At 36.7% G+C, this 71,127-nt stretch overlaps 2 protein-coding genes across 6 annotated transcripts; both read right to left on the minus strand.

The window, feature by feature from the left end:
- Positions 1–20,756: 20,756 nt before the first annotated feature.
- LOC107811409 (transcription factor MYBS3) lies at positions 20,757–22,973 on the minus strand. Its single transcript, XM_016636329.2, has 3 exons — positions 22,544–22,973; positions 21,700–21,896; positions 20,757–21,146 (listed from the first exon to the last, which is right to left on the minus strand). Exons 1-3 carry the CDS (start codon positions 22,836–22,838, stop codon positions 20,820–20,822), a joined length of 819 nt encoding a protein of 272 aa, XP_016491815.1. The 5' UTR covers positions 22,839–22,973; the 3' UTR covers positions 20,757–20,819.
- A 7,312-nt stretch (positions 22,974–30,285) lies between these two features.
- LOC107811411 (putative acyl-[acyl-carrier-protein]--UDP-N-acetylglucosamine O-acyltransferase, mitochondrial) lies at positions 30,286–39,104 on the minus strand. Of its 5 annotated transcripts, none has more exons than XM_016636333.2 (11): positions 38,959–39,104; positions 38,777–38,874; positions 35,662–35,786; positions 35,483–35,591; positions 35,112–35,204; positions 34,909–35,025; positions 34,728–34,811; positions 34,239–34,343; positions 32,736–32,822; positions 32,485–32,616; positions 30,286–30,533 (listed from the first exon to the last, which is right to left on the minus strand). In XM_016636333.2, the coding sequence occupies exons 1-10, from the start codon at positions 39,044–39,046 to the stop codon at positions 32,497–32,499; spliced, it is 1,026 nt and encodes a 341-aa protein (XP_016491819.1). In that variant the 5' UTR covers positions 39,047–39,104; the 3' UTR covers positions 30,286–30,533; positions 32,485–32,496. The 5 variants fall into 5 exon arrangements, with proteins under 5 accessions (XP_016491819.1, XP_016491820.1, XP_075098210.1 ...); XM_016636334.2 differs by lacking the exon at positions 30,286–30,533 and adding an exon at positions 31,008–31,682 and having other exon boundaries at positions 38,962–39,104; XM_075242109.1 differs by lacking the exon at positions 30,286–30,533 and adding an exon at positions 31,008–31,618.
- Between the last annotated feature and the right edge of the window lie 32,023 nt (positions 39,105–71,127).

The raw sequence follows: 71,127 nt of genomic DNA on the forward strand, positions 1-71,127 counted from the left end.
AACGCCAAAAAATGGGGAACAGTCATGGTGAGGCGGAGACTATTGTTCCTTAGGTCATTTTTGATGGGCTAAAAAGTTTTTAAGTAATCTGGATCCGGGCCCCCGGATACATGCGAATGAATTTTATTGTTCCTTATGTCATTTTTCATAGTTCGGCAAACATTTTAGGCAATCCGGTTCATGCAGAAGGCGTGGGCTAACACACGAAAGTTTGAAAATCGGGCGGAATTCTAGTTTTATGGCCCTTAAATGCTAAAACCTGAGGAACGGTCATGGTGAGGTGATGACTAATATGTCTTAGGCCATTTTTGATGGGCCGACAAATTTTTAGGCTATCCGGGTCCGGCCGTCCAGACCCTACGGATGGCGTGGGCTATAGCACAAGAAAATCTAGGAATCGGGCAGAATTATAATTTTATGGCCCAAAAGTGCCAAAGAAAAAAGGAACGGTCATGACGAGTTGATGACTAATATTCCTTAGGTCGTTTTTGATGGGCCGACAAAATTTTAAGCGATCCGGGTTCGGGCGCTCAGATACATGCTGATGGCGTGGGCGCATGCTAAAATTAGGGAATCGGGTTAAATTCTAGTTTTACGGCCCTAAAACGCCAAAAAATGAGTAACAACCATCTCGAGGTGATGGCTAATGTTCCTAAGGTCGTTCTTGATGGGCATACAAAATTTAGGCATTCCGATTCTGGGCACCCGGACCCATGCACATGGCGTGGGCGATAGCATATGAAAATCTGTGAATCGGATGGAATTCTATATTTATGGCCCTAAAATGCCAAAAATAATAAGGAACGGTCATGGCAAGGCGATCGCTACTGTTCCTAAGGTCATTTTTATGGGCCGACAAAATTTTAGGCGATTAGGGTCCGGGCGCTTGGACTCATACGGATGGCTTGGGCGATAACACACGAAAATATGGGAATAGATCGGAATTTTAGTTTTAATACCCTAAAATGCCAGAAAAATGAGGAACGATCATGGCGATGCGATGACTAATGTTCCTTAGGTCATTTTTTATGGGCCGGAAATTTTTAGGCGATCCGGGTCCGAGCGCCCAGACCCATGCGGATGGCATGGGCTATAGCACATGAAAATTTGGAAATCGGTCAAAATTCCAATTTAATGGTGCTGAAACTCTAAAAAAAGAGGAACGGTCATGGTGAGGCGATGATTAATATTCATTAGTTTGTTATTTTATAGGCCGACAAAATTTTAGGCGATCCGGGTTCGGCCGCCCGGGCCCATGCAGAAGGCATGGGCTATAACACATAAAAATCTTGGAAACAGGCGGAATTCTAGTTTTACGGCCCTAAAATGCCAAAAATGAGGAACGGTCATGGCAAGGCGGAGTCTATTGCTCCTTAAGTTATTTTTTATGGGCCGGCAAAATTTTAAGTGATTCGGGTCCTGGCGCCCGGATAAATGCGGATGGAGTGGATTATAGACACGAAAATTTAGGAATCGGGCGAAATTCTAGTTTTGTGGCCACAAAACGCCAAAAAATGAGGAACGGTCATGGCGAGGCGGTGACTATTGTTTCTTAGGTCATTTTTTATGGTCCAAAAAAATTCTAGGTGATCCGGGTCCGGTCGACCGGGCCCAAACAGAAGGCGTGGGCTATAGCACACAAAAATCTGAGAATCGGGCGGAATTTCAGTTTTATGGGCCTAAAATGCAAAAAATCGAGGAACGGTCATGGATAAATGGTGAATATTGTTCCTTACGTCACTTTTTATGTTTTGAAAAAATTTTAGGCGATCCGGGTCCGACCGTCCGGGTCCATGCATTAGGCGTGGGCTAACACACGAAAATCTCGAAATCGGGCGGAATTCAATTTTTATGGCCCTTAAATGCCAAAAATCGAGGAACGGTCATGGCGAGGTGATGGCAAATATTACTTAAGTCATTTTTTATGGGCTGGCAAAATTTTAGACTATCCGGGTCCGGGCGCCTAGACCCATACGGATGGCGTGAGCTATAGCACACGAAAATCTAGGAATCGGGTAGAATTCTAGTTTTACGACCCTAAAATGCCAAAAAGCGAGTAACGACCATCTTGAGGTGCTGACTAATGTTCCTAAGGTCGTTCCTAATGGGCAGCAAAATTTAGGCGATCCGGGTCTGGGCACCCGAACCCATGCAGATAGCGTGGACGATAGCACATGAAATAATATGGAAATCGGATGGAATTCCAAATTTATGGCCCTAAAATTCCAAAATATAAGAAAAGATCATGGAAAGGCGATCGCTAATGTTCCTTAGGTTATTTTTGATGGGCCGGCAAAATTTTAGGCGATTCGGATCCGGACGCTCGGACCCATACAGATGGAGCGGGCGATAACACACAAAATTATGGGAATAGGTTTAAATTTCAGTTTTATGACACTAAAATGCCAAAAAATGAGGAACGATCATGGCGATGTGCCGACAAATTTTAGGCGGTCTGTGTCCGGGCGCCCAGGTGATAATTAATGTTCCTTAGGTCATTTTTCATGGGCCCATAAGGATGGCATGGACGATAGCATACCAAAATCTAGGAATATTGCGAAATTTCAGTTTTATGGCCCTAAAACGCCGAAAAATGAGGAACGGTGATAGCGATGCGTTGACTAATGTTCCTTAGGTCGTATTTTATGGGTCGACAAATTTTAGGCAATCTGTGTCCGGGTGCCCAGACCCATACGGATGGCGTAGGCTATAGCGTATGATAATTTGGAAATCGGGCGAATTTCCAGTTTTATGTTCCTAAAATGCCAAAAAACGAAGAACGGTCACGGCAAGGCGGGATTCCAGTTTTATGGCACTAAAATGCCAAAAATGAGGAACAGTCATGGCGAGGCGATGACTAATGTTCTTTAGATCATTTTGATTGGCCGTCAAAATTTTAGGCGGTCCAGGTTATGGCGCCCGGACCCATGTGGATGGCGTGTGCTTACATACAAAAATATGAGAATCTGGCGGAATTCCAGTTTTATGACAAAAAAAGGCCAAAAATAAGGAAAACAAATAAGGAACGATCATGGCGAGATGATTACTAATATTGCTTAGGTTATTTTTGATAGGCCGGAAATATTTTAGGCAATCCAGGTCCGAGAGCCTGGACCCATGCAGATGGCGTGGGCAATAGCACACGAAAATTTGGGAATCGGGTAAAATTCTAGTTTTATGGCCCAAAATTCCAAATAATAAGAAATGGTTATGGCGAGGCGATGACTAATGTTCCTTAGGTTTTTGTTTATGGAATGGCAAAATTTTAGGTGATCCGCGATCCGGGTCCGGGTGACCGGACCCATCCGGATGGCGTGGGCAGAATCGGGCAGAATTCTAGTTTTATGGCCCTAAAATGCCAAAAAATGAGGAACGATCATGGCGTGACGATTACTAATGTTTCTCATGTCATTTTTGATGGGCCTAAAATTTTATAGGCGATTCGTATCCGGGCTCCCGGGCCCATACGGATGGTGTGGGCGATAGCACACGAAAATCTAGGAATAGGGGAGAATTTCAGTTTTATGGCCCTAAAATGCCGAAAAGCGAGGAACGACTATGGCTATGCGATGCCTAATATTACTTAGGCTATCTGGGTCCGTGCGCCCGGATCCATGCAGATGGCGTAGGCTATAGCACACAATAATTTGGGAATCAGGCGAAATTCTAGTTTTATGTTCCGAAAACGCCAAAAAATGAGGAACAGTCATGGCGAGGCGATGACTAATGTTCCTTAGGTCATTTTTCGTGGGCCGGCAAAATTTTAGGCGATTTGGGTCCTGCCGCCCGGACCCATACGGATGGCATGGGCTATAGCACATGAATATCTAGAAATCGGGCGGAATTCCAATATTTGGACCCTAAAACGCAAAAAAATGAAGAAAGGTCATGGCGAGGTGATGACTAATGTTCCTTATGTTATTTTTGATGGACCAGCAAAATTTTAGGCGATTCAGGTCCGGGCGCGGACCCATGTGGATGGCGTGGGCTATAGAATACGACAATCGGGGAATCACGTAGAATTCCAGTTTTATGACGCTAAAATACCAAAAATGAGGAACAATCATGGAGAGGCGATGACTAATGTTCCTTAGGTCGTTTTGATAGGCCGGCAAAATTTTAGGTGGTCCAGGTTCTGGCGCCCGGACCTATGCAGTTGGCGTGTGCTATAGCACACTAAAATCTGAGAATGTGGCGGAATTCCAGTTTTACGGTCCTAAAATGTCAAAAACAATGAGGAACGGTCATGGCGAGGCGATGACTAATATTGCTTAGGCCGTTTTTGATAGGCCGGAAAATTTTTAGGTAATCCAGATCCGGGCGCTCGGACCCATGCAGATGGCGTGGGCTATAGCACACGAAAATTTAGGAATCAGGCGGAATTCCACATTTATGGCCCTAAAACACCAAATAAAATGGAATGGTTATGGAGAGGCGATGACTAATGATCCTTAGGTCTTTTTTTATGGGCCGACAAAATTTAGGCGATCCTAGTCTAGGTGCCCGAATCCATCCGGATGGCTTGGGCTATAGCACATGAAAATATGAGAATCTGGTAGAATTCCACTTTTGTGGCCCTAAAACGCCAAAAAATGAGGAACGGTTATGGAGAGGAGATTACTAATGTTTCTTGGGTCATTTTTGATGGGTCAAAAGTTTTATAGGCGATCCGGGTTCGGGTGCCCGGACCTATACGGATCGCGTGGGCGATAACACACGAAAATCTAGAAATATGGCAGAATTTCAGTTTTATGACCCTAAAACGTCGAAAAACGATAAACGGTCATGGCTATGCAATGCCTATCGTTATGTAGATGGCGTAGGCTATAACACATGATAATTTGGGAATCATGTGAAATTCCAGTTTTATATTCCGAAAATGCCAAAAAATGAGTAACGGTTATGGCGAGACGATGACTAATGTTCCTTAGGTCATTTTTCATGGTCCAGTAAATTTTAGGAGATCCAGTTCCTGGCGCCCGGACATATGCGGATGGCGTGGGCTATAGATCACGAAAATATGAAAATCGGGCGAAATTCTAGTTTTAGGGCCCTAAAATGCACAAACCGAGAAATGTTCAGGGAGAGTCGGTGACTATTGTTCATTATGTAGTTTTTATGGTCTGGCCAAATTTTTGGCAATCCGGATCTGGGCGCCTTGGCCCATGCAAAAGGCATGGGCTATAGCATAAGAAAATCTGGAAAACATGCGAAATTCTAGTTTTATGGCCCTAAAACACCAAAAAACGAGGAACTGTCATGGAGAGGCGGTGACTATTGTTCCTTAGGTCATTTCTTATGGTCCGACAAAATTTTAGGTGATCCGGGTCTGGTCGCCCGGGCCCATACAGAAGGCGTGGGATAGCACACAAAAATATAGAAATCGGGCAAAATTCTAATTTTATGGCCCTAAAATGCCAAAAAGCGAGGGACGGTTATGGCGAAGTGGTAGTTGTTGTTCCTTATGTCGTTTTTGATGGTCCGACAAAATTTTAATCGATTCGGGTCTGGTCGCCCGGGTCCATGTAGAAGCCGTGGGCTATAACACACGAAAATCTGGAAATCGGGCAGAATTCTAGTTTTATGTCCCTGATATGCCAAAAAATGAGGAACGGTTGGGGCTAGGTGGTGACTAATATTCCTTAGTTTGTTTTTGATGGGCTGGCCAAATTTTATGCGATCCGGGTCCGGGCCACCATGTCACGACCCAAAACAACCGTCGTGATGACACCTATCGTGGAACTAGGCAGGCCAATTACTCAACTATTTCAACATAACAAAAAGCTTGAAAAAAATACGGAAGCAGTTAATATTTAAGGAAAACCTTTTTGATAACAGAAAATAGATACGCAACCCAATACAATTTCTCCCAAAAACTGGGGTGTCACCGAGTACATGAGCATCTATACCAGGATACAGCCTACTACAATGCCTGAGGAATAAGAACTGAAATACAAATAAAGATAATGAAGGAGAGTCAAGGCCTGCGAACGCCATGCAACTACCTCGATAGTCTCTGAGATCTCGACTCCTCACTCAGCAGCCGCCGTAACCGGAAGCACCTAAATCTGCACACGAGGTGCAGGGTGTAGCGTGAGTATAACCAACTCAATAAGTAACAAATCCAAACTTTGGACTGAAAGTAGTGACGAACTTAACCGGCACAGTTCAATATAGAAAATAACAATGCAGAAATGTAGACATACTTTCAAGTTCGATAGATATCTCAAAATAGTAAAATGGATCAACTCTGAATGGTATGAATAATATAACTCCTCTACTTCTACATGTCAATGCACATGTTGTATGTGACACACCATGCTGACAGTCGCATGTGCTCACACTCTCAAATGCTCAATCACTCAGTACTGTATATGGCCCATACGGCCCAGGAAAGATCCATCTCGGAATATATACATCACTGACCATCAGTCACCCAGTACTGAGTAGGGCCAATCCAGCCCGTGGAGAAGATCCATCTCCAGGTATATAATGCTTCGGACAAGATCCATATCCAGGGAAGATCCATCCCTCAATATAATCAACTGCGTTCACTGGGGGTGTGTGCAGACTCCAGAGGGGCTCCTTCAGCCCAAGCGCTATTATAAATCAGTACAATCGTTACGACGTGCTGCACGATCCCATAAATGTCACTTATAATCAGGCTCTCGGCCTCACTCAATCATCAATCTCTCCAGTCTCTCTCTCACGGGCTCACAGTGTCATGATACTAGCCCGAAAATCATGATATGATGTATCAATAAATAACAACAAAGACTGAGATATGATATGAAATGAATGAAAATGACTGAGTAGGAAATATCAATGAAATCATTAAGACAATAGCAAGAAACGACCACTATGGGCCCCAACAGTACTGGCATAAAGCCTAAACATGATATCTAGCATGGGTGACAACTCAATTACTTTATCACATGGTGAAGACACGGATGTCAACAAGATAGAACCACTATACAGTGCCATGGAATCGACCAGGTCACAATTCTCACGGTGCACGCCCGTCACTTGGCATCTGCGTCACCTCAATACCCATCACATAACACATACATTCAGGGTTTCGAACCCTCAGAACCAAGTTTAGAAGTGTTACTTACCTCAATCCGAGAAAATCCCTACTCCAATATGCCTTTGCCTAGCAAATCAGCCTCCAAATGACTCAAATCTAGCCACAAACAGTACAATACAATCAATACGGGCTAAAGGAATCAATTCTACAAGAAATTACTAAGTTATAACTCAAAATCCGAAATTGGTTCCAAACCGCCCCCCAGGCCCACATCTCGGAATCCAACAAAACTCACAAAATCCGAAAGCCCATCCACTCACGAGTCTAGTCATACCAAATTTATCAAAATCCGATACCAATTGATCATTCAAATTCCAAAAATTAACTTTCCAAATCCCTAGCCTCAAACCCCCAAATTACACCTTAAAAATACACTAACTAGGTGGAAAATCAGGGAGGAAACATAATTATTGAAGAAATATGAACACAAGGAACTTACCTCAAGAATCCCCTTCAAAAACCCTCTCAAAAACCTCTAAAGTCCGAGCTCAAAATGTTAGAAATGGTGAAAATCTCGGAACCCTCGCTTATATAGTTTCTGCCCAGGCTTTCCGTACATGCGGCAACTAAGCCGCTTCTGCGGCCTCGTAGGAGCGACAAAATACCCACTTCTGCGGTGACCTACGCATCTGCGGCTCCCACATCTGCTCCTGCATACACGCCCCTGCATGGTATCCTCCGCTTCTGTGGAACCCAGCTCCCCTTCCTTCCTTTGCTTTTGCGGCCTTCACCCCGCATCTGCGGTCTCGCTGGTGTGGGAAAACCTTCATGCCTGTGTCCCACTGACTTCTCTCCCCCATATCTGCATCTATGGACCTTCACCCGTAATTGCGGGCTCGCATCTGCGGTTCCCACTCCGCAGGTGCGATTACACCAGCAGCACACAGACTTCCAAAACTTCTCAAATCAAATTCCAAGTCCGTTAACCACCCGAAATCAACCCGAGGCCCCGGGACCTCAACCAAACATACCAACAAGTATTAAAACATCATACGAACTTAGTTGAACCCTCTAACCACCTCAAACAATATCAAAAAATCGAATCGCACCCCAACTCAGGCCTAATGAACTATGAAATTTTCAAATTCTACAAACAACGTCGAAACCTATCAAATCACGTCCGATTGTCCTCAAATTTTGCACACAAGTCAAAAATGACACCACGAACCTACTCCCACTTCCGAAAATCCAATCTGATCCCGATATCAAAAAGTCCACTTCCGGTCAAACGTTCCAAAATTCCAACTTTCACCATTTCAAACCTAATTCTACTACAGACCTTCAAATTACAATCCGGACACGCTCCTAAGTCCAAAATCACCTAACGGATCTAACGAAACCATCAAAATTCAAATCCGAGGTCGTTTACATATAAGCCAATATCCGGTCAACTTTTCCAACTTAAGCTTTCAATTATGAGACTAAGTGTCTCAATTCACTCTGAAATCACTTCGGGCCCAAACCAACTAACCTAGTAAGTCATATAACAGTTGTAGAGCACAAAAGGAGTAGAAAATAGGAGAACAGGACTACAACTATCGAAATGACCGGCCGGGTTGCTACACACCAGACCCATGCGGATGACATGGGCTATAACACATGACAAGCTAGGAATCGTGCGGATTTTAAGTTTTATGTCCCTAAAATGCCAAAAAAGAGGAACGTTCATGGCAAGGCAATGACTAATATTAGAGAGTTTTTTTTGGGCCGACAAAATTTTAGGCGATCTGGGTCTGGGTGCCCGGACTCATGCGGATGACGTGGGTTATAGCACACGAAAATCTGGGTAATCGGGAGAAATTCATATTTTATGGTCGTAAAATGCCAAAAAATAAGGAACGGCCATGGCAGGCGATCGCTAATGTTCCTTAGGTCGATTTTGATGGGCCGACAATTTTTGGCGATTCAGGTCAGGGCGCCCGGACCCATGTAGATGGCGTGGGCGATAGCATATGAAAATCTATGAATCTGGCAAAATTTCAGTTTTACGGCCCTAAAACAAAACAACGAGGAACGGCCATGGCGAAGCGATGACTAAGATTCCTTTGGTCTTTTTTGATGGGTTGGAAAAAATTTAGAGGATCCGGGTTCGTGCGCCTGGTCCCATGCGGTTGGCGTGGGTACACGAAAATTTGGAAATCGGACGAAATTATAATTTATGGCCCTAAAATTCCAAAAAATGAGGAACGGTCATGGCAAGGCGATAACTAATGTTCCTTATGTCGTTTTTTGACATTACCTTATTTTTTGGCATTTTAGGGCCATAAAATAAGAATTCGAGATGGTTTCTAATTTTTCATGTGTTAATATTCACGCCATCTTCGTGGCTTCAGGTGACGGGCTCCGCATCGCCTAAAATATTGTGAACCCATCAGAAATGACCAAATGAACAATTGGCATTACTTTGCCAAGTCTATTCCTCGTTTTTTGCCGTTTTAGGGCCATAAAAACGAATTCAGGATAATTTCTAATTTTTCGTATACTAATGTTCACATCTTCTTCATAAATTCGGGTGACGGGCTCCGAGTCGCTTAAAAATTTGCAATTCTATCAAAAATGACCTAATGAACAATAGTTATCGCTTTGCTGTAATTTTTCCTTATATTTTGGGTGTTTTAGGGCTATAAAATAGGAAATCATGATGATTTCCAATTTTTGTGTGCTAATGTCCACACCATCTTCTTGAAATTCGGTCGACGGGCTCCAGATCACCTAAAATTTTGTGGGCCCATCAAAAATGACTTAATGAATAATAGGCATTACTTTGCAATGACTATTTTTTATTTTTTGCGTTTTAGGGCTATAAAATAGGAATTGAGGACGATTTCTATTTTTTCGTGTGCTAATATCCGCGTCATCATCATGAATTCGGGCGATGGGCTCCGAATAGCCTAAAATTTGTGGGCCCATTAGAAATGACCTAATGAACTATAGTTATCGCTTTGCCATGATCGTTACTCATTGTTTTGTTGTTTAAGGGACATATAACCAGAATTCAAGACGATTCCAATTTTCAGGTGCTAATGTCCACACCATCTTCATAAATTCGGGCGGCGAGCTCCGAATCGCCTAAAATTTTATGGGCCCATAAGAAACGACCTAATGAAATATAGTCATTGCCGCCGTAAGAAATAAACTCAGGATGATTTTCAGTTTTTGTGTGCTAATTGCCACACCATCTTCATGAATTCGGGCGACGGGTTTTGAATCGCCTAAAATTTTGTGGGCTCATCAAAAATGACCTAATGAACAATATTCATCGTTACGCCATGATTGTTTCTCGTTTTTCGCATTTTAGGGTCATAAAATAAGAATTCAGAATGATTGTCAATTTTTGTATGCTAATGTCCACGCCATCTTCATGAATTCGGGCGACAGGCTTCGAATCACCTAAAATTTGATGGGCCCATCAGAAACGACCTAATGGATAATAGTTATCGTTTCGTTGTGACCGTTCCTCATTTTTTGATATTTTAGGGCCATAAAATAGGAATTAAGGACGATTTCTATTTTTTCGTGTGCTAATGTCCACGCCATCTTTATGAATTCAGGCGTCGGGCTCCAAATCGCTAAAAATTTTATGGGCCCATAAACGACATAATGAATAATAGTCATGGATTCGCCATGATTGTTTCTCTTTTTTGGCATTTCGAATCGCCTAAAATTTTGTGGGCCCATCAAAAACGACCTAAAGAACAATATTCATCATTTCGCCATGATTGTTTCTCGTTTTTCGTATTTTAGGGTCATAAAACAAGAATTCAGAATGATTGTCAATTTTTGTGTGCTAATGTCCACGCCATCTTCATGAATTCGGGCGACAGGCTTCGAATAACCTAAAATTTAATGGGCCCATCAGAAACGACCTAATAGATAATAGTTATTGTTTCGTTGTAACCGTTCCTCGTTTTTGGATATTTTATGGCCATAAAATAGGAATTAAGGATAATTTTTTTTTATGTGTGCTAATGTCCACGCCATCTTCATGAATTCGGGCGTCGAGCTCCAAATTTTTAAAAGTTTTATGGGCATATCAACGGCCTAATGAATAATAGTCATGGATTCGCCATGATTGTTTTTCATTTTTTGACATTTTATGGACCCATCATAAATGACCTAATGAACAATAGTCATTGCTTCTCTATATTGTTCCTCGTTTTTGGTATTTTAGGGGTAATAAAATAGGAATTATGAACGGTTTTCGATTTTCATGTGCTAATGTCTACACCATCTTCATGAATTTGAACGACGGATTCCGAATCGGCTCGGGCCCATCAGAAACAATCTAATGAATAATAGACATTGCTTCGCCGTGTCTATTCCTCAATTTTGGCATTTAGGGCCATAAAACAGGAATTTAGGATGATTTTCAATTTTTTTTTCCTATGTGATTGTCCATGTCATCTTCATGAATTCGGGCGATAGGCTTTGAATCGCTTAAATTTTTTTTGGGTCCATCAAAAATGGCCTAATGAACCAATAGTAATCGTTTCTCCATGACTGTTCCTCCTTTTTGGTATTTTACGGCCATAAAACAGGAAGTCACGATGATTTTTAATTTTTCGTATGCTAATGTCTATGCCATCTTCATGAATTCGGGCGACGGACTTCGAAACACTTAAAATTTTATGGGCCCATGAGAAACAACCTAATGAATAACAGTCATTGCTTCTCCATGATCATTTTTTTTTTTTGGCGTTTTAAGATCATAAAATAGGAATTCAAGATGATTTTTAATTTTTTGTGTGCTAATATCCACGCCATCTTCTTGAATTCGGGTGACGGGAAAACATATTGTTATTGGAAAAATATTCCTGGAGCAAAACCCTTAACACCTATGTCTCACAATTACTATTTCTACTCTCTTTCCCCATTTTATGTAACACTGTTTCTCCGAAAAAATGTCATGAAATGACACGATTTTATATTTGAAAAGTGTTGGTGTTTGTGTATTTAAATATTAAAATTATAATATTAAAGTGCATTATTTTTTGTGAGGTAGTGGTTATAATTTGGCAAAAAAATAGTCATTACTTTAGTGTAACTCGTGAAACTACTAATGTCATGATTTACCACCAATTACTCACTAAAGATTAAATTTTGTAACCACTAATTATGTTCTACAATTTTATTATTTCACTACTTTATTATTTATTTTATGGAATAGATTCTACACCTATAAATAGTGGTGTTTCTTCTTTGTGTTTGGTGTGAAAAAATATTGTAGTGTATGAAAAAAGTGAAAATTGGTGTAGTGAAAAAGAGAGTCAAGAGAAGGAGAAAATCTAAGTCTCCAACTTATTATCTACAAAAAAGAATATTATTTTGTTGAACGAAGGTGTTCATTTTGGTGGAACTTTGGACTCATACGACGTTGCCGGGTTATTGTATCCTGGAGGGGACAAGTTAAGAGTATTACTGTTGGACCGGTGAAGATACTACCGTAGTGGGCTTGAATCTCCTTAAAGAGAGCGAGATATCTGCACCTCAGCCTGAAGTATATTTATTTATTTTTCTTCATTTTATTTTTCAACTGTAATTACTTGTAACACCAACAAAAAGTATTTAATTATTCTTAGCGATCTTATACTATGCATGACTTTTCGAGACTCCACTAGATGTAAAAGCTAACTTTTTTTGTTTATTACCTTTTTGTGAAGCATATGAAGTGATATGGAGAACAACCACCTATTATTCAATTTTGATAATAAGAAGAATTTGTTACCTTGTATATACATAAATTAAAGTCTTTTTCTATAATTTAAAAAAAAATCCGTATCTAATTAAACGTCGAAAGGTTAAGACGTATTCGAATGTTGCATTTTTTGGTAATTAAGAATTTTATTACTCACCTAGCGAATATATACATAACCACAACTAAGCCATCTCAGCTGACCGTCAAGCTATGTGCACATAAACGGAATGGAAAAGAAGATCATGGTGTCAAAGGTTGAGACGTGTCAGAGTTTGGCTTGTTCATTTTTTTTCTTCAATACCATTTGTAATAATTTCCCTGCGATATATATATCATTTGTAATCTTTCCTTCTTTGCTAAGCCGTGGTGGATAGAGTTATTCGGTAACTGAACTTACGTAGAGTTGTCTAGTAACTGTGTTGCTTCCATTTAGCATTAGAAATACGCGTAATCGGACCTACCTTTTACATATATCTATTGGAGCCCTATTTACCTCTTTAAGTGAATAGTAAATGTTATTCAAACCAATTTTTTCGATCCGTATCAGCATTTCATATAAAAGTTATTATCTCAGGAATAGTGTCCCTGGCCATGATAAACTAAAATGATTGTATCCTAAGGTCTCAAGTTAAGACCAATGGAATTATTTCTAACTTCGCAACTTAAACATAATTAGAGCTTTGAATATGTGTGCCTTTATTGCTCCCACAATGCATAGCCCCAAAGACCAAATCCTTAACCCCTATGCATTTCATTGTAGGGGAAGGTGGACCTAATAGAAAGTTTCTAGTCTCTTCTGTGGTCCTATGCTCTATTAATTAAATGAATCCAAACCACAAGCGACAAAAAGAATGGCTTGTGAATATATTGATGAAGATAGAAGAAAAGCCAGTGAAAAAAATAATTTGTTTTGTCCGTAGCATGCTACTAAATCTATTTCTCAGAATGATATATTATACCATATTCCTAAGGAATTTACTTTTTTCATTGACATAATCCTTGATTTTATAGCTTAATAGAGGAAACGATGGACAACAGCTATAGGGCAAGTCGTGTTATTTAAGTAGTGAGAGATAACAGTGAGAGAAAGTTATCTGATATTTGTACGTGCTAGTGAGAGATAGCAAATACACCTGTGAATTAGTCGTGCATCTGTCCAAATGATGAAACAGTGGCATTTGACGAACGACCATATGCAACACTTGACTGGGCTAGAGGGTAGTCCGCACAATGATCAGTGCAATTTGCGCATTTGTTGATAGAGGGTTTAGATAAAGTAAGTACTCGCTAAGAGACCCAACATGTATTATTATTTTTATATTGGGTTCTTTCATTAACTGATATAAAAATCAGTTCTGTCATTTTTTTTGGTACACTCAAACTGATCCAAACACTATAATTTAAATAAAAAGGGGCAAGTTGTGGTGTTAGTGCACAAAGAAAGAGAATAATCAAGAAATTCGAAAACAATAGGAACATGGTTACATTATGGAGTTTGAAGACGAAATTTATTGGATAATGAACAGTGATTGACAAAAATCCAAAGAAACAATAGTGGGAATATCACTCTCCTTGCAATAGAAACATGATACTTGCTCCTTCCCAAATATTAATCATTTTAACAAACTTAATTTTTTTCAAAATATTTAACATTTTAGCAACAAAAGAAGCATTTTAGTCCTCTATTTTTGAATATGACACTACGAAAACAACATCGGGTTAGAATAGATAGATTTATAATGTGCATGGAGGTAGGATTTTCGTTAAGGGAATTCAAAAAAAGGTTAAAAAATTAAAAGAGACGGTGACCAGTGGAAATTGAACGATTGACCTTACAAAAATTTTGTACCCCCTTTACTATTGAGCTATACTTTTGGGTTGTGTCAAGGAAATTCAAACTATAATATATAGAAGTACAAAATAAATTTTGCCTTATATCTATAGTGTAATTTTTCGGCGAAGGGTTGTAACGACCCGACCGGTCGTTTTGAGCTCTAGCACGTCGTTCGGCGGTTTGAGGCCTTGAGTAATTTCACTTCAGGTATTATGACTTGTATGTGTGGTCAGAATCGAATTTCGGGAGGTTCGGAGTTGATTTGGGAAGAAAATTCTAAATTTGAAAACTTTAAGTTGGAAGAATTGACTAAGGTGTGACTTTTGAGCAAGCGACCTCGGAATCGGGATTTGAAGGTTCCAATAGGTTCGTATGATGATTTCGTACTTGGGTGTATGTTCAGGTCGAGTATAGGGTGGACCGGGAGTATTTCGGCGCTTATTACGGAGGGTTGGCATTTTGAAGGTTTAATAATTTTCTAAGTTTGGGTTGAAGTAGATTTTGATGTTATCGATATCCGTTTGGGATTTCGAGCCTGGGAATAGTTCCGTATGGTGATTTTGGTCTTAGGAGCATATCCGGACGTTAATTTAGAACTCCGTAGGTCGTTTCGGCGTCAATTGGCGAAAGTTAGAAATTGGATGATTTTCGGAAAGTTTGACCGAGAGTGAACTTTTTGACATCGGGGTCGTATTCCGATTTCAGAAGTGGGAGTAGGTCCGTAATGTCAATTATGACTTGCGTGCAAAATTTGAGGTCAATCGGACTTGATTTGATATGTTTCGACACAAGATATAGAATTTGGAAGTTTGAAAAATTTATAAGTTCGATTCGAGGTGCAATTTAAAATTTTGGTGTTGTTATGTGTGATTTGAGTCCCGGGTGGCCGGGGTGAGTTTCGGACGAGGTTCAGATAATTTTTCGTTTCATGTTGCATTGTTGTAGGTATGTGGTTCTGGTTTTTTCGCATATGCGGAAGAATGGGCGCGGAGGCGAGATCGCAAATGCGGACAGTTGATCGCAGAAGCGCAAGTAGGCTTGTATGGGGAGGATTGCAGAAGCGGAAATTGGGGCGCATCTGCGGCCCCGCAAAAGCAAGGGCCTTGGGCGCAGAAGCGATACGGAGCACAGAAGCACATTTCGCTTCGCACCTGCGGTTGTGCAGAAATGGATGGAGATCCGCAGGTGCGAGGGGTCGACTGGCTACTGGATTCCGCATAAGTAGAGCTCGTGTCGTAGAAGCGACGTCGTAGAAGCGGCTCTTGTGTCCGCAGAAGCGGAAATGACTGGGCAGAATCCTTTAAGTTCGAGGGTTCGATATTTTCACCCATTTTTCGAATTTTGGAGCTCGGTTTGGGCGACTTTTGAGAGGAATTTCACCACACAACTTGGGGTAAGTGTTCTTGACTCCCTTATAATTATATTTCATAAATTAATCTTCATTTTTGGTGTATGATTATTGAATCTTCAAGAGAAATCGAAGGAAATTTCTATAATTTCATAAAACGAATTTTCGAGTTTTGAATACCGATTCGGAGTCGGATTTGAATGAAATTAGTATGGTTGAACTCGTAGTTAGATGGATTGTCGGAGTTTATGAGTTTTATTGGGTTTTGAGGCGTGGGCCCCACTGCTAATGTTTCGAGCGGAGTTGGAAATTGTTTAAATTGATTAGTTATATATGGGTATTAAAACACATATTGATTGATTTGCATATTGTTTGCATAGTTTTGGATCGACAAGCATCAGTTCGAGGTATTAGAGTGGCGTTGGAGCCTGCTATGGAACTTCGGAGCAAGGTAAGTCTCTTATCTAACCTTGTAAGAGGGAATTTACCCCATAGGTGATTTAAATTATTATCTGCTGCTGATTGTGGGGGGCTACGTACGCATTAGGTCACGAGAGTCCGTGCGTAGCTACTAATTATGCTTATGTCCGGGTAGTTTAGGACCCAAATCATGAATTAGTTGTAATGTTTGCATCCTTTGTTAATTGAAGTACTTGAACCATATTGGAAATTGTTAGAGGAAATAATAAAAGACCGAAATTTTACGTACTTGAATTTTTGTGCGAATTACTCGTCCGTTAATAGAAATTGTACATCCTTACGTGTTATCCTTGTGATAGCTTCTCATTTCGGAGGTTCATAAAATGTCTTCCTTTCTTGTGGAGCGGGACGGACGCCTCGGCAGTATAGATGCATCTATGGTTCGTGCCGCTTGACCTTGACAATGTACACATTATTCTGGATCGGGCCAAACGACCTCGGCAGAATCGTGCGTTATATCGTTAGTAGCCCGAATATTCATGAGCCAATCTTTCCACTAATGCCCGACATTTTTATGGTATTTCTTATTTATTTGATAATGACACTTGACATTTTTTTTCTGAGTTGTTATGGTAGAATGCAAAATTTAGAAATTCATGCTTTAAAGGAAATATTTGGAAGACTATGTAACTTATAGATTTACCCCATTACTTCTGTATGCTTCATATCTGCTCACGCTTTTATTATATTGCTCTATTGAACCTTTAGTAAGTGTCGATGTCGACCTCTCGTCACTACTTCTTCGAGGTTAGACTTGATACTTACTGAGTACGCGTTGATTTACGTACTCATACTATACTTGATGCACATTTTGTGCAGGTATATATATGTTTAGTGGTCTTTTGGGTGTAGAGGTACGGTTATTGCGGGGACTTACGGTTAGCTACATTCTATGTTACGAATCCGCAGCATACAGAGTCTCCATCAAAGTTATTTACATTCTCCTGTCTAATTTGTATTCCAGACAGATGTTGTATTTTATCATATTTCCTAGTTAATACTCATGCACTTGTGATATCGGGTTTTGGAGGTTTTCTTCGGGTTAATCATTATTATGGTTCCTGTTAATATTTTTATTCGTTTTGTAAATTCTATGATATACTGTTAAATTAAGGAAAACTCACGATTTCAAAAATACTAAAATGAGTAAATAAATTGATAAATCAATGTTGGCTTGTCTGACGGCGGCGTTAGGCGCCATCATGACTCATAGTGAAATTTGGGTCGTGATTAGGGCGAATCCCCTTCCGCCCCCTAAATCAGCCGTGCCGTGCATGGTATTGAGTATGATTTAAGAAAGAATATATATTCACATGCATGCAAATATTTCTGTAAACAGTATATGTATATATCTTATCTGCCCTAAACTTTAAATCAATGACATCACAAATGTGTTATTGGAGGTAGCTAAGGGAAAGAGGAAAGCTTTCTATCCTCTGCAGGAAACATATGTATATATGTAAATTTAGATATCTTGAAGGTGTTATCACTATTTCCTATTCGATCGTATTTTCTTTCTTTAGCAGTCTAAACTTTACATATACTATATCATTATTAATAACAAGGTGACGAGAAGGACCAAATTGTACTTTCTAAACCTAATAATGATTGTGTTGGAACGACAAGTATTCATTTATGTTTAATAAGAGATCTCGAATTCAAGTTTTAGATATAGAATTACCTTCGTTAGGGAGTATTTTATTTTTACTGTGGGACTTTTCGGCACGAACTCAAATTTAATCGAATCTCAATGCAAATATCGCTATAAAAAAATGTATTTCTTGACAACTCATTGATAGTAATAGGTATTTAACACAGTGATTCTTGTTGGTTCCAAAGTCACTATCTCTAAAAAGTGAATGTACGACCTCATGACAAACGACAGGTATTTAAACAGACACAAGATTTATTGCAAATGCTAAAATATGCCCCCCCCCCCCCCCCACACACACACACACACACACCAAGAAAATGCCAAAAATATAAAGTGGTGTGTGTTTTATATGGTTCAAGGATTTTACTGATTAATTCTGGTCGAACTAGATACTAGAAACCAAGAAAAAACTTGTACTCCGATTGATTAGTGTTTCTGGTGAAGTTATTATAATAAAGCTAGCATTTAATTAAGTTTTATGCATTAACTGTATAAAACAATTACGTTATTAGTGCAACGATCTTTTATTATATGATACTAATCAATGCTTATTAAATGGAATTAGGTGCAATCATTTTCTAAATGATCCTAGAGGCGCTACAATTTGAAGTTTATGAGTTCTAATTTTGTCACAAAACTCATAGCTGTCTTAGTTACTTGATTCGTAATTATTTATACATATTTAATGAATTTCTAAGTATAAATACAAAGTTTACGCAAAAGCAACGAGTTTAATCGAACTCGCACCCTGTAAGCTAGTTCCAGAGTGATTTGATTAGATTAATATTTTTTACACATACATATAATTTAATTTAAACTCATTTCTAAGAAGCAAAGGAAAAATAAGTGTAGAGAGAGGGAGAAAGCAAGAACAAATTACAAGCAATAAGCTAGGTTGAACAACCGACAAGTCTTTGAATCTGGGTCATATATTATTTCTACTGGTTAATACTTAAGTCCAAACAAGTCTTGAAAATAAGATTCAGGATCCATAATTTTGTAAAATTATTATTATAGTGGTCCATTGGCCTTTGTCAAGTAATGTCAAATTATTTTGTCTGTATTTTGTAGGCAGATATGGTACAATTATTCATTGTTTCCAATTTATACACGTTTCAGGAATGTGGTTTTTTGGTTTTTTCCACTTGCTTTATCCTATTTATATCTGGAGTAAAGGTGATGATGGATCCTTTCTGTAGGTAAAAGTTGACCCCATAAAATCCAAGTATATCTTATTTGTAGATATCATATAATAGCAGACTTGAAAAGTAAGAGATGCTGTTTTAACCTACAATATCTCCTTCCTATAAAGCTTCATAATGTTTATAGGCCATTACAACAACAACAACGGCAATAACAAACCTAGTGTATTCTCACAAGTAGAATATGGTATAATTAATATGTATGCAGACATTACCCCTACCTTTATAAAAGACAAAGAGCTTGTTTTCGATAGATCCTCGGTTCAGGAAAGATAAAGGGAATGACCAATGACAAGCAAGCCAATCAAAAAAATCAAGCGACAAACACACAACTAACAATAGTTAGTGCAATTAAAACTGAAGTGAAGGCAACAACAAGTAATAAAAAAAGTCCAGAAAAATAAAAATACACGAAAGACACTAAGTGGTGTACCAAAGTTACTGTAACAAATAAAGACAAAACTCAACTACCTCTCTACCCTAATTCTCAACGTCCACACTTTCCTATCCATAGTCATTAATTTTATTTTATTTGGTATTATTTGATTAAGCATGATGTTAAAGAAAAAAATACACTTATCATAAGTAACCTTGTTCCTTATTATCTTAAATATTTCATGACGTTTTTATATCTATAGGAGAATACCATTAAGAGTAAAATAAAATAGTATAAAGTTAAAAAAATATTAAATATTAAAAAAGTGTCATTTTTTTAACGAACTATAAAAGAAAAAGCGCTATTATATAAAATGGAATAGAGGGATGTATCAGTATAAATACAACACGATTAATCAGGTGAAGCATGAAAAGTTTAGGAAAAGAAGTTATTATATAGGAAATTAAAACTTCCCTGCATGTTTGAAGGAATAAACAAACAAAATAAAAAGCTTGAAGAATAAGAAGAAGAAAGAAATCTAATTATGTTTGAATTACTTGAAACAATTGTTTTTGTTATCAGAGATAAAAGGGATAATGAAACAGAAAAGAGGATATGCTTCCCTTTAAAAAGACCAGCCAAAATGCACTTCTTTGACCCTTTACCCCAATTTGCAATAAATTGGTTGAATTGACAACACTCTTTTATTGTAGAAAGGAAGATTAATTTGTCACAATTGTCTAGTGGAATTTCATTATTACAAATTTAATATGTCCAAAATGTAAAAGGAATTGAGGATATTCCCTCTTTTCTCAACTTTGAATTTTAGAGGTATTGGTCTCTCTTTACTCTTTTGTATTTTTCTATTTCTTAATAATTTTTAGTTATAAAAATAATTAAAGGTCAAATGTACGTAGAGTGATTGTATCAAATCTTCAAATTGCTTTGTTCTTGAAAATTAGCAAAAATAATTGAAGTTAGAGATGGAGAATAGAGGTGTAACCTATATTAGTAATAGCATGATCCTGAAAATTCATTCATTATTTACCTAGGGAAAAAAGGGTGAGAATACATTCATTGTGCTATAATCACTTAATAATTAAATTTACTTTTAAATAGAGGAGAAATAATTAGGAGTACAAGTTAGGTAACTGTAATTGGTCCAATATTTCTTGGAGCTGAGAGACTTAGCTCCAAATCAAGAGCTCCAAGTGAAGAAATTGACTTATTTGGCACTTTCTTAATTGGTACTGAATAAATCTCTTCCGGTTGTTGAGGATTTTCACTCCTTTGATTATCTTTGGCAATTGACATATCTTCTCCAAATGAATTTAAGTCTAATAATGATGCTCTAATTTCTTGACAATCTTTGTTTGTTAAGATTGTTGTGTCATGACAATCAGCAAAATTATCTGCATGCTTGAACTTCATGGTTATGGCATCAACATGCATCTTGTTGTTGCTCCTTGCCTATAATGTTTACAAATAAGAGTTAATTCTTGTACTGATAATTAATAATTACGTCTCAATCCGAAAAAAATTTGTGGTCGGCTAAATGAACTCTCACTAATCACATTACTTCATTTACACTCATTCTATGCCGATATTATGCAAAAATCTCTATAAACTCATCTCTTACTATGGTGTAAAAAAATTATTTACATGATCATGTCACCTATAAGTCAATTACAAGTAAGTCTCTATGTTAACATTTTTTACTAAACTCGTAAAAATAGTAACTAACAACTGTGACGAGTTAAAATGCACTGATTTTGTAAGAAAATTAGTGTATATAAATTAAATTTTATATTGCTCGGATCCTCCAAAAATAGCATTGCACTTATGTTAGGTGCTTCAAATACAGTATTTCTTGAAAATATCATACACAAGTATGACGTTGATTTTTATAAGATCCAAGTAACATAGGTTAAATCCTATAAATAATACGTCAAAAGATCTACTTATAAGGAAATGTGAAATTATGGATAAAAATAGTTGGTGTCATTAATGCAAAAATATTTACCATGTCAAATAGGCTGGAACGTCGTTTCTTTTTGTTGAGACTTGATTGTCTTAGGAAATACTTTTGAGCATGACTTGCAACTTGAGTTGGAGTCCTTGTAGTCACAAAGTTTCTTGAAATTCCTCTCCAATCTCCTTTTCCTAGCTTTTCTAGTCCAATTAAGAATTTTCTGTGTTCCTCCTCTGTCCATGGAACTCCTGTTTATCCAATATAAATAAGTATCAATAATCACATTATTCCTATATGAATTATCACTGTCATGTCGTTCCATTTAAGTTATAAATAGATCTCAACTCAACGTGAACTTGCTCACATTATCGATCCAAATATAAAAGAGGATGGTCGTGATAGATTGACAACCAGCATAAAAGATGCATGTTTTTGTGACACCACGCAAATAGGAAGAAATACGAGTCAAGCTGATGATTCTCCCAAAACAAAATCAAAATATATTGGATAAGACCTTAACTTTGAACCAAAGGTAGATAAAATTATTCTACGTTACTCCCTCAATCTTAAATTATCTGTCGTGTTTCTTTTTTATACGTCTCTTAAGAAATTATTCATTACAAGTGATTTTGAACTATTTTACCCTTATTTGTGTCTTAAGATATAATCTATTTACATTGGATATTTATTCTATTTATGTACTATCTCCATCTTCATGAACAATAACTATCAAGGGTAAATGGGAAAAAAATAATTAATTTTGTCTTGAATTTCTAAAATGACAAATAATTTGATATTACCATTGTTAAAAATCACGATGGATAATTTGAAACGAAGGGAGTAACAAATTAGAAATTAATGTGTTGACAATAAGTATGAAAAAATTATTACATACCTTTCTTTCTTTCCTCAACACGAACTACAAGGCCATCAGAGAGATAACCATTATTAATTGAAGTACTCTTTTCACAGCTTTCATTAACAGATGGAGGAGTCAAACAATCCAAACTAAAACTTTTCTTCAAGTGATCAATAGAAGAAGAAGAAGATGAAGCATTATTAGAGATGTCAAGTTGCACTCCAAAAAGCTTTAATCCACCAATAAAACTACCATTACTAGCACATTTCAATGTGCTACAAGTTCTTGAATTGTGACCAATGTTACCACAATGTGAACATTTTCTTCCCATTTTCAACAAACAAAACGGCTCGCGTTAGTTTTGTCCCTCGGAAAAACGCGTGTTTTTAGAAATATATCAACACCAAAGACTCAAAATCCACATTTGGGAGGGGGGGGGGGGGGGGGGTTCTTTCTTCTTTTGGTTGTTGAAAGAGGGGGAGGGGGGAGGGAAGAGAGTTGTATATCAACAACTATTTAGTTAGTTGGTTTATATGATGATATGTTGTAGTACAAGGTAGGGTTTATGAAAATAGGATGCAAGGCCAAGAGAAAGATGATTGGATGGACATTAATGTTTTTTGGTTGGATATATTATCCAACTTGGGTTCTTATAGTAGAAAGCAACAACTTTTGGTATCTCTACAAACGACAAAATAAAGCAAGATGGAATTATTATAGGAAATGATAAAGATTTATCTCTCAAAACGTTACAATAATATAGAGCCAGTGAGTTTAAAATATAGTGTTCATATCTTATTATGTACGGCAAAAGGTCAAATATACCCTTGTACTTTCGAAAATAGTCTAAGAATACCCCTCGTTATACTATTGGGTTATTTATACCCCTCCCGTCATACTTTGGAATAAATATACCATTATTTTGGATGGAGTGCCACGTGGCAGCACCAGATGAAAACGACCCATTTCTTTTTTTTACCCGATCCGTTTTAAAAAACCCACCACCTGACCTAATTTTCACCCAAGGCTAAATTTAGCATCTTTTAATCTAAAGCAATTTTTTTGTAAAAACTGAAAAAAAAAATGCTTTAAAAAATATTTTTTAGTTTTTTTTAAAGTATTTATTTTTGTAAACACTGAAAAAAAAACTATTTTACAAAATATTTTCGTTTTTTTAAAACTAATGCACCTGTAGTCCACTACTTTAGGAAAATCTTTTTTTCAGTTTTTACAAAAAAACAAAATCAGTTTTTCAGTTTTTTTAAAGCATATATTTTGTAAAAACTGGAAAATCTTTTTTTTGTAAACACTAGGAAAAAAAGAAATTTGCAAAATATATATTTTTAAGTTTTTTCAATTTTTTAAAAGTATTTTTTTGTAAAAACTGAAAAAACAAAAATCTCCTAAAGCAGTGGACTACATATGCATTAGTTTAAAAAATTAAAAATATTTTGCAAAAAAAAGATTTCTTTAGTTTTTACAAAACAAATATTTTAAAAAACTGAAATAATTGAAAAATATATATTTTGCAAATTCCTTTTTTTCAGTTTTTACAAAATATATGCTTTAAAAAAACTGAAAAAACTGAATTTTAAAATGAAAAAAAAAAGACTTTCCTAAAGAAGTGGACTACAGGTGCATTAGTTTTAAAAAAAGAAAATATTTTGTAAAATAAATTTTTTTTTTAGTTTTTACAAAAAAAATTGCTTTAGATTAAAAGATGCTAAATTTAGCCTTGGGTGAAAATTGGGTCGGGTGGTGGGTTTTTTAAAATGGATCGGATCAAAAAAGAAATGGGTCGTTTTCATCTGGTACTGTCACGTGGCACTCCATCCAAAATAAGAATATTTTTGTTTCAAAGTATGATGGGAGGGGTATAGATAATCCAATAGTATAACAAGGGATATTCTTAGACTATTTTTGAAAGTATAGGGTTTCATGATTTAGCGTTTTTAGTCAAAGGCGGCTCTAGGGCGGCTCTAGGGTAAGGTAAGTGAAGCCTTTGTCTTAGGCCCCAAATATTTAAGGTCCCAAAATTTTTATATAATTATTAATAAAAGATCTCAAATTTTAATAATTTTTAACATTTATTGATAAAATAGTTTAAATTTTAATTTTTTTAAAAAAAATGGTAAAGGTAGGATTGAATGAGTCAATAGGATAAAACTTTTCTCTCACTAAATAAATAATATATTTATCTTCTCATCAATTTTATTTGTCTTTATTTATGTATAGTCTTTTTTCATATTTTTCACTATTTTATTTTCTGATTTCAACTCATATTCTTTAAATTAGCTATTTCTTTTGTCACATTTGATTGGTCCACACATCAGAAAGTAAGTTCTTTTGTGTCTCATCTTTTTTAGCTAAAAAGTTCTCAAGACAAATGTAGTAAGGTTCAAAACACAATATACTCAACCCTTTTACCATCTTTACTTAATGTTATATTTTTATATAGGATAGAGTTCAATAGCATATGATGTGCGCCTAACACACACATTATACGTTGCTCTCTCACCACTAGATTAAAGTCATGTAGGCTTTTTTTGTCTCAATATTATAAGAATTTTATGAAAGAAATTTTAGGGTCTTTTAATATATTTTAGTTTTAAGCCACCAGTTCCGTTGAGCCGTCCTGATTAATTATCAACAATTATTTATAGATCACTACCCCATGGACGTGTTATTCAACCAACTTAATTCACATTTGGTAACTAAATAACACATTCACTAATTGTTATCTTATCTTAATTGAGACTCTATAAAATTTGATTGAAAATATCAAGGGTGGACAGGTGGCTCAAGTAGGAGACTAGAAAAGCTTTTATTTAGGTCCCGAAAAATTTTCAATAAAGAATTTTATGCTTTTATTTCAAGCTAGACAATATTAAAGTTTGTAACAAAAAAAAGTACAAAAAATTTTGGACAAAAGAAAGAAAGAAAGATTGTCTACTTTTTAACACTAAAAATATTTTAGAACTTTGAATTAAATTATTTAAATCTTCACATTAGTAAATATTTTCTTTACAACAATATCAAAGATAACATATTGAAAATACATGTCTAATATCTTATTTATTTAAGTTACTTCTTACTAATATAAATAATATTATTACTATGTGAAGTTAAAGGCTTTATCATTTAAGAATGTTATACTATTGCCACGATCCAAAATCTCACATATCGTGATGGCGCCTATCGCAATACTAGGCAAGCCGGTAATCACAAATAACCACGCATCTTTGTATTGAACACATAATGAAATAAGCTTAATAGTAAAAATCTCATAAATAACTGATAGAAAAATACTGCGACTCAATATATCTAATTGCTAAAAACAACCGTGTAGAAGGATAGAACAGTGTAAACTAACTGAAAAGAAGGAGAGCCGAGGTTTGCGGACGCCAAGGCAGCTACCTCAATAGTCTCCAAGCAGATAAAGCTCCACAGCTAGCAACCGATGTGTCCAGAAGTACCTGGATCTGCACACGAAGTGCAAAGTATAGTATGAGTACAACCGACCCAATGTACTCAATAAATAATAGGACTAACCTTGGGCTGAAAGCAGTGACGAGCTGAGACAACTACAATTCAAATCCAGGTTATAACAGTACAAAAATATAGACATATTTTTAAGTTTAACAGTTTAAGACTTTAAGTTCAACACGGATAAAATATGCCAAGTATGACTGATACGAGGAATGTTACCTCTCTATATCTATATGTCAAATGTGCATGTCTCATGTGATGCATCACAATGGTAACCTCACGTACTCACACTCTCAGAGTACTCAATCTGACTATCTCAACTCACACTCATCACACTCAGCACTGTACAGTATCTGCACTCGCTGTTAATATGTCAGACTCCGAAGGGGCGGATCCTGCCAAGCGCTAATAAAATCTGCTTTGATGCGCAGCCCGATCCCATCATGAATCAATAATACCTGCTGCGGCGTGCAGCCCGGTCCCATCATGAGTCAATGAAACTTGTTGCGGCGGGAAGCCCGATCCCATCATGAATCAATAAAACTTGATGCGGCGTGCAGCCTGATCCCATCAATATCACTCACAATCAGGCCCTCAACCTCACTCAATCATCAATCTCTCCAGTCTCTCGGGCTCATAACACTCATGCCAATTAGCCCAACAATGATACATGATGCAACAATAAATGATAACAGAGACTAAGATATGATATGCAAATGATGAATGCGACTAATGTATAACTACAATTTAAGCAAATAGCTCAACAACGAAAGAACGACCCATGTGGGTCCCAACAGTACCAGCATATAGCCTAAGCATAATCTCTAATATGAATCACATCTTAATTTCTCTAACACATGGAGAATACATAAATAATAACAAGATTAGATGACTACACAGTTCCACGGAATCAACCAAGTCACATTACTATAGTGCACGCCCACATTCCCATTACCTAGCATGTGCGTCACCTCGACACCAATCACATAACATGTATTTCAGCGATTCATACCCTCAGAACCAAGTTTAGAAGTGTTACTTATCTCAAATCGCACAAATCTCTACTCCAACAAGCCCTTGCCACTCGAATCGGTCTCCGAACGACTCGAATCTAGTCACAAACAACTCAATACGATCAACACAAGCTATAGGATTCCATATGATAAAGCTAAGTTCTTTAATAATAGTCAAAAAGTTAACTCAAAAGTCAACCCCGAGCCCACGTCTCGGAATCCAACAAAATTCAAACACCCATTCAACAACGAGTCCAACTATACCAAAATTACTAAATTTCAATCTAACCCGGCCTTCAAATCCTCAAATTATAGTTTATAAAGTTTCTACAATTTATTTCGAATTTTTCCAACCCAAAATACTAATTAACTGGTAAAAACGCTGATAGATTCATGTATATTAACCAAATCCGAGTTAGAATCACTTACCCCAATTAATTCCTTGAAAATCCCTCCAAGAATCTCCCCAATCCGAACTCCCAAAGTTCAGATGAGAAATAATAATATAACCCACATTTTTTGAAATCTTATATTGTGCCCAGATGCTCCCCTTCGCGATCGCGAAGCACAAACTTACAAGCTTCCAACTTAACCCTTCGCGAACGCATAACTCTACGCGCGAACGCGATGCCTAGGGATCCAACTCCACGCGATCGTGATAAACAAACGCGTAGCTTCATGCCACCCCTCCTTCCTTCTTCGCGAACGTGTCTTCTCCCACGCGATCGCATAACATAACTCCCTTAAAGCTTCGCGATCGCAGCCTTAACCACGCGATCGCATAGAATAAATTCCCACCTACAAAACCTTACCCTCCACGATCGCGTCCCTCTCCTCGCGATCGCGTAAGAGGAAACCAGAAGCACAGGCATCAACAACTTCAGCAACTCTTCTAAGTCAAATTTCAATCCGTTAACCATCTGAAATCCACCCGAGGCCCTCAGGACCTCAATCAAACATACCAACAAGTCCTAAAACATCATACGAACTTGCTCGAAGCCTCAAATCACATCAAACAATACTAAAACTATGAGTCGCAGACCGATTCAAGCCTAATGAACTTACGAACTTCTAACTTCCAAAACTAATGATGCAACATACTAAACCAACTCTGATTAACCTCAAATTTTGCACACAAGTTATAAATGACACAACAGACCTATTCCAACTTCCGGAACCAAAATCTGAGCCAGGTAACAATAAAGTCAACTCTCGGTCAAACTTCTCAACTCTCCAACCTTCAATTTTTTCAACTTTCGCCAATTCAAGCCCAAATCACCTACGGACTCCAAATCAGCATCCAGACACACTCCTAAGTCCAAAATCACCATACGGGGCTATCGGAACCATCAAAACTCCATTTTAGAGTCATTTACACATAAGTCAACATCTGGTCAACTCTTTCAACTTAGGCTTCCAACCTTGGGACAAAGTGTCTCAATTCATTCCGAAACATCCTTGGAACCAAACCAACCACCCTAACAAGTCATATAACAACAACAAACACAGATAAGCAATAAATGGGAGAACGGGACTATAATACTCAAAACGATCGGTCGGGTCGTTACAACTATAAATAATAATTATGAAAAAATAGCAACACTAACTTTTTTTTTGTATATGTACTAATAAAAAAAACTATAAGGCCTCTTATTAAAAATTGGTTTTAGGCCACTAATTTTATGGAACCGCCATTGGAACAACAAACACAGATAAAAACTATATGGGGGAACGAGGCTATAATACTCAAAACGATCGGCCGGATCGTTACAACTATAAATAATAATTATGAAAAAAATGGCAACACTAAATGTTTTTTTGTATATGTACGAATAAAAAAATTATAAGACTTCTTATTAAAAGTTGGCTTTAGGCATTAATTTTATGGAACCGCCACCGATATATACGTTCTTGTTTTCAAAAGTCGACATATATTCCAACCGGTAAATAATGGGGTTCAGTTAAACCTATAAATTTGCCCTTAATTAATGCCCTACGTGCCCATTTGAATACTACCTTTCAAGATTCATCTATTATAACTTTTTGTATAGTTAAATTAGTCAAAGACCTTCGGGATGTACCGGCATGTGTTTACGCATGTAGAACAATTTCTTTTGGTTGTCCACCCAGGCATCATGGTTTATATCTGTTTTGGGGTTCGATTAATTTGGACTCATTTTGGCGGTAGAACATTCTTTATCAAAGACGATTCTAATTTCAAATCTCGAATCTAAGATCTCTGATAAAAAATGGATAGGTACTTACCAATTTCACCGCAATCTTTGATAGTCATTGAACAGTATTTAAAATTCAAAAGGCTATACCTCCTTTGATTATTTATTCTCTCTATTATCTCAACTCTCTATTATTGAAAAGAAATGGTCAACAAAGTCATCTTCGTGAGCATCTTTTAATAAATACATACCCATTATTGGTCATCTTGTGCACAAAATTATATAATAGGTTTTTGGATAGATATATTTTTAGTAGAATATGGTAAGTATGTAAAATAAGATCAGATACATCAATTTTTTTATAACGATAGCGTCCAAGCCAACTTTTATGTACTTTAATTAACCAATTTAATTAGTTATGCATGCACTAGGCAATTAGTTCCCCAGATTTGAGAATAGCTCAAATAGGACAATGTCAGTCGCTAATAGATGAAAGAGGTAGATATATTGATCATATTGACAGGAAGGCCTTAGTAGGATAATAGTGAAAAAGAGAATATTGATGTTGATCTAGTAAGAGTTTTGCGGAATACGACGCAATTGAAGACCTTTTTTTTCGTTGTGGGGGTGGGGGAGGGGGAGGGGGAGGCAGTGACGGATCAAAAGTGTAACCTAAGAATTCACGGGAATTCATAAGTATTTAACTGTGAACCGAGCTGAAGTCAGTATAAGAAACCATAAACTTCAAATTTTAAATCTAATTTCTGAATTCAAGGACCAACAGGTCATGGTTCGAAATTCGATGGATCTTTAATACCAAACTTTTATCTGCGATATCATTCAAACCTGTGGCGTACGCCTAAAACATCATACATTGCTCTTTTACCTATCAAATGAAAGATCTTTAAATCTAGTTTCTAACGCTTCAAACCGTTCGTCATTTAGACATTCCTACAAGAAGTTATGACCAAATTACCAAAGGCTGAAAAAATGCAGTTCATTGCAAATGGGAAGAAACTCTTACTGAATATGTATTATTATTACTTTGCTAGTAAAATCTATGACAAAAAAATCTTAGTTTTTAAAGGGGATTGTCTCTATCCATATAGAAAATATCCACATATTTGTTTATCATCATTGTACTTGCAACCCCTCATGATTTGGAATTGTTATCCCAAAAAAGAATCTTAATTTCAAGAACAAAGATAAACAAAATATCTCTTCCTAACTTTTCCTCCTGACTTTTATCTTGGCATAGTATAATGTTTTGAGTTTTATATCTCTGGCATGCCACAAGTTGTTGGGGCTACTACTGCAATATAATATCGAGTCCAATGCAAGTACCGAATACTGAAACCAAAGAAAATGCAAGATAATATAAGAGTTGTGTTCTATCTTTTCATCCTTGGATGAACTAGCTAAACACTGTTTCTTCTTCACATCTGCAATGACACTATAAGATCCCATATAATCGAAAATCTTTCACAAGTCATAGGAAATGGGACTTTCAACTTCAATCTTTTGATTTGCGCAAAAACAGTTATATTTTTAAAAAAAACAAGTTATATACACTGACAGTATCAAGAACCCCCATCTATAAATACTAAGCTAAGTTCAAATCGTACAAGGCTCAAACAGGTTGACCTAAGTCATAAGTCCCTCAACCTTTGCCACTTGAACTAATCACACGCAAACCTTCATATAAACCTCTATAAGAGTTTTAGCACTCATTTTTGAGGAATCGACATCCTCTAGTAGTCAAGTCCACTCTGATATAGGCAGTAAACAAGCCCTTTAAAAAGTGCAATCACAAAGTAGACCTGATTGTCCAAAGAATAGTTAACTTTCCAAGAAATAAAAATCAGTCACATTCTAAGTATCTGGGAGATCAGACATGCTTATGCCAGATTTCGGATTAATTCGAATAGTAAATCCAAGCAGTATTGAAGTATAGTTGGTGGCTATCGAAAAAGATTGTTCATCCACACTAATGACTGTCTTCCATCAAACGAGACCAAGCAAAGAACTAAAGATACAGAGTAACAGAGATCGGAATTGGTTGAAAACTAGTATGAAAGCGGGAACTTGGTTGCAAACGTTGATGTATATCATTACAAGGTGATAAAGAAGCGGTATTGTGGTTGGAATCCAAAGCAGCTACTGTGGTCAATATCATCGCAACAGAGAGCAAGGGACTAAAGTTTTTACCGGAGGTGCAGAATAGCTCAATGAACTGCTACACTCAACGAAAAGAATCTGGAAGATGCAACTTTGAGATATACAAACTGTGATATGATAAGCTTCATTTAGCCCATTCAGACGGATTTCTTCTCAGTTCATTAGTCCTCCATAATAAGCTTAAATAATGATTATGGTCCTTGTACAGGATTGTTCACCTTATAAAAACTTTCACAAGACGAGCAGCATTTCTTTGCCTGTTTACAGTTTGGCGTATTACGAGATCAAGGACCATGATAGAGGTGAAACTCAGTATTCTTGCTGAAAAGTAGAAGAAAAAAAATGGTTTTTTATCCATATTTATAAGCTCAGAAAGAATCTGTAAAATAACGTATATTCTTAATTCCTCAACTAATTATAGCAGCACTAAATATCAAATGCTTGCTTTCACCTGTCATACAAGGTAGATATTAATTGTATTACGAGGTATAGCCACTACGAATTGGAAGCCTTTCACGTTACTAACTTTATTCAGTTAGTTCATTAAAAAAGCACAAGAAAATACTGCAAGTGCAAAAAGTATTGAATTTTGCAAGCACCCAGTGAGTTCAGATGAGATGCGTAAATGTCAAGTACTGTAAACCAGGTATTCAGTAAATGTTTTGCAATCAACACATACACACTACATAGTGGTCACTAATTCTAAATACAGAAAAGATTTACTCGGTCGCGAATGTTATTGTAAGTAGAAAAGGATGCTATTCCGTTCCTTCATAAGGATACTGTGTATGCACATAAAATGCTTCTCCATTAGAATGAATTCAGGACTTGAAGTCAATGTTGAAACTTAAGCAAGAAATAGCTGTGAAGTATTTCTATTGCCAGTTTACATCAGATGGCAAAATTACAAGCACCACCATGAAAAAAATTAATGTGGCCAAAAGTAGAAATCCAGGAAACAATGCAACTAAGTATAGAGATTGGTTAAGAAAACTTAAAAATGGTTGAAAAATCAGGCAACCAAGTTTCAGTTGATGCAACTCAAAGTACAGGAAGTAACAAGCAGATAGTATAATATATGTTTAGGACAGCATACGAAAAGTAAAATAAACAGCAAACTTACGAAGAAAAGGAGCTAAGATCCACTCCGACTTCTAAATTTGCAAATTCCACGGCGATGTTCAGCAAAAGAATCACGTATTGACTGTACCATGGAACAGACAGCTGGAAGTAGACTCAGCTCTTTGTGTTGCTCCTGAAAATACGTTGCCTTTTTACATCATTTTTAGAAGAGGGATACTATCAATCAAATAGTACTTATATTTGTTTCCTTATCAGAAAAGATCAATCAAAAAATTCAAAGCAACTCAATACCACTTGAGCAAGTCGATCTTCAATATTCCCAGAACTCGTATCAGTAGGCATAAATATCTCTCTATAAGCTGCTCTCATGCTCTTAATCTGGATACTTGCCAAGAAAATATTAAATTAAAATCAGGAATATAAAAGTTAAGGATAAAATTAGAGCAATTTAACATATTGAAATTGATAGCAGACCAATCTTTCAATAGCTTGTAATGGAAAAGGAAAAAAGATCTACAATTCTTTATTTTTTAATATCGGAGAAATCCCGTGTGGGCTGCTTGCTCATCTTGTGTTGACGCACAGGTTCACAACTCCGGGAACCCCTCTTCCCACCTCCCAACTTAAATACCAGGCTTTGTCTGTGACAAAGTTTGTACACTTGACGTGTGCCGAATCCACACATCACATGTTTCATCTTTACAACTGAAGCAAATCCTTGGGGGCAAAATGATCTACAGATTTCATCTTATCGGACCACATTAATCTCTTTGAAACCGTTTTTGATTTACTGGGAAAAAGATAACTGAGACACAAATCAGTGAAGGCTTTGTAACGTATTCTTTATTTCAAAACTTAAGAAAAAATCTCATATAAGCTGTTATATCTTAATCTCCATCTCAACAAATTTTCCAAAACGGTTTATTTGGTGGTGGCTGTGGAGTGGCTTCCATAAAGTAAGACGTTTTGATAGAAAGATCCTACGTACAATACTTAAGTCTTAACATCCTCTAATTAATTTAACAATTTGTTTTTTCAAAAATGAAAACAAGAACAAATTGTTAAATTAATTAGAGGATGTCAAGACTTAACATCCTCTAATTTGTGGGGAATGAGATACGCTTTTAAAGATTAAGAATATTGCAGAAAGTAAAATAAATTGAAATGGTAAAACGTGTAAATCTCTTAAACAACATCTGACATTGTAACTTCCATAAAAACAGTATATGCGCATCCAATGTTGAAAAGGTTAAAAGTTCTAATTAAACCCCAAATGTGTTGCTTAAGAAAAAATTTAAATGAGAAACGTTTCAACTTACCAGATTATGCAATATGTCACATATGTCAACCTTTAGGATCAGTATTTAAATATTTCAAAGAATTTCTTCCTCATTGGGAACATTCTTACTTAGCACATGTTCAATATATGCAGCAGCATGTCTTTTCTCCGAATGAACAGCACAGAACAGAAGCAGCTTTTTCTTATTGATTAAAACACTACCAAGTTGAAAACAAGTCAGAGCAAAGGTTAGGGAAAAGGATTTTGGATTTTAGCCGCTGAGACACTATGATTACAGTAGGCAAAAGAGTTAATTACAAACCAGTATTTTAGCAGGAACTGGCTCATGATTCCACTTGCAAAATCAAAATGACCAATGCAATGAAGATACAAGACCAATTTAAAACATCGAGAGCGATCCAATATCACACATATATGGTTTTCCACTTATCAAAATTTAAATTCCTACATCTATTTGATAGAAATATAGAGCAATGTTTTAAAATGAAACGAACCTCTGTAGCAGAGAATCCACGACGTCTTAGGCCTTCAAGATTCAACCCACGAAGCTCAGCTCTTTCCCCCGACACCATCGTGTACTTTGGAACGTCTTGAGAAACCTGGAGAACAAAAAGATTGAGATCCCAACAGGAAACACACTGATCTAAAATATCGCAGTTAGCGTGCTGCACTTTGGATATCTGTGCTTTAAATTTAGCAGTGCAGAAGAAACTATTTGAAGATCTTCCACTCAAACTAAGATGTTAGAAGCTAAGCTATCATGTGGTGCAAGTTATAAAGAAACGTAAGAATCTAGCTGTTATAGATGCTTTGCTAACTTGAACCATGTTTGCATTCAGGAAGAACATTCAAACTATGAAACTACTGTTATCTTAGTTTATAATGAGCGGAAGCCTTTAACTTTCGAAAAACAGTATTCTCCTTTTACTGGAGTAAATTACACAAAAAAACAGCTAACAATTTGAATTAGAATAGAATCTTACCACTGAACCACCTCCAATGAAAGAAAAAGAACCAATATGGCAAAATTGATGAACTACAATACCTCCTGCAGTGTGAGCATAGTCCTGCATGTTAAGAATTTAAACCATCATCCAACAGTTGGATCAAATTTTCCAGAATATGTCATGCTTTGCAAAATGACTAAAGAGGAGAGTCAATGACCTCCACCAGAACATGGCCTGCGAGAAGTGTACTGTTTGCCAAAATATTGTTGTCGCCCACTTTGCAGTCATGAGCTATATGGCATGAGCCCATAATAAGATTGTTATCACCAATAACCTGTTTATATAAGCTCATTAAAGATAAATATGTACTGAGAATTATAATTTCTCCAGTGCAAAAATAGTAACGAGCTAGTTTCGTACGGTTTTATCACTAGGACTTGAAGATCGATGGATGGATACATGCTCCCTGATATCATTGTTGTCACCAATCTCGAGAAAGCACTCATTCCCAAACTGAAATGATGAAATTACAAACAAGATAATGATTATATGCATTCTCAAATAAGCACCGACTACTTCAATTTGAGGGCGGGAAAGAGAGTGATCATGATGTGGAAATGGATCATCAAATTGATAGAAACCACTCTGAGCTCATAAGCCAAACCAAATAACTCAATGCGTCATAAGATGATCTAGTATAATATTGGATAAATTTAACTGTGAAGGAATTAAGATATTTCTCATATAATTTGAACTTTTTTCAGTAACGAGTTTAACATCAGGATACCGACCTTATATTTCATGTCTTGGCACTTGACACCAATTACAACATGATGCCCAAAAATATTGTTTCTCCCGATGACTGTATGACCAGGAAGAGCATCTCCAATTACAGCACCACTGCTAAAAATATGCAGCCTAAACGATACTGGAGACAGAAAGGAAGTAAATCTAAAAAAAATTAACTCACGTCATAAGAATGCAATTATCTCCCAGTTCAGTATTTCCGAAAATGTGGCTTCCAGGATACAGCTGACAAGCGTTCCCCAACTTTGCGAAAGGCCCGATGGTACAGAAGGGACCAATTGAAACAACCTACATGCAGAGAAAGTTCCTTTAACTATTTGTGAAATGCTGATAAACATCTCCAACAAAATTGGATAAAGCTAAAATGAACTACAGGGAGAAATGTGAATATCCTAATTGATCAATCAACCAATAGACCAACTATGTGTCAATCCCAACTAGGTGGGATTGGCTATATGAAATCACCGACAGTCATTTTGTTATATTTCGTGCATATTTCAGCCCAAAAAATAAATTATTTGTCTTGTATGGCAAATTTGGGGTTCTCTAAAGTTAGAATTCTCTAATCTCACACTAGTCCCTATACTGAGATATAGTTTTTACCAGAATACGAGGACTCTTAGCAAACATTTAACCTACTGTAAGCGCAATAACGAGTAAGCCTTAATCCGAACTAGTTGGAATTACCAATATGGATAGTTTACCTCCACTTTCTTCTAAATTTAGCTAAGTCCGCTAATTCCAAGAGGAAAAGATATGAAGTCCCTCGACTATACAACATTTTAAGATAAGTACAACACCTATTCAAATATTAGAGTGCATACGATAAAGTTTCCTTGGAGAAAAGATCTTCAACCTTCCTCATCTCAAATCTTCACTAGCTAAGCTGTAATTAAAAAAGCTATAAAATAGGACACGTATCACCAGAGCAATGGCATCGAATGTTGACGACCATGACCTATTATTCCCTATGCAGCTAAAAGTTTGAAACTTTATCCTCACATTCTCAACTTAACTTGACAAGACCGCGTTGTAAGTTTATAACCAGAGGTTCCAACCCTAATCAAACACTCTAATTTTCTGCATTATACTACTGAAGCAAAACCAAAAAAAAAAATTATTTATAAAAGCAAAAAAACAAAACACTCCACCTATGTGCAAAAGTTAGCATGTGATAAATCTTTGACGGTGCAAAAAATATTTACACAATCAAGTCACTTATTAGGTCATAATAGGTAAATCTCTTGACAAGCATTAATTGGTAATCTATTAAAAATGGTAAGTAACTTGCTCTCACATGTTAAAAGTAACTAATAGTAATTTTACGCTGACATTGTATATAACTTAAATTCTTTTAAATGGGTTACGGAGAACTCATATAACCAATCCAACAACAACAACGATACAGTGAAATCTCACTAGTGGAGTCTGGGGAGGGTAGTGTGTACGCAGACCTTATCCATATCCCGAGGGAGTAGAGAGGTTGTTTCCGAAAGACTCTCGGCTCAAAAAGACGAAAAGAGACAATATCAGTATCACCAATAGAAACCATAGGAAAAATAATATCATGGAAATGAGAAAGTAGATGCAAAGCAAACGCGATAGACAGTACATAGACCCGGCACTATAGTAAACAAAGGAGTAGTAAGACACAACATTGCCACTAGATGACATCGACAAAAACCCTACAAGACTAGCCTCACAAAGGTACGAAGTAAGGGAGACTCAACTACCACCTAACCTACAACCCTAATACTCGACCTCCACAACTTCCTATCAAGAGCCATGTCCTCGGAAATATGAAGCCTCGTCATGTCCTGCCTGACCACCTCTCCCAAATACTTCTTAGGCCGTCCTCTACCTCTTCTCGTACCCTCCAAAGTCAGCCGCTCACACCTCCTTACCGGAGCATCTGGGCTTCTCCTTTGTACGTGTCCGAACCATCTAAGCCTCGCTTCCCGCATCTTGTCATCAATGGGAGTCACGCCCACCTTCTCCTGAATATCTTCATTCCTAATCTTATCCATTCTAGTGTGACCGCACATCCACTTCAACATACTCATTTTTGCTACTTTCATCTTCTGGATATGTGAGTTCTTAACAGGCCAACACTTAACCCCATACATCATGGCCGGTCTAACCAGCGCTTTGTAAAACTTACCTTTGAGTATCGGTGACACTCTCTTATCACACAAGACTTCAGATGCTAACTTTCACTCCATCTACCCCACCCCAATACGGTGTGTGACATCCTCGTCAATCTCCCCTCCCCTCTGGAAAACCGACCCAAGGTACTTGAAATTGCCACTACTTGGTATGACCTGTGATTCAAGCCTCACTTCCACGCCCACTTACCTCGATTCAGTGCTGAACTTACAGTCCAGGTATACCGTCTTCGTCTTGCTCAGCTTGAAACTCTTAGACTCAAGGGCCTGTCTCCAGACCTCAAACCTCTCGTTAACACTGGTTCGCGACTCATCAATCAGAACTATGTCATCGGCGAATAACATACACCATGGCACCTCCCCTTGAATATGGTGTGTTAACGCGTCCATCACCAGGGCAAATAAGAACAGGCTGAGCGCAGAACCTTGGTGTAGCCCCATAACAACTGGAAACTGCTCAGAGTCGCCTCCTACCGTCCTAACCCGAATCTTAGCCCCATCATACATGTCCTTAATTGCCCAAATGTAGGCAGCCGGCACGCCTTTTGCCTCTAAGCATCTCCATAGAACTTCTCTAGGAACCTTGTCGTCCGCTTTTTCTAAATCAATAAACACCATGTGCAGATCCTTCTTCCTCTCCCTGTACCGTTCCACCAACCTCCTAATAAGGTGTATAGCTTCCGTAGTAGAATGCCCCGGCATAAACCCGAATTGATTGTCGGATATAGACACTGTCCTCCTCACCCTCGCTTCAACCACGCTCTCCCAAACTTTCATGGTATGACTCAGTAATTTGATACCCCTATAATTGTTACAACTCTGGATATCACCTTTGTTCTTATACAACGGAACCACCGTACTCCACCTCCACTCTTCCGGCATCCTCTTCGTCCTAAAAATAACATTAAACAGCCCAGTCAGCCACTCCAAGGCTGCTATGCCCACACACTTCTAAAATTCAATCGGAATTGCGTCTGGCCCGGTCGCTATAATAAATCCATTGATTAACTAATTAGGCAAAAAATAAATGCTGCTCTTGACATAAAAAAATGCTAAAGACTTGAGATTTTCATGAACAGAAAGGCATAAAGATACAAAAGAATGTAACTTTACATCACCCAAAATAGCACTTGGATGAATAACTGAAGAGGGGTGAATGAATCTTGAATTTTGTTCAGTTGCATCAGTGACTTTCTCTTCTTCTGAAGCATCTGCATAAAATCAAAAGAATTAAAAAAAAAAAAGCATAAATATTTTAAAGAGAAAGAGAAAAGTGGGAGTTTAAGGAGTTTTACTACAAGTGACTGTGGAAGAAAATCTGCGCAGAGTGAATACTCTAAGAGCGGCAGAGAAGCGACTGCGAGTGTAGAGAAGTGAAGACATGACTTCGCAAAATTTGGGGGTCTCTTTCGAATTTTCATGTATTTATTGGACCAGTCCGAGAAATAATGGGCAAGTGCACTAATAGCCACTTTTACGATTGCTAATAATCTGAATATTTAAAATATAGTCATATATTTTTATTTTTTTTTGGTCTGTACTCTGTATAGTCATAATTTTTATAAAGCGGCAGAGATATGTTTCGGGACCTCAAGTATAATAAGTTCAAAGTTTTAGCAATTCGGTTTAACTGCAATTTTGTGATAAACCATAAAAAATAATGCAACATTAATTTTCTTTGTCATGATAATTTAAGTTTTTATAGTATTTTGACTTGATAAGTCAGATAAATTAAGGTAGGTTAATGTTTGAAATTTATAAAAGATTTGTCAAGGTATTCATGAGAGTGGAGGAGGAAGCAACAGCGAAATGACTAAAATTTTAATACATTATTCACTCTGTTCCAATTTATGTGAACCTGTTTGACTGGGCACGGAGTTTAAGAAAAAATGAATGCTTTTGGAATTTGTGGTCCTAAACAATTCAAAAAGGGGACCGGAGTATTTGTGTGGTTATAAAAGCTTCTCATTAAGGGTAGAATTGTAAGTTTAAGCAAAATTATTTCCAAATTTAGAAATGGGTCATTCTTTTTTGAACGGACCAAAAAGGAAATAGGTTCACATAAACTGGAACGGGTAGTATAAAATATGATTATGTTCCAAATAGTAACATTAAATGTGGCTACTTGGTACGATTTCAACATTAATCCTGAATTTTGACTATATTAATAATTTTTTTACATGAACAACTCAAGTTCTTTTTCTTGAATTAATTAAAGAAAGTAAAAGAAACTTCACCTAAAGACTACAATTCTAATTGTGATTTAACGAGACAAATAATGTTTGATTGTAGTATTTTTTTATTTGAGAAAACCAATTGTGTTAGAAATTTAAATTGTTGAATCGTCATACCTTTTAATTTTTTATTTTTCATTTAGTATCGACATTAATATTAGGGCCGCAACATGGTGCTTAATAGAGCCGTCAATATGGGCTTGACCCGATAGGCCGGTCCAACCGAACACGTAATTTAATAGGGTTGGCTAAGATTTTTGGAGTTCATTTATAAACGAGGCTTTTAACCCCACCCAAATAAGCCAGTGACCCATGAGGCTTGACCGAGTTTGGGCCGGGCCGGGCCGTGGGCTTAATAACGTATTTAATTAAAAATATAAAAATATAAGAAACTAAAAATAACAACAAAAAAAAAAAGTAATGTAATCTCAAACTGGTAATATTTTTTTCATGCGAATATAAATATTTTTTGTTCATAAAATTTTAGTTATTTTTTAATGTTAACTAATTAACATTGCATATAATTATATATTTAGATAAAAATAAAGATGTTAAGACATCTTTGTTTCACAAGAGGATTCAAATGTACTTAATGAAGATGATCTTGGTGTTGACTATGCCATGAGTACTTTAAAAATATTTTTGAGTAGTTTGTTTTGAGTATTGACTTTTAATGAATGAAATATTGTCCTCCATTTTTGTATTTTGAGTATATATTTCTGTTTTGCTAACATACTACATGAACGTGATTTTTTTATCTTTCTTGCTAACTTAATAAATATAATTAAAGATATATATATATATATATAATTATAATCCTGAAAACTTAAGACTAAATCCCATTATCCAGGAGGGTCATAAAACCTTAAAACTAAATCTCACTATTCAGAAGGGTCCTAAAACATAAAACTAAATCACATTATCCAGGAGGGTCCTGAAAACTTTAAACTAAATCTCATTATCCAGAAGAGTCCTGAAAACTTATAACTAAATCCCATTATCTAGAAGGGTCCTCAAAACTTAAAACCAAATCTCATTATCCAGGTGAGTCCCAAAAATAGAAAAATAAATTCCATTATCGATGAGGGTCCTGAAAGCTTAAAACTAAATCTCATTATCCAGGAGAGTTCTGAAAACTTAAAACTAAATTCCATTATCCAGGAGGGTCCTCAAAACTTAAAATTAAATCCCATTATCCAAGAGGGTCCTGAAAACGTAAAACTAAATCTCATTATTGAGAAGGTTCACGAAAGCTTAAAACTAAATCCCATTATATAGGAGGGTCCTGAAAACTTTAAAACTAAATCTCATTATCCAGGAGGGTCCTGAAAACTTAAAACTAAATCCCATTATCCAAGAGGGTCCTGAAAGCTTAAAACTAGATCTCATTATCGAGGAGGGTCCTGAAAAATTAAAACTAAATTCCATTATCCAGGAGGGTCGTGAAAACTTGAAAATAAATCTCATTATCCCGGAGGGTCCTGAAAACTTAAAATTAAATCCCGTTATACAGGAGGGTCCTAAAAACCTAAAACTACATCTCATTATCTAGGAAGGCCCTGAAAACTGAAAACTAATTCTCATTATCCATGAGGGTCCTGAAAGTTTAAAACTAAATCCCATTATCCAGGAGGGTTCCGAAAACTTAAAAAAAAAAAAAAAAAAAAAAAACTAAATCCCATTATCCCAGAGGGTCCTGAAAACTTAAGATTAAATCCCATTATCCAGGAGGGTCCCGAAACCTTAAAACTAAATCTCATTATTTATGAGGGTCATGAGAACTTAAAACTAAATCCCATTATCCAAGAGGGTCCTGAAAACTTAAAACTAAATCCCATTATCGAGGAGAGTCATGAAAACTTATAACTAAATCTCATTATCTAGAAGGGTCCTCAAAACATAAAACTAAATCTCATTATCTAGGTGGGTCCCAAAAACATAAAAATAAATCTCATTATCGAGGAGGGTCCTGAAAGCTTAAAACTAAATCTCATTATTCAGGAAGGTCCTGAAAGCTTAAAACTAAATCCCATTATCCATGATGGTCCCGAAAATTTAAAACTAAATCTCATTACCGAGGAGGGTCCTAAAAACTTAAAACTAAATCACATTATCGAGGAGAATCCTCAAAACTTAAAACTAAATCCCATTATCCATGAGGGTCCTAAAAACTTAAAATCAAATCCCATTATCCAGGAGGGTCCTGAAACCGTAAAACTAAATCTCATTATCCAAGAGGGTACCGAAAGCTTAAAACTAAATCCCATTATCCAGGAGATTCCTGAAAACTTAAAACTAAATCCCATTATCCAGGAGGGTCCTGAAAGCTTAAAACTAGATCCTATTATCCAGGAGGGTCCTGAAAAACTAAAACTAAATCTCATTATCCAGGAGGGTCCTAAAAAATTGAAAATAAATCTCATTATCTAGGAGGGTCCTAAAAACATAAAAATTAAATCTCGTTATTCAGAAGAGTCCTGAAAACCTTAAACTGAATCTCATTATCCCGGAGGGTCCTGAAAACTTAAAATTAAATCCCGTTATTCAGGAGGGTCCTGAAAACCTAAAACTACATCCCATTATCTAGGAAGGCCCTGAAAACTGAAAACTAAGTCCCATTATCCAGGAGGGTTCTGAAAACTTAAAAAAAAAAAAAACTAAATCCCATTATCTAGGAGGGTCCTGAAAACTTAAGACTAAATCGCATTATCCAAGAGGGTCCTGAAACCTTAAAACTAAATCTCATTATTTATGAGGGTCCTGAAAACTTAAAACTAAATCCCATTATCCAGGAGAGTCCTGAAAACTTAAAACTAAATCCCATTATCGAGGAGAGTCTTGAAAACTTATAACTAAATCTCATTATCTAGAAGGGTACTCAAAACTTAAAACTAAATCCCATTATCCAAGTGGGTCCCAAAAACATAAAAATAAATCTCATTATCTAGGAGGGTCCTGAAAGCTTAAAATTAAATCCCATTATTTAGGAGGGTCCTGAAAACTTAAAACTAAATCTCATTATCCATGAGAGTCCTAAAAATTTAAAACTAAATCCCATTACCCAGAAAGGTCCTGAAAACGTAAAACAAAATCATATTATCGAGGAGAATCCTCAAAACTTAAAACTAAATCCCATTATCCAGGAAGGGCCTGAAAACTTAAAATTAAATCCCATTATCGAGGAAGGTCCTGAAACCGTAAAACTAAATCTCATTATCCAAGAGGGTACCGAAAGATTAAAACTAAATCCCATTATCTAGGAGATTCCTGAAAACTTAAAACTAAATCTCATTATCTAGGAGGGGCCTGAAAGCTTAAAACTAGATCCCATTATCCAGGAGGGTCCTGAAAAATTAAAACTAAATCTCATTATCCGGGGGGGTCCTAAAAACTTGAAAATAAATCTCATTATCTAAGAGGGTCCTGAAAACTTAAAAATTAAATCTCGTTATTCAAAAGGGTCCTGAAAACCTTAAACTGAATCCCCTTATCCAGGAGTGTTCTAAAAGCTGAAAACTAAATCCCATTATCCATGAGGGTCCTAAAAATAAAAAACTAATCCACATTTTCAAGGAGGGTCCTGAAAACAAAAAACTAAATCCACATTATCCAGGAGGGTCCTTAAAACTTATAACTAAATCTCATTATCCAGGAGGGTTCCGAAAACTTAAAAATAAATTCCATTATCGAGGAGGGTCCTGAAAGCTTCAAACTAAATCCCATTATCCAGGAGGGTCCTCAAAACTTAAAACTAAATCCCATTATCCAGGAGAGTCCTGAAAATTTAAAACTATATCCCATTATCCAGGAGGGTCCTCAAAACATAAAACTAAATCCCATTATCCAGGAGAGTCCCGAAAGATTAAAACTAAATCCCACTATCCAAGAGGGGCCTGAAAGCTTAAAACTAAATCTCATTATCCAAGAGGGTCCTGAAAGCTTAAAACTAGATCCCATTATTTAGGAGGGTCCTAAAAATCTAAAACTAAATCCCATTATCCCGGAGGGTCCTGAAAGCTTAAAACTAAATCTCATTATCCAGGAGGGTCCTTAAAGTTTAAAACTAAATCCCATTTTCAAGGAGGGTCCTGAAAACTTAAAATTAAATCTCATTATCCAGGAGGGTCCTGAAACCGTAAAACTAAATCTCATTATCCAGGAGGGTACCAAAAGCTTAAAACTAAATCCCATTATCTAGGAGATTCCTGAAAATTTAAAACTAAATCCCATTATCCAAGAGGGTCCTTAAAACTTAAAACTAAATCCCATTATCTAGGAGAGTCCTGAAAAATTAAAACTAAATCCCATTATCTAGGAGGGTCCTAAAAACTTGAAAATAAATCTCATTATCTAGGAGGGTCCTGAAAACTTAAAAATTAAATCTCGTTATTCAAATGGGTCCTGAAAACCTAAAATTGAATCTCATTATCTATGAGTGTCCTGAAAACTTAAAACTAAATCTCATTATCCAGGAGGGTCCTAAAAATAAAAAACTAAATCCTCATTATCAAGGAGGGTCCTGAAAACAAAAAACTAAATTCACATTATCCAGGAGGGTCCCGAAAAATTTAAAAAAAATAAATCACATTATCTATGAGGGTCCGAAAACTTAGGACTAAATCCCATTATCCAAGATGGTCCTTAAAACTTATAACTAAATCTCATTATCGAGGAGGGTCCTAAAAATTTAAAACTAAATCGCATTATCCAGAGGGTTCCGAAAACTTAAAAATAAATTCCATTATCGAGGAAGGTCCTGAAAGCTTCAAACTAAATCCCATTCTCTAGGAGGGTCCTTAAAACTTAAAACTAAATCTCATTATCGAGGAGGGTCCTGAAAATTTAAAACTATATCCCATTATCTAGGAGGGTCCTCAAAACATAAAACTAAATCCCATTATCCAGGAGAGTTTCGAAACTTAAACTAAATCCCATTATCTAGGGGGTCCTGAAAGCCTAAAACTAAATCCCATTATCCAGGAGGGTCCTGAAAGCTTAAAACTAAATCCCACTATCCAGGAGGGTCCTGAAAGCTTAAAACTAAATCTCATTATCCACGACGGTCCTAAAAGCTTAAAACTAGATCCCCTTATTTAGAAGGGTCCTCAAAACCTAAAACTAAATCCCATTATCCTGGAGGGTCCTGAAAGCTTAAAACTAAATCCATTATCCAGGAGGGTCCTGAAAGTTTAAAACTAAATCCCATTTTCAAGGAGGGTCCTGAAAACTTAAAATTAAATCCCATTATCTAGGAGGGTCCTGAAAACTTAAAACTAAATCCCATTATCCAGGAGGGTCCTGAAAACTTAAAACTAAATCCCATTATCCAGGAGGGTCCTGAAAGCTTAAAACTAAATCCCATTATCCAGGAGGGTCCTGAAAACTTAAAACTAAATCCCATTATCGAGGAGAGTCATGAAAACTTATAACTAAATCTCATTATCTAGAAGGGTCCTCAAAACATAAAACTAAATCCCATTATCTAGGTGGGTCCCAAAAACATAAAAATAAATCTCATTATCCAGGAGGGTCCTGAAAGCTTAAAACTAAATCTCATTATCGAGGAGAGTACTAAAAATATAAAACTAAATCCCATTATCCATGAGGGTCCTGATAATTTAAAACTAAATCTCATTACCGAGGAGGGTCCTGAAAACTTAAAACTAAATCCCATTATCCAGGAGGGTCCTGAAAACTTAAAACTAAATCCCATTATCGAGGAGGTCCTGAAAACTTAAAATTAAATCCCATTATCCAGGAGGGTCTTGAAACCGTAAAACTAAATCTCATTATCCAGGAGGGTACCGAAAGCTTAAAACTAAATCCCTTTATCCAGAAGGGTCCTGAAAACTTAAAACTAAATCCCATTATCCAGGAGGGTCCTGAAAGCTTAAAACTAGATCCCATTGTCCAGGAGGGTCCTGAAAAATTAAAACTAAATACCATTATCCAGGAGGGTCCTGAAAACTAAAAAATAAATCTCATTATCTAGGAGGGTCCTGAAAACCTAAAACTGAATCCCATTATCCAGGAGTGTCCTAAAAACTAAAAACTAAATCCCATTATGCAGGTGGAAAAATAAAAAACTAAATCCACATTATCAAGGAGGGTCCTGAAAACAAAAAAAATCTAAATCCACATTATCGAGGGGTGTCCCAAAAAATTTTAAAAAAAAAACTAAATCCCATTATCTTGGAGGGTCCTGAAAACTTAGGACTAAATTCCATTATCCAGGAGGGTCCTTAAAACTTATAACGAAATCTCATTATCCAGGAGGGTCCTAAAAACTTAAAACTAAATCGCATTATCCAAGAGGGTCCCGAAAACTTAAAAATAAATTCCATTATCTAGGAGGGTCCTGAAAGCTTCAAACTAAATCCCATTATCTAGGAGGGTACTCAAAACTTAAAACTAAATCCCATTATCCATGAGGGTCCTGAAAATTTAAAACTATATCCCATTATCCAGGAGGGTCCGGAAAACATAAAACTAAATCCCATAATCCAGGAAAGTCCCGAAAGCTTAAAACTAAATTCCATTATCTAGGAGGGTCCTGAAAACTTAAACTAAATCCCATTATACAGGGGGGTCCTGAAAACTTAAACTAAATCCCATTATACAGGGGGGTCCTGAAAGCCTTAAACTAAATCTCATTATCCAGGAGGGTTCTGAAAGCTTAAAACTAAATCTCACTATCTAGGAGAGTCCTAAAAGCTTAAAACTAAATCCCAGTATCCAGGAGGGTCCTGAAAGCTTAAAACTAGATCCCATTATTCAGGAGGGTCCTGAAAACCTAAAACTAAATCTCATTATCCTGGAGGGTCCTGAAAGCTTAAAACTAAATCCCATTTTCCAGGAGGGGCCTGGAAACTTAAAATTAAATCCCATTATCTAGGAGGGTCCTGAAACCGTAAAACTAAATCTCATTATCCAGGAGAATACCGAAAGCTTAAAACTAAATCTCATTATACAGAAGATTCCTGAAAACTTAAAACTAAATCCCATTATCCAGGAGGGTCCTGAAAGCTTAAAACTAGATCCCATTATTCAGGAGGGTCCTGAAAAATTAAAACTAAATCTCATTATCCAGGAGGGTCGTGAAAACTTGAAAATACATCTCATTATCCAGGAGGGTCCTGAAAACTTAAAAATAAATCTCATTATTTAGGAGGGTCCTGAAAACTTAAAAATTAAATCTCGTTATTCAGAAGTGTCCTGAAAACCTAAAACTGAATCCCATTATCTAGGAGTGTCCTGAAAACTGAAAACTAAATCCCATTATCCAGGAGGGTCCTAAAAATAAAAAACTAAATCCACATTATCCAGGAGGGTCCTGAAAACAAAAAACTAAATCCACATTATCCAGGAGGGTCCTGAAAACTTCAAAAAAACTAGATCTCATTATTCATGAGGGTCCTGAAAACCTAAAATTAAATCCCATTATCCCAGAGGGTCCTGAAAACTTAAGACTAAATCACATTATCCAGGAGGGTCCTAAAAACTTAAAATTAAATCCCATTTTCCAGGAGGGTCCTGAAACTGTAAAACTAAATCTCATTATCCAGGAGGGTACCGAAAGCTTAAAACTAAATCCCATTATCCAGGAGATTCCAGAAAACTTAAAACTAAATCCCATTATCCATGAGGGTCCTGAAAGCTTAAAACTCGATCCCATTATCCAGGAAGGTCCTGAAAAATTAAAACTAAATCCTATTATTCAAGAGGGTCCTGAAAACTTAAAAATAAATCTCATTATCTAGGAGTGTCCTGAAAACTTAAAAATTAAATCTCGTTATTGAGAAGGGTCTTAAAAACCTAAAATTGAATCCCATTATCTAGGAGTGCCCTGAAAACTAACTCCCATTATCCAGGAGAGTCCTAAAAATAAAAAACTAAATCCACATTATCCAGGAGGGTCCTGAAAACAAAAAACTAAATCCACATTATCCAGGAGGGTCCTGGAAACGTCAAAAAAACTACATCCCATTATTCATGAGGGTCCTGAAAGCCTAAAACAAAATCTCATTATCCCGGAGGGTCCTGAAAGCTTAAAACTAAATCCCATTATCCAGGAGGGTCCTTAAAGTTTAAAACTAAATCCCATTTTCCAGGAGGGGAAACTTAAAATTAAATCCCATTATCCAGGAGGGTCCTGAAACTGTAAAACTAAATCTCATTATTCAGGAGAGTACCGAAAGCTTAAAACTAAATCCCATTATCCAGAAGATTCCTGAAAACTTAAAACTAAATCCCATTATCCAGGAGGGTCCTGAAAGCTTAAAACTAGATCCCATTATCCAGGAGGGTCCTGAAAAATTAAAACTAAATCCCATTATCCAGGAGGGTCCTGAAAACTTGAAAATAAATCTCATTATCCAGGAGGGTCCTGAAAACTTGAAAATAAATCTCATTATCTAGGAGGGTCCTGAAAACTTAAAAATTAAATCTCGTTATTCAGAAGGGTCTTGAAAATCTAAAACTGAATCCCATTATCTAGGAGTGTCTTGAAAACTAAAAACTAAATCCCATTATCCATGAGGGCCCTAAAAATAAAAAACTAAATCCACATTATCCAGGAGGGTCCTGAAAACTTCAAAAAAACTAGATCCCATTATTCATGAGGGTCCTGAAAACCTAAAATTAAATCTCATTATCCCGGAGGGTCCTGAAAACTTAAGACTAAATTCCATTATCCAGGAGGGTCCTGAAAACTTAAAATTAAATCCCATTTTCCAGGAGGGTCCTAAAACTGTAAAACTAAATCTCATTATCTAGGAGGGTACCGAAAGCTTAAAACTAAATCCCATTATCCAGGAGATTCCTGAAAACTTAAAACTAAATTCCATTATCTATGAGGGTCCTGAAAGCTTAAAACTCGATCCCATTATCCAGGATGGTCTTGAAAAATTAAAACTAAATCCCATTATCTAGTAAGGTCCTGAAAACTTAAAAATTAAATTTCGTTATTGAGAAGGGTCCTGAAAACCTAAAACTGAATCCCATTATCTAGGAGTGTCCTGAAAACTGAAAACTAACTCCCATTATCTAGGAGGGTCCTAAAAATAAAAAACTAAATCCACGTTATCTAGGAGGGTCCTGAAAATAAAAAACTAAATCCACATTATCCAGGAGGGTCCTGAAAACTTCAAAAAAACTAGATCCCATTATTCATGAGGGTCCTGAAAACCTAAAACTAAATTCCATTATTCCGGAGGGTCCTAAAAGCTTAAAACTAAATCCCATTATCCAGGAGGGTCCTTAAAGTTTAAAACTAAATCCCATTTTTCAGGAGGGGAAACTTAAAATTAAATCCCATTATCTAGGAGGGTCCTGAAACCGTAAAACTAAATCTCATTATCCAGGAGGGTACCAAAAGCTTAAAACTAAATCCCATTATCCAGGAGATTCCTGAATATTTAAAACTAAATCCCATTATCCAGGAGGGTCCTTAAAACTTAAAACTAAATCCCATTATCTAGGAGAGTCCTGAAAAATTAAAACTAAATCCCATTATCTAGGAGGGTCCTGAAAATTTGAAAATAAATCTCATTATCTAGGAGGGTCCTGAAAACTTAAAACTTAAATCTCGTTATTCAGAAGGGTCCTTAAAACCTAAAACTGAATCTCATTATCTATGAGTGTCCTGAAAACTTAAAACTAAATCTCATTATCCAGGAGGGTCCTAAAAATAAAAAACTAAATCCTCATTATCAAGGAGGGTCCTGAAAACAAAAAACTAAATCCACATTATCTAGGAGGGTCCCGAAAAATTAAAAAAAAAATAAATCACATTATCTATGAGGGTCCTGAAAACTTAGGACTAAATCCCATTATCCAGGATGGTTCTTAAAACTTATAACTAAATCTCATTATCGAGGAGGGTCCTAAAAATTTAAAACTAAATCGCATTATCCAGAGGGTTCCGAAAACTTAAAAATAAATTCCATTATCGAGGAAGGTCCTGAAAGCTTCAAACTAAATCCCATTCTCTAGGAGGGTCCTTAAAACTTAAAATTAAATCCCATTATCCAGGAGGGTCCTGATAATTTAAAACTAAATCTCATTACCGAGGAGGGTCCTGAAAACTTAAAACTAAATCCCATTATCCAGGAGGGTCCTGAAAATTTAAAACTAAATCCCATTATCGAGGAGGTCCTGAAAACTTAAAATTAAATCCCATTATCCAGGAGGGTCCTGAAACCGTAAAACTAAATCTCATTATCCAGGAGGGTACCGAAAGCTTAAAACTAAATCCCTTTATCCAGAAAGGTCCTGAAAACATAAAACTAAATCCCATTATCCAGGAGGGTCCTGAAAGCTTAAAACAGATCCCATTGTCCAGGAAGGTCCTGAAAAATTAAAACTAAATACCATTATCCAGGAGGGTCCTGAAATCTAAAAAATAAATCTCATTATCTAGGAGGGTCCTGAAAACCTAAAACTGAATCTCATTATCCAGGAGTGCCCTAAAAACTAAAAACTAAAAACTAAATCCCATTATGCAGGTGGAAAAATAAAAAACTAAATCCACATTATCAAGGAGGGTCCTGAAAACAAAAAAAACTAAATCCACATTATCGAGGAGTGTCCCAAAAAATTTTAAAAAAAACTAAATCCCATTATCTTGGAGGGTCCTGAAAACTTAGGACTAAATTCCATTATCCAGGAGGGTCCTTAAAACTTATAACGAAATCTCATTAATCAGGAGGATCCTAAAAACTTAAAACTAAATCGCATTATCCAAAAGGGTCCCGAAAACTTAAAAATAAATTCCATTATCTAGGAGGGTCCTGAAAGCTTCAAACTAAATCCCATTATCTAGGAGGGTACTCAAAACTTAAAACTAAATCCCATTATCCATGAGGGTCCTGAAAATTTAAAACTATATCCCATTATCCAGGAGGGTCCGGAAAACATAAAACTAAATCCCATAATCCAGGAAAGTCCCGAAAGCTTAAAACTAAATTCCATTATCTAGGAGGGTCCTGAAAACTTAAACTAAATTCCATTATACAGGGGGGTCCTGAAAGCCTAAAACTAAATCTCATTATCCAGGAGGGTCCTGAAAGCGTAAAACTAAATCTCACTATTCAGGAGAATCCTAAAAGCTTAAAACTAAATCCCATTATCCAGGAGGGTCCTGAAAGCTTAAAACTAGATCCCATTATTCAGGAGGGTCCTGAAAACCTAAAACTAAATTTTATTATCCTGGAGGGTCCTGAAAGCTTAAAACTAAATCCCATTTTCCAGGAGGGGCCTGGAAACTTAAAATTAAATCCCATTATCTAGGAGGGTCCTGAAACCGTAAAACTAAATCTCATTATCCAGGAGAGTACCGAAAGCTTAAAACTAAATCCCATTATCCAGAAGATTCCTGAAAACTTAAAACTAAATCCCATTATCCTGGAGGGTCCTGAAAGCTTAAAACTAGATCCCATTATCCAGGAGGGTCCTGAAAAATTAAAACTAAATCTCATTATCCAGGAGGGTCGTGAAAACTTGAAAATACATCTCATTATCCAGGAGGGTCCTGAAAACTTGAAAATAAATCTCATTATTTAGGAGGGTCTTGAAAACTTAAAAATTAAATCTCGTTATTCAGAAGTGTCCTGAAAACCTAAAACTGAATCTCATTATCTAGGAGTGTCCTGAAAACTAAAAACTAAATCCCATTATCCAGGAGGGTCCTAAAAATAAAAAACAAAATCCACATTATCCAGGAGGGTCTTTAAAACAAAAAAACTAAATCCACATTATCCAGGAGGGTCCTGAAAACTTCAAAAAAACTAGATCTCATTATTCATGAGGGTCCTGAAAACCTAAAATTAAATCCCATTATCCCAGAGGGTCCTGAAAACTTAAGACTAAATCACATTATCCAGGAGGGTCCTGAAAACTTAAAATTAAATCCCATTATCCCAAAGGGTCCTGAAACTGTAAAACTAAATCTCATTATCCAGGAGGGTACCGAAAGCTTAAAACTAAATCCCATTATCCAAGAGATTCCAGAAAACTTAAAATTAAATCCCATTATCCATGAGGGTCCTGAAAGCTTAAAACTCGATCCCATTATCCAGAAGGGTCCTGAAAAATTAAAACTAAATCCTATTATCCAGGAGGGTCCTGAAAACTTGAAAATAAATCTCATTATCTAGGAGTGTCCTGAAAACTTAAAAATTAAATCTCGTTATTGAGAAGGGTCTTAAAAAACTAAAATTGAATCCCATTATCTAGGAGTGTCCTGAAAACTAACTCCCATTATCCAGGAGGGTCCTAAAAATAAAAAACTAAATCCACATTATCCAGGAGGTCCTGAAAACAAAAAACTAAATCCACATTATCCAGGAGGGTCCTGGAAACTTTAAAAAAACTCGATCCCATTATTCATGAGGGTCCTGAAAACCTAAAACTAAATCTCATTATCCCGGAGGGTCCTGAAAGCTTAAAACTAAATTCCATTATCCAGGAGGGTCCTGAAAGTATAAAACTAAATCCCATTTTCCAGGAGGGGCCTGGAAACTTAAAATTAAATCCCATTATCCAGGAGGGTCCTGAAACCGTAAAACTAAATCTCATTATTCAGGAGAGTACCGAATGCTTAAAACTAAATCCCATTATCCCAGAGGGTCCTAAAAACTTAAGATTAAATCCCATTATCCAGGAGGGTCCTAAAACCTTAAAACTAAATCTCATTATTTAGGAGGGTCATGAAAACTTAAAACTAAATCCCATTATCCAGGAGGGTCCTGAAAACTTGAAAATAAATCTCATTATCCAGGAGGGTCCTGACAACTTGAAAATAAATCTCATTATCTAGGAGGGTCCTGAAAACTTAAAAATTAAATCTCGTTATTCAGAAGGGTCTTGAAAATCTAAAACTGAATCTCATTATCTAGGAGTGTCCTGAAAACTAAAAACTGAATCCCATTATCCATGAGGGTCCTAAAAATAAAAAACTAAATCCACATTATCCAGGAGGTTCCTGAAAACAAAAAACTAAATCCACATTATCCAGGAGGGTCCTGAAAACAAAAAACTAAATCCATATTAACCAGGAGGGTCCTAAAAACAAAAAAGTAAATCCACATTATCCAGGAGGGTCGTGAAAACTTCAAAAAAAAACTAGATCCCATTATTCATGAGGGTCCTGAAAACCTAAAATTAAATCTCATTATCCCGGACGGTCCTGAAAACTTAAGACTAAATCACATTATCCAGGAGGGTCCTGAAAACTTAAAATTAAATCCCATTTTCCAGGAGGGTCATAAAACTGTAAAACTAAATCTCATTATCTAGGAGGGTACCGAAAGCTTAAAACTAAATCCCATTATCCAGGAGATTCCTGAAAACTTAAAACTAAATCCCATTATCCATGAGGGTCCTGAAAGCTTAAAACTCGATCCCATTATCCAGGATGGTCCTGAAAAATTAAAACTAAATCCCATTATCTAGTAAGGTCCTGAAAACTTAAAAATTAAATTTCATTATTGAGAAGGGTCCTGAAAACCTAAAACTGAATCCCATTATCTAGGAGTGTCCTGAAAACTGAAAACTAACTCCCATTATCTAGGAGGGTCCTAAAAATAAAAAAACTAAATCCACGTTATCTAGGAGGGTCCTGAAAACAAAAAACTAAATCCACATTATCCAGGAGGGTCCTGAAAACTTCAAAAAAACTAGATCCCATTATTCATGAGGGTCCTGAAAACCTAAAACTAAATCCCATTATCCCGGAGGGTCCTGAAAGCTTAAAACTAAATCCCATTATCCAGGAGGGTCCTTAAAGTTTAAAACTAAATCCCATTTTCCAGGAGGGGAAACTTAAAATTAAATCCCATTATCCAGGAGGGTCCTGAAACTGTAAAACTAAATCTCATTATTCAGGAGAGTACCGAAAGCTTAAAACTAAATCCCATTATCCAGAAGATTCCTGAAAACTTAAAACTAATTCCCATTATCCAAGAGGGTCCTGAAAGCTTAAAACTAGATCCCATTATCCAGGAGGGTCCTGAAAAATTGAAAATAAATCTCATTATCTAGAAGGGTCCTGAAAACTTGAAAATAAATCTCATTATCTAGGAGAGTCCTGAAAACTTTAAAATTAAATCTCGTTATTCAGAAGGGTCCTGAAAACCTAAAACTGAATCCCATTATCTAGGAGTGTCCTGAAAACTGAAAACTAAATCCCATTATCCAGGAGGGTCCTAAAAATAAAAAACTAAATCCACATTATCGAGGAGGGTCCTGAAAACAAAAAACTAAATTCACATTATCCAGGAGGGTCCTGAAAACTTCAAAAAAACTAGATCCCAATATTTAGGAGGGTCTTGAAAACCTAAAACTAAATCCCATTATCCCGGAGGGTCCTGAAAGCTTAAAACTAAATTCCATTATCCAGGAGGGTCCTGAAAGTTTAAAACTAAATCCCATTTTCAAGGAGGGTCCTGAAAACTTAAAATTAAATCCCATTATCTAGGAGGGTCCTGAAACCGTAAAACTAAATCTCATTATCCAGGAGGGTACCGAAAGCTTAAAACTAAATCCCATTATCCAGGAGATTCCTGAAAACTTAAAACTAAATTCCATCATCCAGGAGGGTTCTTAGAGCATAAAACTAAATCTCATTATCTAGGAGAGTCTTGAAAAATTAAAACTAAATCCCATTTTCTAGGAGGGTCTTGAAAACTTGAAAAAAAATCTCATTATCTATGAAGGTCCTGAAAACTTAAAAATTAAATCTCGTTATTCAGAAGGGTCCTGAAAACCTAAAACTGAATCCCATTATCTATGAGTGTCCTGAAAACTGAAAACTAAATCTCATTATCTAGGAGGGTCCTAAAAATAAAAAACTAAATCCACATTATCCAAGAGGGTCCTGAAAACAAAAAACTAAATCCACATTATCCCGGTTGGTCCTGAAAACTTTAAAAAAACTAAATCACATTATCTAGGAGGGTCCTGAAAACATAGGAATAAATCCCATTATCCAGTAGGGTCCTTAAAACTTATAACTAAATCTCATTATCGAGGAGGGTCCTAAAAATTTAAAACTAAATCGCATTATCCACGAGGGTTCCGAAAACTTAAAAATAAATTCCATTATCGAGGAGGGTCCTGAAAGCTTCAAACTAAATCCCATTATCTAAGATAGTCCTCAAAACTTAAAACTAAATCCCATTATCGAGGAGGGTCCTGAAAATTTAAAACTATATCCCATTATCCAGGAGGGTTCTCAAAACATAAAACTAAATCCCATTATCCAGGAGAGTTCCGAAACTTAAAACTAAATTCTATTATCTAGGAGGGTCCTAAAAACTTAAACTAAATCCCATTATCCAGGGTGTCCTGAAAGCCTAAAACTAAATCCCATTATCCAGGAGGGTCCTGAAAGCTTAAAACTAAATCCCACTATCCAGGAGGGTCCGGAAAGCTTAGAACTAAATCTCATTATCCAGGACGGTCCTGAAAGCTTAAAACTAGATCCCCTTATTCAGAAGGGTCCTGAAAACCTAAAACTAAATCCCATTATCCCGGAGGGTCCTGAAAGCTTAAAACTAAATCCCATTATCCAGGAGGGTCCTCAAAGTTTAAAACTAAATCCCATTTTCCAGGAGGGTGTTGAAAGCATAAAACTAAATCCCATTATCCCAGAGGGTCCTGAAAACTTAAGATTAAATCCCATTATCCAGGAGGGTCCTAAAACCTTAAAACTAAATCTCATTATTTAGGAGGGTCATGAAAACTTAAAACTAAATCTCATTATCCAGGAGGGTCCTGAAAACTTAAAACTAAATTCCATTATCCAGGAGAGTCATGAAAACTTATAACTAAATCTCATTATCTAGAAGGGTCCTCAAAACATAAAACTAAATCCCATTATCTAGGTGGGTCCCAAAAACATAAATATAAATCCCATTATCAAGGAGGTTCCTGAAAGCTTAAAACTAAATCCCATTATTCAGAAGAGTCCTGAAAGCTTAAAACTAAATCTCATTATCCATGAGGGTCCTGAAAATTTAAAACTAAATCCCATTACCCAGGAGGGTCCTAAAAACTTAAAACTAAATCACATTATCGAGGAGAATCCTGAAAACTTAAAACTAAATCCCATTATCCTGGAGGGTCCTGAAAGCTTAAAACTAAATTCCATTATCTAGGAGGGGCCTGAAAGTTTAAAACTAAATCCCATTTCCAGGAAGGTGCTGAAAGCTTAAAACTAAATCCCATTATCCATGAGGGTCCTGAAAATTTAAAACTAAATCCCATTACCGAGGAGGGTCCTGAAAACTTAAAACTAAATCCCATTATCCAGGAGGGTCCTAAAAACTTAAAACTAAATCCCATTATCTAGGAGGGTCCTGAAAAATTAAAATTAAATCCCATTATCTAGGAGGGTCCTGAAACCGTAAAACTAAATCTCATTATCCAGGAGGGTACCGAAAGCTTAAAACTAAATCCCATTATCCATAAGGGTCCTGAAAACTTGAAACTAAATTCCATTATCTAGGAGGGTCTTGAAAGCTTAAAACTAGATCTCATTATCCAGGAGGGACTTGAAAAATTAAAACTAAATACCATTATCCAGGAGGGTCCTGAAAACTAAAAAAAAAATCTCATTATCTAGGAGGGTCCTGAAAACTTAAAAATTAAATTTTGTTATTCAGAAGGGTTCTGAAAACCTTAAACTGAATCCCATTATCTAGGAGTGTCTTGAAAACTGAAAACTAAATCCCATTATGTAGGAGGAAAAATAAAAAACTAAATCCACATGATCAAGGAGGGTCCTGAAAATAAAAAACTAAATCCACATTATCCAGGAGGGTCCCAAAAAATTAAAAAAAACTAAATCCCATTATCTTGGAGGGTTCTGAAAAATTAGGACTAAATCCCATTATCCAGGAGGATCCTAAAAATTTAAAACTAAATCGCATTATCCAAGAGGGTCCTGAAAACTTAAAAATAAATTCCATTATCTAGGAGGGTCTTGAAAGCTTCAAACTAAATCCCATTATCTAGGAGAGTACTCAAAACTTAAAACTAAATCCCATTATCCATGAGGGTCCTGAAAATTTAAAACTATATCCCATTATCCAGGAGGGTCCGAAAACAGAAAACTAAATCCCATTATCCAGGAAAGTCCCGAAAGCTTAAAACTAAATTCCATTATCTAGGAGGGTCCTGAAAACTTAAAACTAAATCCCATTATCTAGAAGGGTCCTCAAAACTTAAAACCAAATATCATTATCCAGGTGAGTCCCAAAAACAGAAAAATAAATTCCATTATCGAGGAGGGTCCTGAAAGCTTAAAACTAAATCTCATTATCTAGGAGAGTTCTGAAAACTTAAAACTAAATTCCATTATCCAGGAGGGTCCTCAAAACGTAAAATTAAATCCCATTATCCAGGAGGGTCCTGAAAGCTTAAAATTAAATCCCATTATCTAGGAGGGGCCTGAAAGTTTAAAACTAAATCCCATTTTCCAGGAAGGTGCTGAAAGCTTTAAATTAAATCCCATTATCCAGGAGGGTTCTGAAAGTTTAAAACTAAATCCTATTATCTAGGAGGGTTCTGAAAGCTTAAAACTAGATCCCATTATCTAGGAGGGACGTGAAAACCTAAAACTAAACTTACTTAAAACATGCTTTCCTCATGGAGAACTCCTGCAGAGCAAACAAAATTTCTTGCCCCTGTTTCAAACAAAGAAAGTCTTGTTAGTTTGAAAAGATAGTGGTTAGCTTGTGGCATCGTTACTGAAAGTGTCCACTTCTGCCTCTGTCATGCTTTATTTGATTGGCTACTTCGATCTGACAAGGACTTGTCTGACTTTTGACCACACCTTAACTGTAGAAGACTTTGAGTGATTTGATCTCTTACCACTCATTTGTTGCATTGCACTTTGAATTTGACAACTGTCAAACTTTATGTTTTCTCAAAATTCAAGAATCACTTGATCATCTGAACTCAAATTATTGCCACATTGCACCTTATGAATCATGTCACTTGTGATGTGCTTGGCCAAACTTTGCCTTGTGCAATTAAAAAGCGGTAGTAGACTTTGAAGTCCTTTCTTACTTGTTTTAACAAAAACTAACTTGAAATAGACTCAAAGAAATAGACTCAAAAGAATAAAGTGAAGTAATTTTTGGCAAAAGGAATAGAAATAGAAGGCCTGAACAAAGATGTCTATTTGGAGAAAAGAGGAAAAAAGACTTATTTGAGTGAAGCAGCTAGCTCGAATGATCATGACATGCATTTTGGATTGGACAACCTAATCCTCCAAACCAATCACACCTTCAGTTTACGTCATTCCTTTACACTTTGAAACCGGGCTTCAATGACTCAATTTTTCTGTAAAACCTATAGTTCTCACTCGACTTGTAGTGCCCCGGAGTGTTTTCACCAATAAGCCTCTCTCATATGTTTATCTATCAACTCACCATTGCCTTGTGGTGCCCCGTGAGGGTTTTCACCAATAAGACTCTCTCATTTGTTTATCTCTCAGCTCACCATCGCCTTGCAGGGCCCATGAGGGTTTTCACCAATACGGCTCTCTCATTTTATTAATTTTTGTTCCCATGAACAAAGTGTTACCCATGATATAAGAAAATCATACCTCCATCTCACTTGACTTGGCATCCTCAAAGATTGATCGGAAGATCTTTCTTTGGACCATAATGTAGGCTTTGGACAGGGTTAGAAAGAAAGAATGGCATGAAGGCTCAAAATAATTTAAGATGAAAAGGTTTAGAATTACAACTTTTGGAATCAGATCTTTTGCCAAAACTAAAACTTCTGCCCCAGTTTCTTTGAGTTTGGGAAATTTTAGATTTTTATTTTGATGGGACCGAACTTCAGAGTAAGGCTTCCTATGTATCCTTAAAAGGAATCAGGTCGAACGTAGTTCCAACCACAATTCATTTTGTTTTGTTCCTTTTTTCTTTCTTTCTTTCTTTTTCTTCTTCTTCTTCTTCTTCTTCTTCTTCTTCTTCTTCTTCTTATTATTATTATTATTATTATTATTATTATTATTATTATTATTATTATTATTATTATTATTATTATTATTATTATTATTATTATTATTATTATTATTATTATTATTATTATTCCTTTTTTCCTTTCTTTTTTCTTTTCTTTTCTATTTTCTAACTTTACTTCTGATTCCAAAAGAAGGGTATGAAAGAAAATAAAATAAGGCTCAAATGGGGTAACAAAGGATAAATGTATTTGGATAGCAGAATAAAATTCCTTCGTCATACCAAACTTTGAAAATTCCAAATACAAAACATGTGATTAAAGATGAGCTAAGAAATCATACATAGTATCTTTTGACTCCATCAGAATTAATAGCCATTTCCACAACTTTTCCTTCCATGTCTGTTAAGTACAAAGCGTCATTGGGTAGCACTCTTGTCATAGTGAACGACCCCTGCTAGTTTGGGGCGAATTTGCCTTTAGCTTCAGCTTGATGTGGAAGAATGCGTTTCAATACTAGCTGGCCCACCTCAAATTTCTGGGACACACCTTCTTGTTGTATGCTCTTGCCATCCTCTTATGTCACAATTGACCATGATGTACTGCTGCCAATCTTTTTCCATCTATCAAGCTCAACTGCTCCAAACAGGTTTTGACCCACTAATCATCATCAATTTAAGCTTCAATGACAATTCAAGGGATGTGGTCTCCTCAAATGTTGTTTCTTCATCATATTCAGCTTCTTGGTTCATTATTTCAAGACTAGACTAGATTTTAAGATCTGGCTGAAAATTCCTCATACATGTCATGTCATTGGAACCTTCATAAAAAGAACTGTACAAAGAAAAAATGAAAATAAAACACACATTTGGACTAACAAAAAACGAAAAATTGCATTTTACTGAAAAAGAAAGGATAGAAGGGTTTGAACATCAAAACAAGCAAAAGTAAAGAATCCGAGTTACAACCCTGGAATAACCCAGATAACAGAAAGAAAAACAAAGAAAACTACCAAAACTACTCCCGGGTGGGGAGAGGAGTAACTTCTCAAATTCTTTAACTTCACATTCGGCCCAACGAGTTGCATAATGTGTTGCTAGAACCTTCCACAATTTCAACCATAGCAACCCAACAAAATAGACTTTGGGAGCTCTTTATCAGCTCTTTACCACCTTCAATTACTGGTTTCAGGACTACTTATATTGAAAGTTTTGCAACCCCCGACTTGACAAAAGACTTAGAGGTGTGTGGGACAGACTTGGTAGAAATCCCAAACTCCCCATCCTTACGAACTATTTCAATCATGTGTGTCTCTACATGGGCTGGCAAAGGATTTTGGTTGATGTTTGGTACATCCGGGCTCTGTACTACAATTTTATTTGTATCAATAAGCTCTTGGATTTCTCTTTTCAAATGCCAACACTTCTCTATGTCGTGCCCCGGGGAATCAGAACAATATGTGCACCTCAGAGAATAATCAAGATTCTTTGGGGGTGGATTTGGTATCTTTGCCTCAATTGGCCTCAACACATCTAATTGCCTCAACCTTTGAAACAAACTGGCATAGGACTCGCCCAAAGGGGTGAAGGTTTCTTTCTACGGCTACCTTTCTCTCTTATACTCTAGCCTTGGTCGTATATTCAAAATTCGGACCAATAGGGCTTTGGTAAGGTTGTAGGGGTGGATAAGGGTTTTGTGGAGTTGGCGCACACCACTGCGGGTAAGGATGAGGTTGAGCATATGATTGTGCATGATGAACATGGTATGGGGGAGGTCGAATTGAGTATTGAGGATCTGGTGGTGGGAAATAATGTTGGAGCGGATTATATGGGGCTTGGGTGTAGGTTTGGGGTTGGGGCCGAGGCTGAGTGTACTGGTGATGTGGACCCTTTGGATCACGCCGTGCTCCTGAAACAACCATAGCAACATCATCCATTCTCTTCTTACCCAACAAACTTTCTGTGCCGCTCTGGATTGCCTGCGTGGTTGCTCTAATAGCAGAGTAGCTCATGATCTTACTCGACTTGAGTCCCTCTTCCACCATCTCTCCCAGCTTTACCACATCATTAAAAGGCTTTCCCATGGCTGAGATCAAGTGGCCAAAGTAAGTAGGCTCTTGGGCTTGAAGAAAGTACTTGACCATCTCATCTTCTTCCATCGGAGGATTGACCCACGCAGCTTGTTCTCTCCATCTGAGCCCGTATTACCTAAAGATTTCATTAGGCTTATTTTCTATCTTGTCCAAGGACAAGCGATCCAGGACAATATCTATATTATACTGAAAGTGCCGGGCAAAGGCCTGAGCCATATCGTCCCATGTATACCACCTGCTAGCATCTTGACGTGTGTACCTGTTACACCCTGTGCGTCTCAAGGTGACATAATGAATATGAGACTTGTTAATTATAATTTAAATGATTTTTAAGTCATAATATGGCTATATATGATATTTGGAAAGAAAATATGAAGTTTGGAAAAACTCAGATTAAAGTTGCGGAACAAACGACTAAGGATTTGCCTTGTAACACAGCTTTTTGAGAAATAAATTTCGTGTTCTATATGAGGTCTTTTTGGGACATATTACATACCAAATTTAAGGTCTTGGAATTTATCTTCCAACACTCTTAATCATTTGTTCATACTACACACGGATAAAAATTTATAAGCGTTGGAAGAAGGGCAATCATAGGGTGCCAAGTAGCACGTTTTTGACTTTAAAAAAAAGAAGGATATTTACATCCCATATCGTCTCTTTCTCCTTTTTTCTAGAGAACACACCCAAATAACACCCCTAACTTTACTCTTAAGCTCTTTGCAAGAGCTTCAAACAAGATTATCATCCCGGCCACGGAATCAAGAAGCGTTAACAATAAAACGATCCTTATGACATATGTATCGCTATATCGCCTCTCTTTTTCTTTGTAGTTTGAGTTTTGGAAGGTACGTCATAGTTACGAAACGTGTAATTTCTGTATTTAAGTGTTTAAATATCAAGGAATATTGATAAATTTGTTTTCTAATAGTTAGAACTCACGGGACGGCGATCGGAAGCCGTGAGTTCGAGTTATTGGACTTGTAGTGGACTGTTTTTTGGGCTGTTTTGTATTGCCTTTGGGCTGTATATTTTTCTACTATTTAATGGAGCTTTGGAGGACAAATAGTGTGGAGAAACACCACATAATAACAGAATGGTGGGCTGGTCATTCGTCGTTTTTATTTGTTTGTTGTTTGACACTACTTTGTGGTATATTGTGATGGATATAAAGTTGGAAAATTATTATTACATGTTGTTATTGTAGTGTTCTTCTTGTTATTGATATATGGTATTGGACGAGGGCCTAGTTACAGGGGAGATGCTGCCTAAATTTACGTAAACGAGCTACCAGTTTAAGTTGCGGACTTAGCCTTTACTCAGCACTGATTTTGAATGTCCTTATGATGTGGTAGATTGGGTTGAGTTGTTTGAAGGATTTCTTGGAAGGTATTAAGGACTCAACGGAGTTAAGGTATGTTAAGGCTATCCCTCATTTCCTTTTGGTATGATCCGTACGATACAAAGGAAACGAGCAAATACGCAACTTTCATAAATGACTCTATTCATAGAAATACTAGGAATGTCTATATTCTTGATTCCCCATGTGTCTTATTATTCTATCATCTATTTATGGGTCTTAGAAAAATACGCAAGTTGATAAAGTTTATTTCATGATATTAATCAAATGCATAGTGAACTTATGACATAGTCGATAAATATTATTGACATATTTCTTATGCATTTCATGCATTTATACATGTACATTGAACCATGACCAGAAGGCATTATATACGCGTATATTATATGTATATGGGATATGGAAAAAGGTTACGGTGTTATATATGCACCACCACCTGATCAACTGGTATATGTTGATGATTTTGCCCACAATGGTTGAGATGATATGATGGGATTCCCTCAGAGGCTTGATGATGTTATGTACACCTTACCTATGCAAGATACGACATTTACATGCACGTGCATGACATTATAAATGTTTCAGGATTCACAAAGTTATTTAGACTCACTGGTGGAATTCTTTACTCCATGTTTCATTTATGTCTTTTATGTACTAATTTTCATGCCTTACATACTTAGTACATTATTCGTACTGACGTCCCTTTCTCCTAGGGACACTGCGTTTCATGCCCGCATGTCTCTATAGACAGGTTGAGAGTTCTCCAAGTAGGCTATCAGCTCAGCGGAAGATGTTAGCGCGCTCTATTTGCTCCGGAGTTGCTTATTTGGTCAGTATGATTCAGACGGGTATTGTTTAGTATGGCGGGGACCTATCCCAACTTTTATGGTATTTATCTACTTTTAGAGGCTTGTAGACATAATCCATGTACGTAAAAGATTTTATGTCCTTGTCGGCCTACGTTTAGTGTACGAGTGATCATTTTGGTCTTATAGGCCCAAGTTGCTATTACATGTTTTATTCTAGTTATCCTACGACAACATTTCCATCTCATTTACCCATGATAGCATGATACAAAAAGATACGTTATGTGGGTATTCGGTTGAGTAAGGTAGTGGGTGCCCGTCGCGGCCCATCGATTCGGGTCGTGATAGAATTGGTATCGGAGCAGTTCTGTCCTAGGGAGTCTATAAGCCGTGTCTAGTAGAGTCTTATTTATGGTTGTGTTGTGCACCACACTTATAAGTAGGAGGCTACAGGGCGTTTAGGACTGTCACTCTTTCTTCTTGCTCTAGATCGCGTGGTAGAGCTCAACTGTAAGAAATTCAAATTTCTAAATTTTATTTTATTCGTCATACAACGACATCTACATCTAGAAAGACAGTTGGTAAGAGATTGAATGTGGTTGTGGAAGAGTTGAGTCAGAGGAACTCAATTTTGCGTCATGCTTATGATGAGTAAATGTAAGGCCTTCAGTAGATATGTGTGTATTACGACGTGTGAGCCTCTTGATAAGGAACCCTAAGGCATGAATATCTATCTACCCCTATGGTAAAAAGCAACGAGAGAATCAGAAGGTAGATAGAAGTTTCAACAAGTAAAAGAAGCTAGGTAAAGAAGGATACGAGGTACCCAGTTAGTGAAGATTATCTGTATTTACAATCAAGGCAGAGAAATATAAGCATTCTGAGTTACTTTCAATAATAACAAAGATATATTCACTTGACAACTCCCATTTCAGTTATGCCCTGTGGGAGCTAACAGATATAATTTAAGAAAAGGATGGGATATCAGCATCCAGCTGGGGTTAGAGTAACCCAAAATTGTGGATAGATTGTTATCATTAGCTCACATTTCTGAGGGATATTGCAAACATGGTAATGGTTTTCCTTATGAGACACCCAGATGGTGCACTCTAGAATAATACAATCAGATATGAATACTAGAATGTTCAGAAATTTCAGAAGTTTGGCATTGGAATATTAGCAGGGATAAATATTTACCTTTGTATGTCTCTCGTCCCTAGTAAAGAGAGAGTGTTAGGCGACCCGAAGAGCCAGTGAGTTGAATCAAAGGGGGCTAAAAGTGAAAGAATGTTTTGAAGAAGTTTTCATAATAAGGTGATAGACTGAAATATTAGCAGGAGAATAAGGAGAAAGTAAATGAAGCATTATGAGTAAGATGTGATAAATGGATGATAACGGTAAATCAAAATATGACAGGACTACAGATTCTATAGTCAAGTGAAGGAAAAGACAAGAAGTTACAGGCCTTGAGACAATAAAAGAGTATAAGCCATAAAGTCATGTCCTCATTTCGAGAAATGAGTTGGTGACTCATACGTGATTACTAGAAGGAAAAGTTAGACCCCTGGAGTAATAAAAGAGTAGTTGATTCAGGAAGAGCCTAGCCAAGTAGCCATGGCTAAACAAGAGGATATAGAAAAATCAACAGGTTGTGCAAGATAAACATAGTGAAACCCAACATAGGGAATTCAATCTCGCAAATATGATGATATCATAATCCTTGAGAAATATTCAGATAGGAGTTGGGGTTGTACAGTCAAAAATTTCAGTTCAGAATCAACCTTACGAGCACAAGGGCGTGGAGGTACAGGAGTCAAATGGTATCTCTTAAGTACTACAAAGAAAGACTAGCTGAGGGAATAAGGAAGAAGGCTTCAGCTTAATCATAGTGACATACGGAAGAAATGGTCTTGTAACAACAGTCTCACAACAATATTGTATGCACTCCATAAGAAAGTGGCACCTATCGTGGCTAATGAACGGGAAGCAAAAAAAATCAAATGATGATATTTGAGATCATATGAGTTACATGAAATTCCAGTATTTGTAGGCAATGAGATAAGCCGTGTATTCATGCAACAAGTGGAAGAACGACCATGAAAAGTAATCACTTATGTTTAAAGATAACTAAAAAAGCACAAGAAGAATTATCTGACCCACGATTTAGAGTTAGATGCGGTGATTCATGCACTAAAGATGTGGAGGCACTATTTGTATGGCATTTATGTTGATATATATATATATATATACGGATCATAAGAGCCATTAATATATCTTCATCAAAAGGAATTGAATTTACGCCAAAGGTGATGGTTGGAGCTACTAAAAGACTATGATGTTGATATTTTATACCATCCAGGAAAGGCGAATGTAGTAGCCGACGTCCTTAGCCGTAGATCTATGGATAGCCTGTCATATTTACAGCCAGAGAAGTGTGGGATATCCTATGAGATTCATCAGCTAGCTAGTCTTGGAGTTCGATTACTAGACTCAGGTGATACCAGAGTTACTATTCAGGACACGACAACATCCCCTTTAGTAACTGAAGTGAAGAAACGCCAGTATGAGGATCCTGTGCTAGCTCATTATAGAGATACATCCCCTCAAAAGGAGAATACACCATTTGAGATTACAGGAGATGGAGTCCTCAGATATCGATGTCGATTATGTGTTCTAATGCGGCAAGGTTGCATCAGCAGGTTATGGGAGAAGCTCACTATTTTCGTTATTCTATTCATACAGGAGCGACGAAAATGTATCATGATATCATGGGAATATACTGGTGGGACGGAATAAAGAAGGATAAAGCAGAGTTTGTTGCTCAGTGCCCTAATTATCAGCAGGTTAAGATTGAGCATCAGAAACCTGGTAGATTATTACAGGCTATAGAGATTCCGACTTGGAAATGGGAAATGATTAATATGGATTTCATCATAGACTTACCTTGTACCCAACGTAAGTTCGATTCTATATGGGTTATTGTCGATAGACTTACAAAAGTAGCCCATTTTCTGTCGGTCATGACTACTTATTCAGTAGAGGATTATGCAAGGCTTTACATTAGGGAGATAGTACGACTTCATGGTGTCCATATATCTATTATTTCAGATAGAGGTGCTCAGTTTACAGCTAATTTCTGGAGGTCCTTACAAAAGGATTGGGGACTCAGGTAAGTCTTAATACATCATTTCATCCCCAGACAGACGGTCAGGCTGAACGTACTATTCAGAAACTGGAGGATATGCTACGAGCTTGTGTGATGGACTTCAGGGGTAACTGGGATGATCATCTTTCACTTATTGAGTTATCATATAATAATAGTTATCATTCCAGCATTCAGATGGCTCCACACGAAGCTCTTTACGGACAGAAGTGTAGGTCTCCTATAGGATGGTTCGAGATTGGAGAAACTAAGTTATTAGGACCAGAGTTAGTACAACAGACAGTTGAGAAGATTAAGCTTAGAAGGGAAAGGCTATTAGCATCACAGAGTCGTCAGAAGTCCTATGCAGATAATCTATGACGAGACTTGGAGTTTCATGTAGACGACTGGGTATTCCTAAAGGTATCGCCGATGAAAGGCGTTATGAGATTCGGTAAGAAAGGAAAGCTTAGCCCTCAGTATATTGGACCTTATAATATTATACGCAGAGTAGGCCAAGTAGTATATGAGTTAGACTTGCCTTCCAATTGGAGTCTGTACATCCAGTATTTCATATGTCTATGCTCCGTAGGTGTATTGGAGATCCCTCTAATGTCATTCCAGTTGACGATGTTCAGGTTACAAAGCAGCTATCATATGAGGAAGCCCCTATTGCTATACTAGATAGACAAATTCAGAGATTAAGAACTAAAGATGTAGCTTCGGTGAAAGTACTTTGGATTAACAATAATGTGTCCCTGTGTCACTTTGTATTGTTGGGTTTACTGTGTGACAGGATGGTAATAGTACCGTTACAGAGGATACTCTGCCAAAAGTTTTATAGATTTCTGGGTGTTTAACATTCGAGGACGAATGTTTCTAAGGGGGGAAGATTGTTACACCCTATGCGTCTCAAGGTGACGTAATGAATATGAGACTTGTTAATCATGATTTAAATGATTTTAAAGTCATAATATGGCTATATATGATATTTGGATAGAAAATATGAAGTTGGAATAAAATCGGATTAAAGTTGCGGAAACAACGACTAAGAATTTGCCTTGTAATAGAGCTTTTTGAGAAATATATTTCGTGTTCTATATGAGGTCTTTTTGGGACATATTATATGCCAAATTGAAGGTCTTGGTAGTTTCCAACTCTCTTAACCATTCGTTCATACGACACACGGATAAAAAGTTATAGGCGTTGGAAGAAGGGCAATCATAGGGTGCCAAGTAGCACATTTTTGACTTTTAAAAAAAAAGATATTTACATCCCATCTCGTCTCTTTCTACATTTTTCCATAGAACACACCCAAATAACACCCCTAACTGTAATCTTAAGCTCTTTGCAAGAGCTTCAAACAAGATTATCATCCCGGGCACGGAATCAAGAAGCGTTAACATTAAAATGATCCCTATGACGTAAGTATCGCTATATCGCCTCTCTTTTTCTTTGTAGTTTGAGTTTTGGAAGGTACATCATAGTTAAGAAAATGTGTAATTTCTATATTTAAGTGTTTAAATATCAAGGAATGTTGATAAATTCATTTCCTAATAGTTAGAACTCACGGGACATTGATCGGAAGCCGTGAGTTCGAGTTATTTAACTTGTAGTGGACTGTTTTGTGGGATGTTTCGTGTTGCCTTTGGGCTGTATATTTTTATACTATTTAATGGAGGTTTGGAGGACAAATGGTGTGGATAAAAACCACATAATGACAGAATGGTGGGTTGGTCATTCGTCGTTATATTTTGTTTGTTGTTTGATACTACTGTGGTTGTCGTTTTATGTATTGAGTGATTAGGGTGTGTGGGATGTTTTGTGGTATATTGTGATGGAGATAAGGTTGGAAAATTATGCCTACATGTTGTTATTATAGTGTTCTTATTTTTGTTGGTATATGGTATTGGAGGAGGGCTTATTTACATGGGAGATGCTGCCCAAATTTACGTAAACGAGCTACCAGTTTAAGTTGCGGACTTAGCCTTTACTCAACACTGATTTTGAATGTCCTTATGATGTGGTAGATTGGGTTGAGTTGTTTGAAGAATTTCTTGGAAGGTATTAAGGACTCAACGGAGTTAAGGTATGTTAAGGCTATCCCTCATTTCCTTTTGACATGATCCGTACGATACAAACGAAACGAGTAAATACGCAACTTTCATAAATGACTCTATTCATAGAAATACTAGGAATGTCTATATTCTTGATTCCCCATGTGTCTTATTATTCTATCATCTGTTTATGGGTCTCAGAAAAATACGCAAGTTGATAAAGTTTATTTCATGATATTAATCAAATGCATAGTGAACTTATGACATAGTCGATAAATATTATTGACATATTTCTTATGCATTTCATGCATTTATACATGTACATTGAACCATGACCAGAAGGCGTTATATACGCGTATATTATATGTATATGGGATATGGGAAAAGGTTACGGTGTTATATATGCACCACCACCTGATCAACTGGTATATGTTGATGATTTTGCCCACAATGGTTGAGATGATATGATGGGATTCCCTCAGAGGCTTGATGATGTTATGTACACCTTACCTATGCAAGATACGACATTTACATGCACGTGCATGACATTATAAATGTTTCAGGATTCACAAAGTTATTTAGACTCACTGGTGGAATTCTTTACTCCATGTTTCATTTATGTCTTTTATGTACTAATTTTCATGCCTTACATACTTAGTACATTATTCGTACTGACGTCTCTTTCGCCTAGGGACACTGCGTTTCATGCCCGCATGTCTCTATAGACAGGTTGAGAGTTCTCCAAGTAGGCTATCAGCTCAGCGGAAGATGTTAGCGCGCTCTATTTGCTCCGGAGTTACTTATTTGGTCAGTATGATTCAGACGGGTATTGTTTAGTATGGCGGGGACCTATCCCAACCTTTATAGTATTTATCTACTCTTAGAGGCTTGTAGACATAATCCATGTACGTAAAAGATTTTATGTCCTTGTCGGCCTACGTTTAGTGTACGAGTGATCATTTTGGTCTTATAGGCCCAAGTTGCTATTACATGTTTTATTCTAGTTATCCTACGACAACATTTCCATCTCATTTACCCATGATAGCATGATACAAAAAGATACGTTATGTGGGTATTCGGTTGAGTAAGGTAGTGGGTGCCCGTCGCGGCCCATCGGTTTGGGTCGTGATAGTACCATTCCAGGGCTCCCCCACTCAAACTCTGACTGAAATCGGCCATCAAAAGCTCGTCCTTCCCACCAGCCGTCTTACTGGAATAACCTCTCAAATGGGCAATGTGATCTCCATGTCCGTCATACAGATCAAACTTTGGCATCTTGAACCCGGCGGGTAGTTGGACGTCAGGGAATAGGCACAAGTCCTTGTAAGACACACTTACTTGGTTTCCTATCCCTTGCATATTCCTTAAAGATTGCTCTAAACTCTTCACCTTCCTGAATATCTCCTCTTGCTCCACATTCTTAGCGGGCTTCTCAATTTCAGCGGGAGGCTCAAAGTTAGGGGTATAACTATAGGGATCCGAGACCTTAAAAGTCGGTTCAGGAGCATAGTATTTGGCATCAGGAACTTTGAACGTGGGTTCACTAGAATATCGATGGATGGTAGCTTGTAGAGGGGCTACAAGAACAAGAGTGGATGTTAGAGCGAGATTTGAGGTTATTTTGGCTGGTGGATCATGGAAAGGCTGGGAAGAGGTGCCAGGGTAGTTGTGATAAGGGATAAAGCCTAAACCATATTGTGAGGAAAAATCAACAGCGGTGGGTATATAGCCTTGTGATAGTGGTGGGATGGTGTCAGGATTTTCAGTGTAGTTAGTGGGAAATGAGGGTGGAGTATGCCCACTAATCCAAGCTTGATACATATCTGACATCTGTTGTTTCAACCTTTGAACCTATTCATTCAATTCATATTCCAAATCCACAATCTCTTTTGATAGATCAACAAAACTTGTGTCCAATTCTTTGCTTGTCATGACTGCCTTGCTCTTTAACCTAGTGTTGTATGGATGACTCGCCAGAGTGCCACAAACCAACCACCTTCCTGAATTAAAGTTGAAAATACCAAAGAGGAAAACAAAGACAACATGTTAGCGTTAGGGTATTTATCAGATAATAATATCACATTACATGCGATGCACTTAGAAGCAATTAACTGTTCTAGAATGACTTTGAGGGTCATAAGGACATATGGAATCATCCCGATTTTCTTGTTCCAACCTTCATTTTTTATTTTATTTTAACGCTCCCTGGCTTATATCATCTTCTTTCCACTCTTTCTTTCTGCTTATCATTCTTTCCTTTCCTCTCATTTCTCACATCCCACAACTTTATTTTTTTTAATTAATTTTAAAAATGGTTCGATTGAACCCTATGTAGATTGCCTACGTATCATGTTCCACGTGAATCAAACCAAGCGTAGTTCTTGAAAAGTGATGCATAGAATAAACTAAAAACAAAATCTTTTTGGATTTTCATTTATAACTTTTTTTTTGGTTTTCAAATGGGAAGTACAATGTCAAAAGACTCGACAGACTTAGCTAGACTATGACAGACTATGATATCACCTAAAAGACTCAATACTACTGGACAAGATTAGAACGCAAAAGACAACATAAAAACGACTCAAAACATAAAAGTCTCCCTAACCAGCTCCTGAATGCAACTGTCCTAGCTATGAAGGTCATGGGGTAAGTGGATCCATATCTGAATGAGAAGAATAAGAACAAATAGAATTAGTGACTCAGGGCACTATGTGAAACAATAACACTTCATAGTGGACACATGTAAGACATTATTGAAACTACTTTTTGCAAAATGGTCTATGTGACCAAGAGTGGCT

The sequence above is a fragment of the Nicotiana tabacum genome, chromosome 21 (assembly GCF_000715075.1).
Source record: "Nicotiana tabacum cultivar K326 chromosome 21, ASM71507v2, whole genome shotgun sequence".
In the NCBI taxonomy this organism is placed as follows: Eukaryota; Viridiplantae; Streptophyta; class Magnoliopsida; order Solanales; family Solanaceae; genus Nicotiana; species Nicotiana tabacum.

Excerpts from the sequence above, each read along its gene's own strand:
- LOC107811409 (XM_016636329.2), bottom strand. The coding sequence starts at position 22,838 with ATGGGAAGAAAATGTTCACATTGTGGTAACATTGGTCACAATTCAAGA. Across the intron at positions 21,897-22,543 it reads TGTTGAGGAAAGAAAGAAAG|GAGTTCCATGGACAGAGGAG; the intron begins GTATGTAATAAT and ends TTGGATAAACAG. Across the intron at positions 21,147-21,699 it reads GTTCCAGCCTATTTGACATG|GCAAGGAGCAACAACAAGAT; the intron begins GTAAATATTTTT and ends TAAACATTATAG.
- LOC107811411 (XM_016636333.2), bottom strand. The coding sequence starts at position 39,046 with ATGTCTTCACTTCTCTACACTCGCAGTCGCTTCTCTGCCGCTCTTAGA. Across the intron at positions 35,205-35,482 it reads GCCAAGACATGAAATATAAG|TTTGGGAATGAGTGCTTTCT; the intron begins GTCGGTATCCTG and ends TCATCATTTCAG. Across the intron at positions 32,823-34,238 it reads GTGGATTCTCTGCTACAGAG|ATTAAGAGCATGAGAGCAGC; the intron begins GTTCGTTTCATT and ends GCAAGTATCCAG.